The sequence below is a fragment of the Schistocerca gregaria genome, chromosome 2, assembly GCF_023897955.1.
Source record: "Schistocerca gregaria isolate iqSchGreg1 chromosome 2, iqSchGreg1.2, whole genome shotgun sequence".
NCBI classification, from domain to species: domain Eukaryota; kingdom Metazoa; phylum Arthropoda; class Insecta; order Orthoptera; family Acrididae; genus Schistocerca; species Schistocerca gregaria.
In genome coordinates, this window is record NC_064921.1 from 786477978 (window position 1) to 786550066 (window position 72089).

Genomic DNA, 72089 nt, shown 5'->3' on the forward strand with positions numbered 1-72089 from the left:
TTTTTGCATGAAGGTGATGGACTTGAACGAGATGGATGTGGGTAAGTATTTGATGTACAGCTTCGTTCGTCGTTCCTTGTTGTCTTTGCAAGTGTGTGTCGCTGTTGTGGAGGTCCCATAATGGAATGGAGCTGTGAGTGCTGAATCTCGTGGTTTACTGGCTTTGTATGTGTGAAAGTCATCATTATGTGTCCCTGACAGCGGTCGTTTTTCGTTTTAATACTTTGTAGACGACTAGTTTACAATAGAATAGGGATTTGGGAAGGTATGTCATCTATTCTTCACCCATCTTCTTTCTTGGTGTCAATCTTGCGAATCTTCAACTTCTGTTCTTCCTGCTTTTTCTCTGCTTCTTACTATCTTCTTGGTTCTTCTCTGGGCAGGATATGGAAATATTTATTGATAACTAGTCGCTTTGTAGTCCTCCTCCTAGTAAGTTTGATAAATTGTTTGGGCACATCATTTTTTTTACTTTGTGGAAGTTTTCTTCAGTTTTGTGCATCAGCGTGCTGTTTAATAGCAGTAGTGTGACCTTTACACATATTTTTTGCCAGCAGTGGCTTGCCCAAGCGGTCTTCTCGTCAGGCCGTTTTTTGCTCGCTCCGCTGAGTCGGGGGCTCCCCGGGGTTACGAGCGGCGGAAGTCGGGTGTCTGTTTGTTTGTCCATGCACCCTTCTGACGTTCGGCGTCCCGTTGCTACAGGGCTCAGGCACTCTATGGTTCCGCTTGGCAGATATACAGCAGCCCATTTCAGCTACAAGGGCCTTCTGTTGGTCTCGCTGTCCTCGTGTCTTGCTAATTACGTCCTTTTCTTTCTTGATATTTCTCGTGTTGCAACTTGTGGGTCATTGCATCTCTTCCTTGCTGGAGATTTTACAATGTTTCTTACAAAAAGTTTTACTTATAATCATCTAACATATGTCTAGTATCTACTTGTTTTACGCCTTCTTAAAAAGCTTTACAAATTTAATTGCCCTTTCCATGTTACAATTCTAAGATATTTGGAGTCTTTACGTCTACTCAAGAATCCTCAAATTCGTTTTTTATTTTTGTGTAGTGTCTTGGTGTAAAGCATTTTAGTATTTCATGCTGTTAGACTATCTACGCTTCATTCCTTCACCTTAATCTATGGTACTATTGGTGTTGTTATTGAAACTACTTTCTTTTTCCCACCTTCCTCTCTCTTCATTCTTCTTTCTCCTGACGATCTTATCTGCAACATAATCTTGAAATATTGTGCTGATTATTTACCAGTAAGATAATTCATCTTCAAACTTTTACTGAAAGTGTTTAATACTGCCAGCCTTAGGTAAAAATACCTCTGCCTTATCTCGTAAAATACCCTCTAATTCTCTTTTACTGTGTTCAAAATACCTTTAACTTCTTGCAATTTTTCGTCGATTTCTTTATGGGCTTCTAACATGAGTTGAGGCGATTCCCCCTTTTGTGCATACCATTCTACTGCTTCATCCTCTTTATCTTGCGTCATTCTTAATTGTTTGTTTATATCTGGTATTTCTTCTAATTTTAGCTTTTGCTCAAAGAGAAGTGTGACATTCCCAAATGTTATGCTACCTTTCCCCATATCTATTTCCGCTCATCTCTCATTTAAAAGATCTGCACCTATAATCAAATCTACAGTTAGTTTAGGTATAATCATGAAGTTGGCTTCGATCTTTTGACCTTGGCACGAAAGAGTTAACCTTGTTTGTCTCGTAACTTCCGCAGCATTGTTTCTAATAGGACCTGTTACTTCAATCTTACGAGTTTTCAGAACTGGCAATTCCTCATTGGCATTACACTGCATGAATAAATTTTCTGAGATCGCAGTCAGTTCACTTCCGCTATCAATTACAATAGTGACTGGGATATGCTTTACCATGGCCTTCACAATTGGTTGAATCTGAAAGGGTTGGTTCTGTTCTTCTTTTTCTTGCATCAACGAATCCTCCACTGAATCATACATGAGTCTTTTTAGGAATTTGCCTTGTGAATTCGAACTTTCTGTAGGATAAGCATCGACTGCTACTTCTCTCTCTTTTATTTCCTCTTCTCTATTTCTTCCTTCATTTACGCTTTCTTCTACGTCCTCTACTTTTTCCACATCCTCGTCTATCTTCTCCTTTTTCGTCGCTGCTTCCACATAATCGCATCTAAATGCTCTAATTATCGCTTCATAACTTCCTTCATTATATACGTTGGTTTGTGTGCCCACTTGTAACTTATTTTCAACTTCTGTTGACTGTGCATCGTCCTCATTGAATTCGCTTTCCCTGGTTTCTACCTCAAATAGCTCTGCAATACTCATTACTTCGTTCTTTCCTCCTACATTTGTTGTGCATGCCTCTGGTAATTCACCTTCCTCATCAGTATTCTCCCAATTAATTTCGTCCCAACACGATATTGTTATTTTCCTGTCTTCGTTTTCATCTGGTCCCTGCGGATTTGTTTCTTCCTTCTTCTCTTCTCGTGATAAGATGTTTACTTCTCTGTTCAAGGTACTGCAATTGTCCTGGGTCGGTGCGTCATCCTCTTTGGCATGAGCGCTTAGCTGTCAACTTGAACGTTTATTGGGGTTTGGTGGACTTACCTCCACCTCTCCTATCTGTATTAGATTTTCGTGATCAGCTTGTCGATAGTGGTTTCTTTGTTGATAATTTGTCGGTCTATTGGTACTCCAGTACCAGTTCCAGTTCCAGTTGTCGTTATTCCCTCTGTAATAGTTGTTGCCGTTCCTGGGTGAATTATAGTTATTGCCATATTCTCTTCTAAATCCATAACCGGTTCTTTGTTGAAATCTATTGTCGTTTCTTCGTGCGAAGTTATCACGTGGTTCGTAATTATTGTTTCTTCTTACTGTGTCTCGTGGACTCCACTGCTTTTTGCTTTAGTTTTCACGTGCGTTTCGTCTTTTTCTTGCGTCATCTTCCGAAAATATGAACTCTAGTTCCCTTAGAATACCTTCAACTGCTTCGACGTCATTGCCTCCGCGACCTACTAATGATTGCCTCTATTTCAATGGTAGCTTCATCGCGCATAATTTAATCAACTCTCCGTCACTGTATGGTACATCTAAGCATTGATTTTTGTTTGCCATTGCTTCAAAAAATTTCATGGGACTCTTCTCTCCTGAATTTTCAAAATATGAGTTCTGTAATAATTCGTACTTTACTCTGTTCTGTGCTTCGCTGGACCAATATCGCGAGAGAAACTTCTCTCTGAAATCTTCGTACGATCGGCATGTCGCTGCAACATTCTGCATGGTTCCTGCGACTGTTCCTGACATGTGTGCACATATAAAGTCTAATTTGTGTGTTAGGGTCCAGTGTTATGGTAATCCTACTCGGAATTCATCAATAAAAGTTCGTGGATGTAATGAGTTTCCTTCTCGACAGTGTTGAAATTTTCTGACTGTGAGGAAATGATCCTTGTCGTACTTCGTCATAGTACCATATGAAATTCGCGATTCTTCGCCACTTTTGTTTCTGATCATTTCTCCTGTCGTTCTTTCCGGTTGTGGTAGATCCATTGGATATTGTCCACTGAACTTTCGCCTATCCTTGCGTAGTATCGTTGGAGTGGTACGTAATAATATTCTTCCATCGGTTGTGAACGTGTAGCTCAATGCATTGTACTGTACTCTTCGCGACCTGGCTTTCCATTGTCACGTATGTTATTTTCCGTCTGTGATTGGAATCGCAAATGCGTAACATCTTCGTTAATTGCTTGTTTTTCCGGTGCTGTTACAGATACGGATGTGGTTGCAGACTCAGTGCTTGTTCGATCCTGTTCACTATGCTCTTCAATTGTTTGCTACAACTCTGTTCGCAATTTCTGAAATTCTATCTTCGTTTGCGCTTCTATTTTGACTATGCGGTTATCATATCTTTTCAGCCCTGCTTTTGTGATCGTTTGTGTAACACACTGTTTTCAACAATTTCACGCGCTGTACCTGCTGCTTGTCTAGTAATTACGTTTATCTGTTTATCTAGTTTCTTTACTTCTCCGTGGGTGTAGTTACGTAATGTTTTGATCTCGTCCTCAGTGTCATTACGCAATGTTTGTACGTCCGCTTGTACCTTGTCAATGTCTGTTCTCTACTGATTGTAACCCGTTATTAAGTGTCCTATCACTTCTCGAGATTCTTTTGCCTTGTCTTCAATGTGACTTAGGTGTAACTGAATTTTTTTGGTTTGTTCTTTAATCGCACGCATTTGTCTCGTGGTTTCTGCATTTTGTTTCGTCATTTCTGCATTCTGAATTGTAATTTGGATCGCTGTGTCTTTATTTTGCCTTGTCATGGTTTCGGTAATTTGTTGTAATAATTCTGCCAGATTGGTGGGTCCTATTGCGTTTTCTTCCGACGTACTATGCTCTGTGTTTTCGCCCAAGTGTTGGTTCGCAACCGATTGCATTGAACTGTGCTGTGATACGTTTCTCCTAGCATTCCTTGTACTCTGTGGTGAGGAAGCTCTGATTACTTGTACTATGGGTTCTACGTGTTCAAGACGCAAGCTAGAATCCTCATCGCCTGTCTCACTACTTTCCTGCTCCTCTGTCGTATGCTGACCTAGGTTTTCTGTGCCTTGGCGTACATTATCCTCGTTATGGCGCGTTATCTGTCCTATTTCTCGTTATACTGCATCGTCTGTTGTACTGTCCTCTATTCTCTGTCCATTTTCATCCTGGGTCTCTACCTCAATTCGGTCAAGGTCTCGATCTACCATTGCTAAACTTTCCGAAAACCTTACTTTCTGTTTTAAAAGCAATTCACGTGCCCTACTTCATGTCAACATGCGCTCATACGATCTCACGCGTTTCATGAACTTTTTGCTCACACGACTTGACAAACCATTCACTTACTTGTTGCGTCAGAACCAACTTGTCAACGATGTATCCGGCACCTGTGCGCTTGCATTGGAGAGAAAACTTAATTCTAACAATTTTAAAATTCATAACTTTATTATGTTATTGTCTATGATAGAATTCTATTTTTTTCTTGAATACTTTTACTATCGATCGCTGCTGCTACTGTTTTCGACTATGTATAACTTGAGAAAATTTTTTTTTTACAAACGTTTTTAAACAAGATATTTTTCAGACCTACTTAGGCATGTGGTCGACCTTGAACCATAATACTTTACCATCCTGGAAGGGTCGCCATTTTCTAAACATTCATGGTGGTGTCTGTTTGTTCTGTATCGTGTCTCCCTACCACTTTCCCGCAACGACGCTCTGAGCGTGTTTTTAGGGAATTGACTAGTTTGAACCTGGGACCTGTTGCTGGTAAGGAGACGCCAGTCCACACATGACAAGTAGAATTCAGAAGGGTTCAGTGAGACTAGCGATGATATAACCAAATACTAAATGATCTCAGCGTCAGCTCCACTGCACTCCCTGTAAAAGAATCTTAATACTAACTAAATTTAGTGGAAAGGTTTCAAGGGTTTCCTATTTTTAGTTTGTTGGTAAAATAACATCGAAAAAGCAGTTAAGTTTACCATTGGAAATTTTATTCTACTCACAAAACATCGTTTATAAATTGCACTGTTGATAAAAGGAAATGTTTTAATACAGGATGGTAAAAACCAACTGCGTGCAACAAAAATGTGAACGAATATCCCCTGAGTGGGTTTCCAAGTTCTACAATGGATCGAAGGATGACCTATGCCGTATCACATCTATAATCTATGTTTAACTTAAGTTTCACAAAAGACAAAACTATCAAAATGGTTTACAGAGACCCTCAATTATCTTTAATTTCTTATCTAACCTGTCGTAAATTACAGTGGCTGATGTGGCTTCTCAATAATTATATAAAAGAAAAGTGATCGCGTTTCATATTTTTACTTCAAGTGGAAAATGTGAACACCATGAGCTTTAATTGACGATCGACACTAGTATTACGCAAAAAGGAGCTGTAACAGATGAGACTTCTGCAGTTCTGAGTGAAGCCTTATGCGCTAAAAAATGCGGCACCGCGTGCGTTCATTACCTTGTCGGTGTTTAGGCAGCGTAAGGGCGACGGCGGGCAGCACAGCTCCGCTCACCTCACCATCTCGGAAGCAACTCTCCTCCTTACTTGTCCTTACTACAATTTACCGTAGTTGGTTTAAAAAAGACTATCTGTCTGTGTTTTCATCTGACCAATCAGGGTCTCAATGTTAACCTTAAGCTCCGCCTACAAAACTTCTTTCTATCCAATAAGAAACGTTATACTTTTCGTGGTGGGGCAATGTTTTTAAAGTTTGCAACGTAACAGAGACTCAAAAAAGTCTCACGCTAAAACCTGCAGCTGGTATGGTCCTTTTAGCGTTATTGTAAGATCTATACTGTTCCTCTGGAGGGCTCTAGCTTTTAACATGGGCTGGTGGGTGGTCCTAATGTAACAGAGACTTGAAAAAGTCTTACGCTAAAACTTGCGGGTGGTAGTTGCCCCTTTTGTGTTATTGTAAGATCTATACTGTTTTTATGGAGGGCTCTAGCTTTTAACATGGGCTGGGGGGTGGTCCTTGACGTAACACAGACGCGAAAAAGTCTCACACTGAAACGTGCGGGTGGTAGTCTTAGAGGTAGGCTGGCGACGTGGGTGTCCAGTCCGTCCCTTATCGTAGTGCCTTCTTGCTTAACACGGTTCTGCTCTGGGCTTCTGTTTTCGTTTCTCCCCTCGGAACTGTGTCGGTCGTACACTGGGAAGGTACGACATGTATTTATGCATTTTTGTGTTAGTCTGTGGTATTCCATTTGCTCACTCGTTACTCGTATTACTTTGGTTAATTTAATGTCACGATTTATTCGGAGCTATGTGACATACTACGAGATTTGCTTATCAAGTCAGGGTTTTCATGGAAGGTGTTGGATTTGCCTGACACCTTACAATGTGCTGCTACAAAATGGTTCAAATGGCTCTGAGCACTATGGGACTTAACATGTGGTCATCAGTCCCCTAGAACTCAGAAATACTTAAACCTAAATGAAGACAATGATTCTAGAATCAAATTATCAGAAACTTATTCAAATTATGATGTATATTCAGTAGAGGGGGACATCTATCACGAAGAAAGTGACTCTAAAGCCAATAGTGATATTTTTAGATGTTACCCTAATGACATAGAAGCTCTTGAGCCAATAATATTTTTGCTAAAGTCATCAGGAAGACTAAACATCAACCCAGGATGAAGTGATAGATTATACGTATGATTCCGACAGAAAATTGTTGGAAGAGGATGTAGATGGCAAAAATTGGTAGCTTAACTGAGGAATTTCTAGCAGCAAGTCGAGCAAAAGAAAGTAACCCATAGCTAGATTAATAGAATGATATAGCTGAAAGCATTACTGATGACGAATATGTCTTTCCTCTCGGAGTTACAAATATTTTAAGCGGTAAAGACCTGTGTGAATCCAATTGCAGGAAGATAGCGTTAGTGAACAAAGCTGTGAATGAAGTTATTGGAGCACAACAGGACACCGAAGTAATACTAACCGAAGATAGTGAAGAATGTGATACAGAAGGAGAAGTTATGCAACAAGGGAAATAAATATTCAGGAACATAGAAGAGGAGAGGTGGAATAAACCTCTGGGTAAACCACTCTATGTATTAATGGGACAGAATTGTTCGTAAGACCTGGTTATTGAATAGAATTTGTTATAGCAGACCGACGAGCACAGACAAGAGGAGACAAGGACCGTGGCAATAGTCCCCATAGAGACTTACTGTCATGGTTTGAATGTTCTGTTAGATACCGGAGTGGTGATGAGTGCCACTTCTAGTGCATCCTTTGAAGTGGTTAAAGAGCAACCAAGCGTGGAATACATGCGCCTGGAAAGAGTAAAGGTGTCAGAAGTCACTGGAAAAGTGAACAAACTGATTAAATATCAAATGTTTTTTTTAAATACAAGTGCAATGTTATATACACATATGCTTGGCATTACATGACTAGAGTAAGGAAGTAACTCTGGGCTTTGGTTGGCTAATTGAACAGCGAGTTGTAATTGATTGTCAAAAGGATTTGGTTAAGTGTTAGGCAGAAGAGATATCATTATAATGTCCTACCGAGCCTGCAAATACATTAGAAGAATGTCAATCAACTAAGTTGCAATTGAATCAGTTAAATATGAATGACGGACTACGGGATAGTGTAGACAGTTATCATAAACAAACTATGGTAGAGAGTAACAACAAAGAACAGGACTTTGGAGGATACTTAAATTAACTGATGGAAAATGAGCAGACGAAAATAAGGAGTTATTTAAAATTCAAATGAGAAAGAAAAGGTAATGTCGAACACTCCAGGAAGAGTAACCGGTTAGGAACATAGTCACATTATTCCCCATTATTTTTGCTACAAAACCCGATTTTTCAACATGATCTTCGTTCAATGCGACGGCCTTACGACACCTTGCTGGAAGGGCCCGTATGTCCGCATGGTGTCCACTCTACAAAGCGTCAGAGCCAATGTCATGCTGAACCAGTAGTCTCCTCGTCATCTACGCACTCCTCGGTGCGGAGTGCATCCCTCATTGGGCCAACCACATTCAAGTCGGAAGCTGTGATATCCGGGCAACAAGTTGGATCAGGAAGAACAGTCCCGTGAGGTTTTGTGAGCTTGTCTAGGGTGCGCAGACTTGTGTGAGACCTTAAGTTCTCATGAAGAATTAAAAAATCATTTGGATTTTTTGGCGAGCAATATTGTGAAGTTCCTATTTCAGTTACCTGAGGGTAGCGCAATACACTTCAGAGTTGATCGTTGCACCACAAGGAAGGATATCAAATAAAATAATCACTTGCGAGCCCCAGAAGATCGATGCCATGACTCTAATGGATGAGGAGGCGGCGTTGAACTTTTGCTATGGAGTAGAGGTGGTGTGGCGCCGATCCATGGATTGCCGTTTCTTTCCGGTTCGAAGCGATGAACCTGTGACGATGTTCGACAAAAAATAGTCACGATCATCGCTACAGAGAGTCTGGCCAGCCCGCATTTAGGAGCTCGGAAAGGTGTGTACGACTTTGTTTCGATAATGGCAGACGTCTCGCCCTACGACTCAGCGTGCTTTTGTTCTCTTCTGAGTTTCCGTAGACATTCTGCAAGCGCCTATGAATTTCTGTAAATCTTTGGTTTGACGCCAAAAGAAACTCAGTGACAGCTCTTTCTTTGGAATGCACCTCCGTTACAGACGCCAATTTTTTTGAGGCAAATATAGCGCCGCCACCAATCGGAACTTTATGAAACTGAAGGGTCTCAAGCGGTAATACTCCACGATAGCCGACCGATGTGCCCTAGCGGGTCTCGGCGCTTCAGTCTGGAACCGCGCTGCCGCCGCGGTCTCAGTTTCGAGTCCTGCCTCGGACATGGATGTGTGTGATGTCCTTAGGTTAGTTAGGTTTAAGTAGTTCTAAGTCTAGGGGACTGATGACCTCAGATGTTAAGTCCCAAAGTGCTTAGAGCCATTTGAACCATTTTTTTAACTCCAAGATGTCTCACAACAAATTACGCATTTCCTTAACCAGAACCGGCCGAGAGAAACGTCTATTACTTACTCCAGGACCCTTGTAAATATTCTTTTATGTTTCTAGAGGCCAGAATGAGATTTTCACTCTGCAGCGGAGTGTGCGCTGATATGAAACTGCATGGGAGGTTAAAACTGTGTGCCGGACCGAGACTCGAACTCAGGACCTTAGCCATTCGCGGGCAAGTGCTCCACCAACTGAGATACCCAATCACGACTCACGCCCCGTCCTCACAGCTTTACTTCCGCTTTACTACTGGCGGAAGTGAAGCTGTGAGGAAGGGGTGTGAGTCGTGCTTGGGTAGTTGATTTGGTGGAGCACATGCCCACGAATGGCAAAGGTCCCGAGTTCGAGTCTAGGCCCGGCACACAGATTTAATCTGCCAGGAAGTTTCATGTTCCTAGTGGGTCTGAAAATATTTTTAACTCCTTACTTCCCAACGCTTTCATAATGCATCTCTAATCTTACTAACAAACAGAAGAACAGTTTCCCCGTTGGGCTGCCGTTTCAGCTCACTATGCGAGTCTTAATCCACACACCTTATGGCCCAAAGTCCAGGCCACTCGTCTGATTATATAGATATGGATAAATCTAGGTTACCCAATACTCTCCGTCCCCATAGTAAACTGGATTTTCAATAACCATCAATTTATTTCCTGCCTAAATATTCGGCGCTGCCTCGAATTCTGATTGTAGTTTGCGGCTTCACCTTCGAGGATGTCTGCCGCAGGCGGAGACGAAACGTTAGAGGAATGTTTACATCTCGACCACGGCCTGTTAGTCCGGAAGTTTCAAGTGAAGTTGATGCCGGCTTGAAAGCCTTCATTGTATGTTCAGGAAATCCAGTGTTCCTGCCAGTTTCTCACTTAAATTATAGGTTAAAAAGTACTACCTAAAGGAAAACATTTTATGCTAGATCTAAAATTTGCCGTGTTACCTATTAGATATTTTACGTCATGTGCCAAAAGATCGAAAATTGTTGTTCATGAGACTTGAAATGATTTGTGAGTCTCTGACAGCTGTCATAGGGCGACGAAGGTGGTTTTCTGTTAGTGTTGTACGAATGAAACTCACTACTTCTCTCAAAATGTGATGGACTACTTATGACCGTTTTCATTAGTGGCAAAACTCCTTGCAATAGACATCTCGGCCTAACAGTGCAGTGGCGCAGGTTTCGTGACAGAGGCTACTGTTGCTTCGTCGAAACGTCACGTGGTAGAGGCTGTTTTGAATCTCCAATACATGGCACAGGGTCTCCCAAAACAATGTTGTGTGTCAGAGGGTGCTTACTGACGAATTTCTATTCCAGACGGTGCTTCATAGCATGTCGCATGGTGGCTCAAGCTGTTTCGTAACTCTTTCGCATGGCTTAGAATCCTGTGGAACTAAATTAAGTGACAGATTGTGCTTCGAACCAACGTTGTAAGGCAAAGAGTGCGTAACACCAGCGTTGCACCGCAGACACTGGCGCTGCTTTGTACCGATATTGCATGGCAGAGGCTGTTTCGTATGAATGTTTCATGGTAGAAGACTCTTTGCAACGATGATGCATGGTAGAAGGCGTTTCGTAAAAATATTGTCTAGGGTCCAAACGATATGGTCACTAACCTAGGGGAGGTGCTGCAGGCGATGTCGTGCGGTTAGCAGAAGCCTCGAGTCTATCGTCTGCTACCGTACACCGTTAACGACAAAGTTCACCGCAGTTTCCTAACGAATACGTTCGTCGTACGTCCACAATGATTTCTACGATTATTTCATAGTGGTACTGCTTTCCTGTTAACATTGAAATCTTACCCTCGGGCGTTAAGTGAAGTCCATCGGCCGCATTGTTTCCATGGTAAGAGGTATTGCCTGAAATCTGGTATTCTTTGCAGACTCCTGACACCAAGGATCTCGGAATATTAAATTCTCTAACGATATCCGATATGGAAGGTCGCATGCTTCTAGCTCCAACTATAGTTCCACATTCAAAGTCTTTTACTCCAAGTGGTACGCCCATACTAACGTCGTCGAAAATCGTTTCATATGCATTTCCTGAGCCCAAATGACAGCTCCGACAATGCGAACTGAGTGTGCGATACTACCGCCATCTGTATTGTGCACATCACTAATACTATCCAGTGACTTTCGACGAAACAATATAATTATGTTCTTGTTTCACTATTGTCTAAGTAGAATGTAAGACAAACTGTTGTATGATCCTGAGCTGCCATCATTCCATTAATTTACAAGCTATCGTCATGTATTTTATTCTGGTATTTCGCCTTTTGTTTCTTTAATTTAGAAGAATAGAAGTGAAGACGCTTTTCAACAGGAAAGTCTTAAAATTCTTGCCACGGGAGCCACGAGTAATCAAATCCGCTGATTCCATGTGTAATCGATTCATCTTTTATTTTTAAAGTACAATGAACTCATGCTAAAAACTTTACAATGTTTTTATATCAGGGAGAGTATTTCTTTTTAACGGCGAAAATAGCAATTTTAGCTGTTATTATACATGTCTTGGCTTTCTATGACGTTTAGTATTGTACACAATAACGTTATAAGTTACTGGAAAGAAAACGCTTCGACGTCTGTGGAGCTACGAGGAAACAAACGTCGCCTGGTCCAGTTTTACGGTCGGGCGGAACACAACCTAACCGCGGCCTTGCGTATCGTCACAAAAGTCTTACACGCCTCTTCCTTTATCTTCCCAGAAAACAAAAGCGTTATGTTCACCCAGTTGACCGTTTGCATATAATCTGCACTGTATAACAGTCGCTACTTTTCTGGTTCTAACAACATATAATTACTGAATTGTCAATGTGTAACCTAACGGAAAATCCTTAATTTTAGGCAACTGTTTGTGTACTGGACATATCTCCAAGCGCTGTGAATATAATTTGGTTTGATTCTCAATAATTTAGACAGACGGGGACGGATATTACATTAAATAAACACTTCTCTTCCTGCCTTGCTGTTTTACCCTCGCCACAGTAGCGAACGGATTCAAAATGGTTCAAATGGCCCTGAGCACTATGGGATGTAACATCTATGGTCATCAGTCCCCTAGAACTTAGAACTACTTAAACCTAACTAACCTAAGGACATCACACAACACCCTGTCATCATCAGGCAGAGAAAATCCCTGACCAAGTCGGGAATCGAACCCGGGAACCCGGGCATGGGAAGCGAGAACGCTGCCGCACGACCACGAGCTGCGGACGCGAACGGAGTGTAGGCTGGTATATTACTGTACGACGATATTAATTATGTGAACGTTTGTCATCCCCAGCTCAGAAGGAGCAGTTTCACTGCATTCTATCAGAAATTATTTAACTTTCACTGCAATGAAATTATGATATTTCAATTAATTTTCAATGTCCTGCATAGAACCAAGATGTATACAAATTCTGAGCTCAATGGCTACCTTTAAAATTCGTAGTGATGCACTAATGAAAACTGTGTAACTGAAGATCAAGTGAAAGCATTCTGAAAATCTGAGGATTTAAGTAAACTAGCAATCCAACCAGGTAATTTTATTTCCACACAAAAATTTTAAAACTGCGCTTTCCAGTTGAATGTAATTTTGACAATCTTTATTGCCATGGTTCTAACAATATATATACGAACTTTTAACCGTTTAGGTTTACTCAGAATTATTTAAACAAACAATGATAAGAATTCATTATTCAGTTTGTGACCTTAGGACAACAATTTTAACAAGTACGTTTAAGCAACTGAATGTATAAAACAAAAAGGTCTGACGTCTGTGGCTGTAATATTCGTTACACGTCAGATTACTTAGATATAAAAAAGTCTTGCCTTGTTTGTCGTGGTTATTGTGGCGCTGCAGTTGAAGAATGTTGAATGATAATGGCTAGGCTGTTCACATCACCAGTGCGATGGAATTAATTTATTACTGCCTTGCTGTTTGCGGTAGCCATTTTCATCGAATTGCGCCGGCTCCAAGTTCCACCTTGTTTTCCACAAAAGTGAACTTTCTGGAGACAACATTAAGATGCGAATACCGCTACCACACTAACTTTCGTCCGATTACGCACAGTTTCAGCCCTCACAAAATTTTGACATTGCCATATGTGGCACTCACCACGCTACGCAACCTACGACTGCTGTGTTTTCGTTTCGTTCCGTCCTATCCCCGCCACTTAGCGCAAAGGTTACCAGCACAATAGCAGCCTTAGAACCCAAAGTGAATTCCCGACTTTCTTACTTGCTTTGGCAAAAGTAAGATAACTATTAAATAACGAATTAATATTATACTCAGTATAATTATAGAAACCAATCTTTATTACGGTTTTAGCTTCTTCACACAATATCTGTTACTCCATTTATTTTTAACAAACTGTCTAAGACAATTAACATCGTTAGAAAAATCAACACTTTTAATATGATTTCAAAACACCGAACTTCTATGTGTCGCATTTTATAGTCACGGTTTAATCGAAAACTTTTAATAAATTTTTTGGCCAAATTTATGCTGTTAGCCCCAAGATCATAAGAAATTTATATGAAAGACACCATCAAATACAGCTTCCTTCACGCACCAATGCGGAAGGTAAGATACTACTGTATGTCACCACAGTTTTTCGCTGTGACACCAACAGCACATATGCCTTGAAAATCGCAAGAAGGCGAAATTAATTAATAGCGTAAAACTATGAAATACAGTCTTTATTATAAAAAATGAATAAATTTAATGTGAGGCATTGATTGCCTTAATAAAATCGAAGTAATTATGGATCCTTTTACACCGAAGTCTATCGGGCCTCAAAGTCCTCAGCTTGCCAACGAAATTTGCTAAATTCCGAATAAGGTGGCTAAATTCCTGAGAAGACGTCTTAGGAGCGAGACTTAACGTTTAACCAAGTAATACATTGGGACTCAATACTAGACACCGTATGACGCAAAAGTATGATATTTTTGTGGAGAATAAGACTTCCATAGCATAATCTCGTCGAAATTGTGCCATGGGCTTCAAATGAGATTACATCCTTGTGTAAGGACGACCAATTCAGTAGTCGGGTCGACTATCAAACTAAGTAGTCTGTGTGTTTTTTTATCGACCTCGCAGTAAGTAAATACGTGCCGGTCTATAGATTTTAGAACTGTAACCTCACGTGATATTAAAACAGTGGCATGAAATTTGCTGACAGTATATATATGATGAAAGGCCATGCCTTACTTTAACTCTTTACGGCTCACTCCGAACAAGGATGGGTGGTTTAGAGCGGACACGTTAGCCGAAACTAAAAAATTGGTTACCCTAAATTCCTATAATTTTGTGGACCATTAAACTTGCCGTTCACTGATGAGATGGTAATTTTTTTCAGTGACGACAAAGGACTTGGAAGATAAGATGAATTGAAATGAGAGTATAAAATGTGAACCGACAATGTATAGGAATGCTAAATGAACGGAGTCGAACAAAATCCGGTACTAAAGACGTAATAAGATTACAAAAACGGACACTATGGCGTCAATGTAGTTAAAATATTGTTGTTTTCGTTAGTAATTTCCTTATTACTTCACGCCAAGGGCAGCCTTTAAACCTCTGAGTATTTGTGAACATCAAATACAAAGCAAATTTCAACCGTGTTATTTTTAGAAGGTACGCGTAGCACTATAACGACCAATGGTATCTGGGAGGATAAAAAGACGCACTTGCTATACTATAGCCTCTCGCAGCTGAGTAGTTCAGAAACTCGTGCAATATTGTGAATAATCGTTAAGGGAAAAGAACAGAAGAGGACAATGAGTACATTCAGGTTACTAGGTATATACGACAAATATTTATTCCCTTTTAATGGTAATAATCCAAATTACCAGCGCCACAAGAACTGCCACGTCCCTGAGCATTGTAGAACATAATCATTCCGTTGTAAACACAGACAAACACACACACACACACACACACACACACACACACACACACACACACACACACAAACCTCCAGGAAGGAATTATCAGACAGCGACGGAAATCGGTAGATGTGATTACATATACAGACAAACGAATATCAGGAGATTTGGGTGACTTATTCAAGAGAAAGAGCTTCAGAAATTAAGCAAGCTAAAAACGCGTTGCTCCACTTCTGGCCTTGTGCAAGAAGTTTACAGCTTAGCATTGAATGACAGAGTTGCACCATTTCTTCCTAGGGCGTTTCGTACCAAATTCTGTGCAATTGGCGCTTTACATCGTCAAAATCCCTAAATGGTTTGAGTGACCTCCCCATAATGATCCAAACGTTCTCTGTTGTGGTGGAGTTGCACGCTGGGACAGCCCATGGAAACACATCTATCAATGTAAACATATTATCTTGCTCAGATATGTGCAGTGTGCCGATGCAGAATGTCAGACACACTCCTCTTGGCAAGCTGGTTGCGACTCAAGCACAGGGTTGCTCCCGCGAGTGGCCAGTATGAGACACGGAACCAGGCTGCACACGGCATTTGCTGAGGACAGAGGCTGCTGGTATTCTCGCAGTGTTAGCCAGCACACGGGTGGCTGACTGCGTAGGCGAGTGTGGTGGGAGACGCGAGGGCATCTGCTTCAGCGGTAGTGGAACGTGCCTGGGACCTTGAGATCACCCCTCCCCCTAGGTATATTCCCATACATTATCCCACTAAATATCACTGGTGCTACACTTCAGTTGACGCCATAGCTAACGGCCCAAAGAATTTAGTTCAAGAGGAGTGCTTATTAGGTACAGAGTGCTTAGGTAATGAACAGTGCCCTCACAATGCTTTTTAATAATGCTACGGGCAACATCATGACGAAAGTTCGCCAGGGATCACCAGCAGATGATGTGAAACTCATTGCATTTGCAAATCAAGTGATCAGTTGGAAGAAAATGAATAAAAACTGGAAGAACACCTACAGACCTGGCAGAGAGTGCCTGAAGAACGAAGCACGCAAGTAAGCATAACAAAAAATGAAGAAACGAAGATCAGCATGAAATAGGAAAAAATTGTAGGATGTAAGTTTCAATGGAACAATTATTAAAGAAGTAGATGATTTGAAGTACTTAGGAAGTGTTCAGAAATATAAGTAACATGTTTGGGGAAACAGCGATCGTGCAATCTATATAAAATCAGCGAAAAACAATTTTTATTACGATGGTTATTTTATTAAAGTGACCGGTTTCGGCCTAGGCTTAAGCCATCTTCAGACAGCCACCATCAGCTGAAACTGAACTGCTGAGCAGTTTCACCGTCTGAGGTCAGCTGGCTGTTCTACGCATCGTCAAGTGCAGCTGATGTTGCTGTCTGAAGAGGGCCTAAGCCTATGCCAAAACCGGTCATTTGTATAAAATAACCCCACGATCAGAACTATTTTTCCACTAATTTTATCAGAAAGTAAATTAACCAAGAAAGGAAATATAGAGAATGAAATTCCAGAGAGGACAGAAAATTGTTCGAAATTTTGTAATTGTGTAATAGACGTAATTGGAAATTGTAAAATACCAGCCAGACCGGAGATCATGATGTATATCCACCAATTTTGACCAATGAATCAGAATGTTTGACTTGGACAAAGCAAGATCGAACAGAAATGCATTGTCGAGAGAAGTTCGTGGTGCAAAAGTCATATTACCCTAAAATATTGACCAACGTACCAGAATTTTTCATTTGAGGAAGAAAGATCTGAGCAGAAGTGTACTTTCGAGGGATCCTTGGTAAGACGAGATGGGACAGGACAAGGAATAAAATAATATTTAATACTTTGCAAAACCAAACGCCTCGAACAAACTACGGAGAGTAGTTAATTTAAGTGGTTTGGCCACGGTAAAAGACTGCGACCAGGAAGACTTCCGAGATGAGCTCTAGAAAGGACAGAATCTGGATGAAGACCATTTGGAAGATCACAAACAAGGTGGAGCGATAAGCTGAAGCATGGTGTAATCCGAAGAGAACAGCAATGGGAGGAGGTGCTAAATGAAAGAATGTGGGGGACAAGAGAAGCTTGGAAGAAGCTCTGTAAACGACCTTCGCATACAGAAACGTTCCAGAAAGAAGTAGAAGACAGAATACTTCCCAAACAATATGAGTGAAATTTGACGGTCCTACATGGAATCTCAAAAGGAACGTTTCCTCCTATTTGCTGACGTTTTTCTTGTAGCAGTCTTCTGACTCAAGCCTTCTTTCTTGGCAGTGTCTACCGCCTGTCACAGTCACCAGATGTCAGCTTTCCGTGATCATTAGGATAGCCGCATTTCGTTGGAGACAGCAATTCGGACGCGGACTTAGGGAGTGTCACTTTTATTAATAACTTTTAAACTCCTGTCTGTGAACAAATTATACGGTGGCACTTGTTGCTAGCTGTCACGGACTCGAGTCTGTAGCATCGAAACGTGGGACACTCAGATGTTTAGGACGGGTGGTAGGGACAGACCATCGAGTGACATTATACTGAGTGCACTATCCTAAAATTACCTCGAGCAATTAATCAAAGAACCGACTCGTGGAGATAACATCTTGGACCTACTGATAACAAACAGACCCGAACTCTTCGACTCTGTATGTGCAGAACAGGGAATAAGTGATCATAAGACAGTTGCAGCATCCCTGAATATGGAAGTTAATGGGAATATAAAAAAGGGAGGAAGGTTTATCTGTTTAGCAAGAGTAATCGAAGGCAGATTTCAGACTACCTAACAGATCAAAACGAAAATTTCTGTTTCGACACTGACGATGTTGAGCGTTTATGGAAAAAGTTCAAGGAAATCGTAAAATGCGTTTTAGACAGGTACGTGCCGAGTAGAACTGTGAGGGACGGAAAAAACCCAGCGTGGTACAACAACAATGTTAGGAAACTACCGCGAAAGCGAAGAGAGCTTCACTCCAAGTTTAAACGCAGCCAAAACCTCTCAGACAAACAGACGCTAAACGATGTCAAAGTTAGCGTAAGGAGGGCTATGCGTGAAGCGTTCAGTGAATTCGAAAGTCAAATTCTATGTACCGACTTGACAGAAAATCCTAGGAAGTTCTGGTCTTACGTTAAATCAGTAAGTGGCTCGAAACAGCATATCCAGACACTCCGGGATGATGATGGCATTGAAACAGAGGATGACACGCGTAAAGCTGAAATACTAAACACCTTTTTCCAAAGCTGTTTCACAGAGGAAGATCGCACTGCAGTTCCTTCTCTAAATCCTCGCACAAACGAAAAAATGGCTGACATCGTAATAAGTGTCCAAGGAATAGAAAAGCAACTGGAATCACTCAACAGAGGAAAGTCCACTGGACCTGACGGGATACCAGTTCGATTCTACACAGAGTAGGCGAAAGAACTTGCCCCCCTTCTAACAGCCGTGTACCGCAAGTCTCTAGAGGAACGGAAGATTCCAAATGATTAGAAAAGAGCACAGGTAGCACCCAGTGTTCAAGAAGGGCCGTCGAGCAGATGCGCAAAACTATAGACCTATATCTCTGACGTCGATCTGTTGTAGAATTTTAGAACATGTTTTTTGCTCGAGTATCATGAATTTTTTGTAAACCCGGAATCTACTCTGTCGGAATCAGCATGGATTCCGGAAACAGCGATCGTGTGAGACCCAACTCGCTTTATTTGTTCATGAGACCCAGAAAATATTAGATACAGGCTCCCATGTAGACGCTATTTTCCTTGACTTCCGGAAGGCGTTCGATACAGTTCCGCACTGTCGGCTGATAAACAACGTAAGAGCCGACGGAATATCAGACCAGCTGTGTGGCTGGATTGAAGAGTTTTTAGCAAACAGAACACAGCATGTTGTTATCAATGGAGAGACGTCTACAGACGTTAAAGTAACCTCTGGCGTTCCACAGGAGAGTGTTATGGGACCATTGCTTTTCACAATATATGTAAATGGCCCAGTTCCATGCGGCTTTTCGCGGATGATGCTGTAGTATACAGAGAAGTTGCAGCATTAGAAAATTGTAGCGAAATGCAAGAAGATCTGCAGCAGATAGGCACTTGGTGCAGGGAGTGGCAACTGACCCTTAACACAGACAAATGTAATATATTGCGAATACATAGAAAGGAGGATCCTTTATTGTATGATTATATGATAGCGGAACAAACACTGGTAGCAGTTACTTCTGTAAAATATCTGGGAGTATGCGTGCGGAAAGATTTGAAGTGGAGTGATCATATAAAATTAATTGTTGGTAAGGCGGGTGCCAGGTTGAGATTCATTGGGAGAGTCCTTAGAAAATGTAGTCCATCAACAAAGGAGGTGGCTTACAAAACTTGCGTATTGCTCATCAGTGTGGGATCCATACCAGATCGGGTTGACGGAGGAGATAGAGAAGATCCATGGAAGAGCGGCGCGTTTCGTCACAGGGTTATTTGGTAAGCGTGATAGCGTTACGGAGATGTTTAGCAAACTCAAATGGCAGACTCTGCAAGAGAGGCGCTCTGCATCGCGGCGTAGCTTGCTCGCCAGGATTCGAGAGGGTGCGTTTCTGGATGAGGTATCGAATATATTGCTTCCCCCTACTTATATCTCCCGAGGAGATCACGAATGTAAAATTAGAGAGATTAGAGCGCACACGGAGGCTTTAAGACTGTCGTTCTTCCCGCGAACCGTACGCGACTGGAACAGGAAAGGAAGGTAACGATAGTGGCACGTAAAGTGCCCTCCGCCACACACCGTTGGGTGACTTGCAGAGTATAAATATCGATGTAGATGTAGATGTATTAGAAAGAGCACTGTATATCGATCCAGCCACCTATGTCTACTTCAACACGAAGTCCGGGAGCTTCTAGCCGTTTTCTAATGACGTCGCCACATGGCAGGGTCGTTGCACTGTTGATTACAAAAAGCGAATCCGTGCCGGAGATCTGCATTCATCTACCATCTGGTAGGATCTTACAACACACCATTCGTTAGCTCTATGCTGTGACCTCACAGCAGGTTAACATGCTGTGTAATTAATTTGACCATCCTGCCAACCACTGAGACAAGATATGTGTGTGAACATAACAGAATCGGCAAATCTTAGTCTCAAACTGTCTACATGGAACTAGCTGGTAAGTATCGAAAGTTGACTGTCGTAATAAGACTGTAATTTCTATTGGCCAAAACTGCTTAATGTTAGTGAAGTTATTTTCGTATGTGCTACGTATGGATTATTATTTATCATTCGACAGTGTGGATCATTGTCGAAAGTTGTTGCTAATCTTGGAAGGCGGAACCTGTTTGCCAGCATCTTCTAACTGAAACATCACGAGAGCCAGACAGACGCCTGAGCTAATGTACAATCGATAAACAAGTTTCGTGTTGATTTTCTGAGGGAAAATTTCTTTCCTCCCTTAATGTCTCACCTCTTGCAGATGGTGAGCATCAGAGGTATTGGTCTGTTATTCTGCGCACCTGTTATTTTGATCTTCTTACAAATCTGGGTGGTCAGTATAATGAGCGAGAAGTTTACTACTTTTGTAAGCTACGAATGGGGCTAAATCTACAGCGCTATCGAGTTCCCAAGTAAAAATAATTTCGCCAAGTGTTTGCGCCTTGCTCGCTTTGAGTAATTTAGATTGATATTCAATATGTGTGGTGCTTATTTAAATATAACATATTTACAAGTTCAGACAACAGTGAAGAAAGGGCATTAATGGTGGGATCAGCGTAATAAAATGCCTTTTCATGGTCATAATTTTTCTCTGCTGTCTCTGGTACAAACACCAAACAAGTGGGAAGGTATTATATGAGTCAACTATATTTTACCCACGGACAGAATATCCAATGACAATGTGGCTGATCACTTGCGACGATCAAAATGTGGACAGAGCAGTAATCTTTTGTAATATAACTTCTTAACACACAAGGCACTCTATGTTATTGGTATAATCCCATCACTTTCATAGCTACAAATATCATGTTTAACATTATTTAATTAAACTGTAATGCAAAACGATTTCTATGTGTGAAAAACTTGACAGATGTAACCGAGGACCATAATTCCGCCATCTGACTATTCTGAGATTGTCTGCACTTTGTATCTGCACAGTGAGTGTACTAATTGTGTATGCAAACTTAGCTTACCACTTAGCGTACAAATTGAAAAAACATCTGAATTGTCTTCTCAAGCCCAGACATTCTATAGAAATATTGCCCTGTAAGGCAGCTAATATCATGTGTGGGTCATAAGAAAAATCTTTCGAAATGCTGCTGTTTCTTAACTAGAATTCATGAATTAATAAAAATGAAAGTTTCGGGTCTATTCTAGAAAGACTAAACAGCTATTCAATCTTTTATTCTACATATAATTTATCGACTGTGCTTTCAGGACTCAAGTGATACACAACAATCATGTTCCAATACATTCAACACTCAATAATAAATATTTGACTCTTGGACATTCGAACTGACGTTTATTAAATCGTTATCTCTACATAGGATTTTTTTCCTCACAGGATAGAATGATTAAAATCTTTATTAGCTCACTTACATCTACGATTTAGTAGCTGGTCAATGCACTGATTTGGTGGAGCACAAATTTATTTTGGAAAAAACTCTCATGTACTCAATGTGAGAGTAGGTTAGTATCCTAGTTTTTGATATTCAGTGGTTAAAGTGTATGCAAGTGTGACTGAGCAAAATCTTGACTCAACATTTACTGTGACCTACCGCAACATGTCACTTTTCCAAGTGGCAGCTGCAACGGTGTGGTCTCCATGCTGGATTTAAAAAGCCAATTTAATATTCTGGCCTTGGCTGAATTCATTCAGACTCAACTTTCTTGCATTCCATAAAATGTTAATTTTTCCCTAGTTGAAGTAATGGCTATTGCACGCTCGCTAACAGTTGGAGGGACGTGCACAGTTTCTTTGCCCACAACAACTCCCAGAGGGATAATTAACTACCTCTTAGCTATCTGTCGCCACGATACATTATGGGCATTGTCCACACTTCGCAGAAAGGAAAGGTCTCAACTCCTTCGCTTACACACACTTGTGCAGTCTGCTGTGGGACGACAGAGATATCAAGAAATTTTTGTTATGACAATGATTTTATGTAATGGGGATCTCCCCACTGTGTTGCAAGCATTTCCCAGTATGGCTTCAGGCAATTGCTGTCTCATTGGGGATGAATTTTATTTTTCTTTCTGGGTCACAGCCTGGCTCTGCTAAAGCCGTCCAGCCACTTACCCCCGGTCCTGACTGTATATACATTAAAAGAAATAATGTATTGGTCTGGATTTATCCCTTTTTGAGCTGAAGATGGCCGTTTTCTTGTTAAATAGGGTTTTCCGATGACATTAACTACCTGCTCGGTTCGTCTCCAAAATGCGTTTCGCTTTAACTTAGTTATTCATGTCCATGTCCATATTGGTAGATATTATTTTGTTAGTTTTTGGTACATGAGATCTCTACAACTGACTTTTGTTGATACAATATAATTCATATTTTCTGAGGATCTCGAACAGTATCGTACTGTCATTATGGATCAAGCTTGTGTAATGACCATAAAATCAAGGTGCCTTACACAAGCTGTCCCCTCCGAATTAATTTTGTGCTGCTGTGAGCTTAGGTTGAAGCATTGCTCTTTGCAGTGCTAAATTATAAATTCAATTAATTTTAAACAGTGTATAGCTACTTGTCTATCTTATGCTAGATGAAGTTGTTTTAACATTCTATTTAGTTCTTAAAGGTATTGCTTTACATGGCATTTTCTATTTATATGATATTTATGTGGCTTTACAGTCCTTTATAGCTGTTATTTGACTAGTCTTCCAACATTTTTCTCTAGTACTTGTGGTTATCTTCTATTAAAATCGTTCATACACCCTTTAGGTTCTTTCTTTGTAATAACTTCAGGCATTCTAAAATTCTCAAAGATTCATGATACTGATCATTTTGAAAGATTAGTGAAGTTAAGGATGCATTTTTTTGTCTTACCTCTATTCTCAACCTGTAAATACAACATCAATATTGAATTGTCATCATATTTAAAATAGTTAACATTTTTGCATAACACAAACTATATATTCATTCACATTATTTATCATTAAAGCACATGTTTCCAAAATATCTACAATACACAAATTATTAGTAACATATCTTTAGAATGAGTAGACATTTACAAATTTACACATGAAATGCAAAATACAAAAAAAGGTACCTTTATGAATATACTTTAACAATTTACAAATCGAATTATAGAATACAGAAACACATAATGTACAAATTCTCAGTGGTACAGGTGCGACAGAATATTTACAGGCATCTCCACTCCTTGTTGAAGAGATTATCTTTTGAACTCTTTATAATATTACCATGATTCATCACACACATCACTTTCTTTCTTAATGCACTTTACGCTTCAAACTTTGAACTGGGTTTGCTTCCTGATGCTGCTGTCAATCAATGGTGGTTGCAGCTGCTAGTCAGTTGTGGACTCTGTGCGATGTTGATGAAGATTTACAGTTATGAGTTTTCAAACGCAAGTGCCATTACATGGTAAGTTCCATGTTGCATTGTTTTGATGACAAACTGCGCATCCAAGGCAATACCATGATGTGACCACATAGTTGGGATCGTCCTTTATTGGCGTTGTTGCCATCAAGGTTGATCAGTACAGCCCCTTCATGATCGCTGCAGTTTGTGTCCCCATTATGCATACCTGTTTGATGGTATGACCACCTTTGGTTAGTTAGATAGATAGAATAAAATAACTACCATGGTTTTTCTGAATATTGCTTCCTGTTGATTCTGCCAAATCGCATACTGGTTTAAGGTATAATCTTTAGAAAGGAATCATGCAGTCTTCTGTACTCATCTTAGGACCCTTTCTTCTGTTCGTTCCTTGCTGTGTCTTCATGTCATCCTTCTTGGAACTTGCAACCTCTTGGGCATAGGGATAGGATATGTTATTCAGTGAAATTGATTCGAAAGGATTACCAGTAATGTTGTTATGAGATATAATCAAGTTTGAATAGATAATTTTGGAAGTGATGTATTTGTTTTCAGTTATGAGCTTCAGAATCTGTGTTGAGAGAAATATTCCGAGTTTATTTATCGAGGTGATCGTTCTACGGAGCTGGTATCGACGGTTTACTATTGTTAGTCGCGTGTGTTTGGTGTCGTGTTGCCGGCTGGTGCGGTCTTGTGGTTCTAAGCGCTTCAGTTTGGACTGCTACGGTCGCAGGTTCGAATCGTGCCTTGGGCATAGATGTGTGTGATGTTCTTAGGTTAGTTAGGTTTAATTAGTTCTAAGTTCTAGGCGACTAATGACCTCAGAAGTTAAGTCGCATAGTGCTCAGAGCCATTTGAACCATTTGTGCGGTGTTAACGGAGTCGCTTCGCTTGCCTCACAGGTGTACATCCTTTGTCTCTCGCTGTTGCTGGGCTTTCTCCGTCCTCTCACTACTGGGGTGAAGCGTGGGACAATATTCTTCAAAATACATCTGGCTTGGTCTCCGCACTAATGTGAAGTGTGAGTCAGTAAATTCCTTACTTGAGTCTCCGGTTTGTCGACATTGCCATATTGCGCAATCGTATAAACTCTCACACTCAGACCGTAGCCTCCCATTGACCTTCCACTTCTGTCAGCTTGTCTTCCTTCCCCAGACAGTTGTAGTGATGTGGCACTGCGTGTGGTCTCTGTTTCAACCGGTTACCTTGACTTTTTGTTTAACGCTACTTGTTACAAGCTTCTTTATCTAAATTTACATTGAATATATACATGACCAATACCATGAATAGTTAAATAGTATTTTTTCGGTACTTTAAAGCAAAATTGTCATTTTCACCTTAAGTTACTTTATTTTATAACGATGCCTTCACTTCTTGAATGAGTATGGATTGATGATATGCAGGTTACTTAATTAGTACATCGTGAATTTAGTTTTCTTTTTTCACATATAACGATTTAAATGATTAATATTATTGTATCTATATTTAAATATTTACATGTTTGTAGCTCATCGTGTGTGCCTCTTGAGATCTGCTGCTACCTGAAACATAACTACATTCTTTTGCTGTATCATCTGTGATACATTTATATTTTTGTTTTCATGGATAATTGCAGTATCACAAATGCAAGAATTCCTACCCAATACGTCTGTACAAGTCATTCTTCAGCAAATACTGTTGACAAATGTCAACCAAGTTCTTGTCTTTCCAATTATATTCGACCTTTAACGCCACTGGATCTTTGTTCTGTTCAAATAAGTAATTGTCACCGTAGCAAAGATTGAGTATGGGAGGGGTGTGATATCGCAGTTAATTCACTCCCACTATCTACTATTGTGTTAAAGACAATACTCTTGACTGTTACACGAAGTATCGGACTTATCTCTGAAGTAATCTCGTCTCTGACTTCCTCCATTAATACTCGTATGTCCTCAATTACTTCATAATTGTACCGATCTGTGTGTGTTTGTTCTGTCACAACTGGAAATTTATGGGCATCAATAGTTGCGTCATTTTCCATCAACATTTGATGGTAATTATCAAGAGTTTGATGAGAACTATTTCCCTTTTTTAAATTGTTTAACTGTAGTCTCACATGATTCTAGATCAACTTCTACAGTAACCACTCTAGATTTTAAATCCTCATTTTTACACCTTGATGCTTCCCTTAAGTTTGCCTCCTCGTCATACATCTGTGTAGTCGTGTTTCATTTGGAGTTTAGAGCCTGGCAAGTATTCTTTAAGTAAAATGTAAATGTCATGTGACTATGGCCTCGTGTCGGATAGACCGTTCGCCTGGTGCAAGTCTTTCCAGTTGAGGCCACTTCCGCGACTTGCGTGTCGATGGGGATGAAATGATGATGATAAGGACAACACCCAGTCCCTGAACGGCGAAAATCTCCGACCCAGCCGGGAATCGAACCCGGGTCCTTTGAATTGACCACTCAGCTACTGGGGCAGACATCCTTTAACTGTGACAGTACTTCACACTTATATTCCGGGGATTCGTCAGATTCTACTTTAATTGTGTCTGTACCCTCGCAAACTCGTTATCATATTTGTTATCTGGCACTGAGAGTTGCAGATTCAAATTTGCAGCTGTGTCATCATTTATTACGACGCTGCTTTTGGGTCTGGTGTTATAATTACATAGTCTCGGTAATACCCCCGTACTGTGTTTTCGTAGATGTCACACCTTAACCTATTTATTGCTGCAGTCGCCTTGTCACCCGTTTCTGCAGAAAGTGCATTATCTGCTTGAAGTCAAGCAATACATAACGTCAGTCAATCCTGATGCTTCCCAGGAATTGGTAGTCGTATTTCATCCTCCATCTGTGGTTCGTTTCACAGGTATTTACGCGAAGTATTTTCCTGTGGTTGTATTCGCGTCCCACGTCTCCGTCTGCTTTCTCTCCTTAGACCTGGAGATTGCTCGTTAAAATGAGTCTGGCGTTTATCCCGAATTCTCCAGCTTCCATTCCTACTTTCGTCTATATTCCGCCTGTTCCAACCACTATTAAAACCATAACCGTTACGCTGTGGTCTAGAGTTTCCACTACTACCATTTCCGTAATTATTCCCATTTCACCCAGAATTCAATTCCAGTACCGGCCTGCCAACGCTGCTATTACTATTCTCTTCACTACTAAGTGTTCTTTCAAAATTATTCTGCCCTGAATCGCGACATCTTTGAGCGTAGTTTTCGTACATGAATTCTACTTCTCTCAAAACACCTTTGAAAGTTTCTATATTATCGCCCTCACGTGATATCAAGGCTTGTTGATACTTCATTGGCACATTCGTTTTGCATATTTGAATCAGTTCTCCGTCGCTGTATGGATTATCTAAGTATTGGTTCCTTTTAGCCCTATACTTAAAGAATTAGACAGCGGTTTACTTGTTGCGTGTTCAAACCGATCATATCATAATCGTCAATGATTTCTCTTTGCCTTTATTGATTATTTTCTGTCATTTTTGGGCATTCCACTAAGCGTTGTTGTTCGCGAACTTCCCGAACATGACTACAGACTTATTCTACCCCAAAATATCGTCCTCGGTCGTATATTCAATAACTGAAACCGTTTTCTCGTCTTTTATTTAACCTTTTGGTAAATGGAGATGAGTCAGAATTCAACGATGTGTTGCGCCAGTAAGTAAGAAATACATGAATACAGTTCTATCTACACTTACTACACAGTTGAGTCACATTTACATTTTTTTCTCTAATTTGCATCAGCTTATTTTACGGGAGGATTATTTGTTTTGTACCCATCAAAAACTAACCATCAGTCTATCAGAATGCTGCAATTTCGCATACTGGCAGAGTCGCCATTTGAGAGATTGTCCACACTCTGTATCTGCACAGAGGGTGGACTAACGTGTGCAAACTTAGCTCACTACTTAGCGAGCATATGGACAAAATATCTTGTAACGTCGCGAGTTAATGCGCGATAACATTCGTTGCTATACAGCTCGCAGTATTGGAGCCGGAGGCTATGAAAGAAAACTCCACTTGTGTCTTAGTGAATGAGTCATGTGCACCTGCTAGTACGTCAGCATGAGAACGGCTCTTGTGTAACTTCTTAGCCACCAGAGATTCACCATGTATAAGATCCTAAATACGAGGTGCATTCATGTTCTAAGGCCTCCGATTTTTTTTCTCCGGTCTGGAAAGAGATAGAAACATGCGCATTGTTTTAAAATGCGGCTGCGTTCATTGTCAATACGTCCTAGGGATGGCAGCACCATATGGCCGATGGAATTTTACAGCCAGCGGCGAGAATGCGAACTGTTTTAAATACTTAAAATGGCGACGTTTTCCTTACTTGAACAGCGTGCAATCATACGTTTTCTGAATTTGCGTGGTGTGAAACCAATTGAAATTCATCGACAGTTGAAGGAGACATTTGGTGATGGAGTTATGGATGTGTCGAAAGTGCGTTCATGGGTGCAACAGTTTAATGAAGGGAGAACATCCTGTGACAACAAACCGAAACAACCTCGGGCTCGCACAAGCTGGTCTGACGACATGATCGAGAAAGTGGAATGTTTTGGGGGATCGCCGAATGACTGTTGAACAGATCTCCTCCAGAGTTGGCATTTCTGTGGGTTCTGTGCACACAATCCTGCATGACGACCTGAAAATGTGAAAAGTGTTATCCAGGTGGGTGCCACGAATGCTGACGGACGACCACATGGCTGCCCGTGTGGCATGTTGCCAAGCAATATTGACGCGCAATGACAGCATGAATGGGACTTTCTTTTCGTCGGTTGTGACAATGGATGAGACGTGGATGGCATTTTTCAATCCAGAAACAAAGCGCCAGTCAGCTCAATGGAAGCACACAGATTCACCGCCACCAAAAAAATTTCGGGTAACCGCCAGTGCTGAAAAAATTATGGTGTCCATGTTTTGGGACAGGGAGGGCGTAATCCTTACCCGTTGCGTTCCAAAGGGCACTACGGTAACAGGTGCATCCTACGAAAATCTTTTGAAGAACTAATTCCTTCCTGCACTGCAACAAAAACGTCCCGGAAGGGCTGCGCGTGTGCTGTTTCCCCAAGAGAACGCACCCGCACATCGAGCTAACGTTACACAACAGTTTCTTCGTGATAACAACTTTGAAGTGATTCCTTATGCTCCCTACTCACCTGACCTGGCTCCTAGTGACGTTTGGCTTTTTGCAACAATGAAAACCACTCTCCGTGGCCGCACATTCACCAGCCGTGCTGCTATTACCTCAGCGATTTTCCAGTGGTCAAAACAGACTCCTAAAGAAGCCTTCGCCGCTGCCATGGAATCATGGCGTCAGCGTTGTGAAAAATGTGTACGTCTGCAGGGCGATTACGTCGAGAAGTAACACCAGTTTCATAGATTTCGGGTGAGTAGTTAATTATAAAAAATCGGAGGCATTAGAACTTGAATGCACCTCGTAAATGATATTAAATATTATTCGATCACTTTCAAAATCGGTACACTACCTTTTGACATTCAGGAAAAGATTGTATCCAAAATTCAGCTTATAGCTATCATATTTTCAGTGATAGAAAAATTACAAAAAAATCGACACTTAGGGAACTAAATTCAGTTAGGAAATAAAACAGATTTTGTTGTTGTTGTGGTCTTCAGTCCTGAGACTGGTTTGATGCAGCTCTCCATGCTACTCTATCCTGTGCATATTCGCCTGACAAAAAGTCTTTTTCCTCCTACCACTGGACTTCACTAATTACCACTATATCTAACTTTAAACTATCCATTTCCCTTTTTAAATTTTCTAACCTACCTGCCCGATTAAGGGTTCTGACATTCCACGCTCCGATCCTTAGAACGCCAGTTTTCTTTCTCCTGATAATGACGTCCTCTCGAGTAGTCCCCGCCCTGAGATCCGAATGGGGCACTATTTTACCTCCGGAATATCTTACCCAAGAAGAAGTTATCACCATTAACCATACAGTAAAGCTGCATGTGAATAACAGCTTACCATTTGGTATTATCCAAAAACATAAACAGAACTCTCAGTGTGCTGAATTAATTAATTGAGATTTTTACTTTAATTATTTTTCGTTTTCGTAATACAAAAATCAGACAAAGTTATTATTGGAGTGTAATATTGTTGTGGGAGTATATGAGAGTGAATGAGAGTGTGTATGTGGGAGATTTTTCAAATTTTTTATGTTGCATTATATACCATCTTAAGTAACCTGCAAGAGTTACGCAAGCCTGTTGTGGGAAAATGTTCGTAGGGGATTTACAAACTTTGCTGAAGACATATGTCTAGGTGTGATTGCTATTGTAACAGAGCAACCAGAAAGTCAGTTGGAGAATTATCTCTATGCAAAGAATCTTTCCAGTTTTATTGCCTTTTCGTCCTCGTTTATTAAACGTTAGTTTAATATTTGTATATCAGAATAACGTAGATTCGTCTGTATGTAAGGATTGGTGCAGTCCAGTTTTCGTGCAAGTGTAATCATGAACGAGCATTCTGATTGGCAGCGAGTATGGTTACCCAATCAGAAATGAGATGGATACCGCCTTTTACCTGATAGTTATACTGGGAGTGAGGCCACAAAAAGGGAGTCTCTCGCTAGCTTTGAACACGGACAGTCATGTTACTACTGCAAGTCAAAATCATGTCTAAAACGAAGGAATATTGAGTTCATCATGCTTGATATATGTCGTGACTATCGTTGATGTAGTTACGGACAGTATTGTGAAGTTTGGAAGCATTAGAACTGTTTTGTTGGAAAGTTATTCGCGAGTGAAATTTAGCCTTCATAGTATCCACATGGCATCTACATTTACATCTACATCTACATCTACATCCACACTCCGCAAGCCACCTGACGGTGTGTGGCGGAGGGTACCCTGAGTACTTCTATCGGTTCTCCCTTCAGCATTCAACCACTGAGCTTTTTGGCAAGCAATTTCTTTTTTGAAATCCACCAGAACGACCAAATGTATTAGCTCATATTAATGGCGGAATTAACGACTGTGCAAATATTGTTTAACTCAGGTCAGATATGGATACATTTCTGGCTGCTGGTAATGTGACATGAGTATATGCAGTGTGAACTTGACGAAAATAACCAGTAGTGTAAATGTGGACTGAATAGTACCGTTTCTTTGGTTATAAGAACAAACAAACATTTTTGTCTGCAAATTTTGGACATTATTTTCCAGAAGCCAAACCATTATCTTATCGCCCAATAAATATTTTACTAACAGTTTTTCATCAGAACTTTATTGCATAACCGGAGTTGCGCAGCTTCAGTAATTGTAGATATTAGATGGTGTTTTTTATCAACACTACTTTTACATCCTCTTGTAAGTATCTACAGTGAAGAGACATCGAGTAGACGCCTTTCTGACGTTGGTGAATTTCTAATTTGCTGCCTGCACAGCACAAGGAAATTAAAACCCAGCAACACCGCAATCCGAACCGTCTTCTCAAGCCCAAGGTGTTAAACAGACATTTTTTAGATATGTTGCCCTGTAAGGCAGCTAATATTAGGTGCAGATCGTTACAAAAAACATTGGAAATGCTGCTGTTTCTTAACTAGAATTCATGAATTAATAAAAGTGAAATTTTCGGGTCTGTTCTAGAAAGACAAAACAGCTATTGCCCTTTTTATTCTACATATGATTTATCAACTGTGCTTTCAGGGGTCAAGTGATAGGCTACAATCTAGTTCAATTACTTTCAACACTCAGTAACAAAATACTTAACTCTTGACCATTCGAACTCACGATTAGTAAATCGTTATCTCTACATATGAAAAAAATATTTCTCACAGGAAAAAATGATTAAAATCTTCACTAGCTCAATTACATCTACAATGTTGTAGCTGTTCAATGCACTGGGTTGGTGGAGAATAAATTTATTTGTTTAATAACTCTCATGCACTCAATGTGAGAGTAGGTTAGCATCCTAGTTTTGATATTCACTGGTCAAAGCGTATGCAAGCTGGAGTCAGCAAAATCTGGACTCATCAGTTACTGTGACCTAATGCACAACAGTATTTTACCGAGTGGTATCTGCAACGGCTTTGTCTCTGTGCTGGATCTGAAACGCTAACTTCATATTCTGGCCTTGACTGAATTTACTCAGTCTCAAGTGTCCTGCATTCTGTAGAAAGTTAAGTTTTCCCTAGTCGAAATAATGACTATTGCACACTCGCTAAGGGATGGAGCGATGTACACAGTTTCTTTTCCCGCAGAAACAATTAACTAGCATTTTCTATAAAGCAAAGCTCTCAATGCCCTTGCTATTATCCACACACTTATGCGGCCTGCTGCGAGATGAGGGAGATATCTAGAAACCTTAGTTCTCAAAATACTTTGATATAATGGGGAGACCCCCCCCCCCCTTCCGTGTCACGTCTGTGTCGCCCATTATGGTTTCAGCGAAACGCTGTTTCATTAGAGGTGAATTTTATTTTTGTTGCCAGGTCACAGCCTAGCCCTATTAAAGCCGCCCATCCACTTACCTTTGGTCCCAGCCGTATTGACGTTAAAAGCAGTAATGTATTGTTCTGGCATTATCCCTTTCAGCGCTGAAGCTCACCGTTCTCTTGTTAAGGGAGTTTTGCGATGCCATTAACCACCTGCTCCATTCGTCTCCAAAATGCGTTTCACTTTAACTTATTTATTCAGTCCCCTGTCCATATTGGTAGATACTGTTCCATAGTTTTCGGTACATGACATTGCTGCAATTGCCTTTTGTTTATAAAATATAATCTGAGGAACTCATACTGTGTTGTACTGTCGTGTAGGATCAAACACATGTAAGGTCCGTAAAATCCAGACGCCTTACACCATGTTTTCCAAATAAGCAAAATATGTGAATAGTACTAGTAAATTAAAGATCTATTGGACAACTTCGTCAACATTCTATGGTTCGTATTTAGGTTATGTGCCGTTTCCACCAGAATTCCTGTTCCACTTGGACTAAACGTTCTCTATAAACATTTTAGTGAGGACGTTAGCGATTGACCATTGATGCCACCAAGCATAATTTCTCTTATAGTGTTCTTCTTCATTAATATGCTGTGGGATTTAGCGGTACTACAGAGTGAGTTGAAGGGAGTACATAGCTGTGACGTGCTGTTGTGGAATATCGTTGCGAAACGAGGTGCTGTCCATCACGCACCCACAGGGAGATGCTTGGGTGCACAAGGTGGAGGTCATACATAGGGAAGACGCTTTCATCCTACTCACCAAGTCTGTTTATTTATCGGCATGAAACAGACTGCAAACACAACCTAAGAAATCTCACTGGACGTTGATACATCCATTGCTTTTGAATATTAATTTGAAATTATTTGGTGAAAACCTGATCGATTTTCTCTCACGCAGCGTTGTAGAGACAGCAGGAAGTTTCTAGGAGGAGAGTCTACATCAACATATAGCTGCTATTTTCACAACACTGCTAATATCTTTGCAATGTTTACAGTAATACGCACATATGTAAGTTTTTAACAGGCTCTTGTCTCTGCTACTTTCAATTTTGAGGGAACTGACTTGGATAAGTTTATCGAATTTTTTTTTTATTAGTTTGCGGTAATTTATAAGTTTCAATACGGGCGCATCAAAGTTTTGTATTGACACAATGGATCTTTGTGGATCCTAGCGAACTGTGCTGAATTCACAAACAATGTCACAATATTCCCATTACAATTTTTTAACACGTAAAAAATGCCGCTCCAAGGGCTTTGGTGGGGTGAGGTGGAGATTTTTGAAAATGTGTGCAGTTACAAATGGACAGTAATATGTGTAGCTCACCTGTTCTGCTGTTAGTTGTATGTGAAACTGTAACAGAATTTCTCGCTAACGATCTGAAAACTGTCTGGATTTTGCAATTGCGATTACAGGTTCAGTTTTAGAATCCGCGAATCTGCCCTACTTTTGAACTTATACTTATTTATGCAAATTACATTTTAGGAATGTGGTTTTAATTAGTCTGAAAAAATCTGTCTATCTGGAAATGAGAGTGCATAAAAGAATGATTCACAAGAATACAATAAATGTTACGTAATTTAAATGTGCGCTCTTACAAAACGCATCTCTGGAATTTCCATGAAGTTTGACTAATCATAAAATATTCCTAATATTCCTTCAAAAATGCCCTACAACAAATTGTTACCTTGCAATGGATAACTTGACTCAGTTTGTAACCTTCCCTTCACTTATCGACCTTATGACAGTGAAAAATTAAGCCGCGTGCACCTAATGGAAATTTGGGAAAAGCGATAGTCATCGAAGTTAATTTTTCGGTAAAGTGGGAGGAAGGGATAACATCTAAATGAAATTGGTGAAAATTTATTTTGCGAAAACGGTAAAATTAATAAAGAAAGTAAATGTGCGGTCGTTACATTAACAATAAATTGGCGTTAATTACATATTTGAGATTTAGGGAAAATTACGGTCGCCAGTCCTATGGACGTCTAATATAATAAATGAAAATAACAGATTAATGTGCATATAATTAGCACAAAAAGCGTGGCAACTGAAGGTTGACATGTGTTATATGAAAAACTGAATGTTTGTCAGAAGTAATAAATTTCTCTACTCTCTGACTTAATTTAACAAAAGAATTTAAGAAAACCGAAAATTGAAAGCTATACCCCCATGAATCATGGCCCTTGCCCTTGGTGGGGAGGCTTGAGTGCCTCAGCGATACAAATGGCCGTACCGTAGGTGCAACCACAACGGAGGGGTATCTGTTGAGAGGCCAGACAAACATGTGGTTTCTGCATAGGGGCAGCAGCCTTTTCAGTAGCTGCAGGGGCAACAGTCTGGATGATTGACTGGTCTGGCCTTGCAACACTAACCAAAACAGCCTTGCTGTGCTGGTACTGCGAATGGCTGAAAGCAAGGGGAAACTACAGCCGTAACTTTACCTAATGATGGCATGCTCTTGGGTAAAATATTTCGGAGGTAAAATAGTCCCCTATTCTGATCTCCGGGCAGGTATTACTCAAGAGGACGTCGTTATCAGGAGAAAGAAAACTGGCGTTCTACGGATCTGAGCGTGGAATGTCAGATCCCTTAATCGGGCAAGTAGGTTAGAAAATTAGAAAAGGCAAATGGATAAGTTGAAGTTAGATATATTGGGAATTAGTGAAGTTCGGTGACAGGAGGAATAAAACTTTTGGTCAGATGAATACAGGGATATAAATACAAAATCAAGTAGAGGTAATGCAGGACTAGGTTTAATAATGAATAAAAAATAGGAGAGGGGGTAAGCTACTACCAACAGGATAGAGAACGCATTATTGTGACCAAGATGTACACGAAGCCCATGCCTACTACACTACTACAAGTTTATTTGCCAACTAGCTTTGCAGATGATGAAGAAATTGATAAAATGTATAATGAGATAAAAGAAATTATTCAGGTAGTGAAGGGTGACGAAAATTTAATAGTCATGGGTGACTGTAATTCGTGAGTAGGAAAAGAGAGAGAAGGAAACATAGTGAGTGAATATGGAATGGAGGAGAGAAATGAAAGAGCATAACTTAATCATAGCTAGTACTTGGTTCAAGAATCATAAAAAAATGTTGTATACATGGAAGTATACTAGAGATACCAGAAGGTATCAGGTAGATTATATAATGGTAAGACAGAGATTTAGGAACCAGGGTTTAAATTGTTAGACATTTCCAAGGGGCAGATGTGGACTCTGACCTCATTATATTGGTTAGTAACTGTATATTAAAATTAAAGAAACTGCAAAAAGGTGGGAATTTAAGGAGATGCACCTGGATAAACTGACTAAACTAGAGGTTGTGCAGAGTTTCAGGAAGCGCATAAGGGTACAATTGACAGGAATGGGGGAAAGAAATACAGCAGAAGAAGAATGGTAGCTCAGAGGGATGAAGTAGTGAAGGCAGAAGAGGATCAAGTATGTAAAAAGACGAAGGCTAGTAGAAACCCTTTGGTTGAATTTAATTGATGAAACGAGAAAATATAAAAACGCAGTAAATGAAGCAGCCAAAAAGGAATACAAACGTCTCAAAAAATAGGTCGACAGGAAGTGCAAAATTGCTAAGCAGGAATGGCTAGAGGACAAATGTAAGGATGTAGAGGTTTATCAAAAAAGGGGTAAGATAGGTACTGCCTACAGGAAAATTAAAGAGACCTTTGGAGAAAAGAGAGCCACTTGTATGAATATTAACAGCTCAGATGGAAACCCAATTCTAAGCAAAGAAAGGAAAGCAGAAAGGTAGAAGGAGTATGTAGAGGGTCTATACAGGGGCGATGTACTTGAGGACAATATTATGAAATGGAAGAGGGTGTAGATGAAGATGAAATGGGAGATACGATACTGCGTGAAAATTTTAACAGAGCACTGAAAGACCTGAGTCGAAACAAGGCTCCCGGAGTAGACAATACTGCATTAGAACTACTGACAGCCTTGTGAGAGCCAGTTATGATCAGACTCTACCATCTGGTGAGCAATATGTATTAGAGAGGCGAAATACCCTCAGACTTCAAGAAGAATATAATAATTCCAGTCCCAAAGAAAGCAGGTGTTGACTGATGTTAAAATAACCGAACTATCAGATTAATAAGTCACAGCTGCAAAATAGTAACGCAAATTCTTTACAGACAATTGGAAAAACAAGTAGAAGCCGACCTCGGCGAAGATCAGTTTGGATTCCGCAGAAATGTTGGAACACGTGAGGCAATACTGTCCCTACGACTTACCTTAGAAAATAGATTTAGGAAAGGCAAACTTACATTTATAGGATTTGTAGACGTAGAGAAAGCTTTTGACAATGTTGACTGGAATATTCTCTTTCAAATTATAAAGGTGGCAGTGGTAAAATACAGGGAGCGAAAGGCTATTTACAATTTGTACAGAAACCAGATGGCAGTTATAAGAGTCGAGGGGCATGACAGGGAAGCAGCGGTTGGGAAGCGAGTGAGACAGGGTTGTAGCCTATCCCCGATGTTATTCAATCTGTATATTGAGCAAGCAGTAAGGGAAACAAGAGAAAAATCCGGAGTAGTTATTAAAGGAGGTTAGCCGATGACATTGTCATTCTGTCAGAGACAGCAAAGGACTTGGAAGAGCAGTTGAACGGAATGGACAGTGTCTTGAAAGGAGGATATAAGATGAACATCAACAAATGCAAAACGAGAATAATGGAATGTAGTCGAATTAAGCTGGTGATGCTGAGGGAATTAGATTAGGAAATGAGACACTTAAAGTAGTAAAGGAGTTTCGATATTTGGGGAGCAAAATAACTGATGATGGTCGGTTTAGAGACGATATAAAATGTAGACTGGCAATGGCAAGGAAAGCGCTTCTGAAGAAGAGATCGAGTATAGATTTAAGTGTCAGGAAGTCGTTTCTGAAAGTATTTGTATGGACTGTAGTGAAACATGGACGATAAATAGTTTGGACAAGAAGAGAATAGAAGCTTTCGAAATGTGGTGCTACAGAAGAATGCTGATGGTCAGATGAGTAGATCTCATAACGAATGAGGAGGTATTGAATAGAATCGGGGAGAAGAGGAGTTTGTGGCACAATATGACAAGAAGAAGGGACCGGTTGGTAGGACATGTTCTGAGGCATCAAGGAATCACAAATTTAGCATTGGAGGGTAGCGTGGAGGGTAAAAACCGTAGAGGGAGACCAAGAGATGAATACACTAAGCAGATTCAGACGGATGTAGGTTGCAGTAAGTACTGGGAGATGAAGAAGCTTCCACAGGATAGAGTAGCATGGAGAGCTGCATCAATCCAGTCTTAAAACAACAACAACAACAACATATGAAATACGCAAATTAATAATTAATTACATAGAATACACATTTTTATACAACCTTTTCATAATTAATATTCTCGTTATGAGAGTCCACTTAACGCTAAACAAGAAAATAACATACAGCAGATCGCAAAAAAAAAAATATTGACAGCAGAATTCTCTGACATCAGCTGTACGGGAAGAGAAAGAACTCCGCCTTTTGTACCCGCAAGTACAAAGAATGCCGAGAGCGTCACAAGAGCCGACAGCAGCTCCGCCTCGCCAGTATTGTTGCACCCGCCAGTGCGGCACGCTTCATTTCACTCGCCTGTGTAACGGCATTTGCAGAACGTCCGTTTCACTGAATTCTTTCGGAAAAACTCACTCCCGAGTAATCTCAAGGAGTCCATTAATACTATGACAGTGGATAACTCTACATTGTACATCATCACACCCATGTACTAGCCTGAAACTTAAAACAGCGTCTAATTACATCTGAAATGACTAGTAAATCACATATTTATGAAGTCTTACAGCTAGTTACAAAATCATATTTACATTCCTTAATGCACTGTGACTCAGCTGAAAACGTAAACTAGCAGCTTGGATTAATAATCATTTACTCTTAAATCATGTAGTCAAAATTAATTACTTGTTAATTACAACTTCTTGAATGTCCTCTTAGTCAGACAGAAGCCTAGAAAATCGTTAAATCTTACACTCTATATTTACATACTGTACAAATGACCCATATGTGGTATTAATCAATCCTAGGGTTGTACAATTTCAAGTCTACAATGTTCCGTATACCTAATACTTTTCCAGAGCTTGGATACTCTAAGCAATAAGCATTTGTGTGAGGTATACCAATGATTTTATTTGGTCCAATATAAACGAACTAAAATTTAGTGATTTCATTGTCTATCTCGCTCGATTTCTCATGTGCTTTTACAAGTTCTAAGTCTCCGATTGCAAACTTAGCAAAACGCGCTTTAGCGTCATGACGACGTATGAGAGGATCGGCTTTTAGCTTCATTATTTCTCGCCAACGAAATTTTTTCACACCAATACTAATGTCAATTCGTGTAGGGAATTTGATTATCTCTTCCACTAAACTTTCACTTCTGTCATCTAACAGGATTTCCTCGCGTTACGGTAGTTCAAATTCATGCCTACGTCAATGGCATCCAACCAGTTAACAATGTGTATAGGCTGGTATCGCCTATGCACACCGTCTCCTGCCTTTTTAAAACTAACTACTATTGTTTTATCTTGTGACGTACATGTCAAAGTTTTGCTTTCGCAATTAATCACTGCACGGTACTTTAATAGCCAATCTAACCCGATAATTACTTCCGTAGTTAAGTCTGGCACGACGACAAACTCTTGTTCAAATCGTGCCCCACATACCTCGAAGTGGACAAAAATCTGTTTTGTGACCGGTTTACTGGCCTTCCCAGTAGCACCGATAATTTTCACTCCTGTTACTGGCATAACTATGAGACCAGGCCTGTCTTTCCCTAAGTCAGATATTTTCCCAGATTCAGCACTCAATTCTGCACCGGTGTCAATCAACACGTTTAGGTGTAGGCCGTGCATATTAACAGACGCTACTATCTGTCTACACTTATCCTCGACTGTTTCTTTATTTTCACACAGCAAATCCTCGTCTACATCCAGGTCATTCCAGAAAAAACCATCCTGCTTTGATCATAAATCCGACTTATCTGGTGGCTTTTTCAGCCTCTGTTCACATACAGTTTTAATTTCAGCGCGTTTATCCTGATGCTTAGCTTCGCCTCCAATACTGAAACCTTTTCCTGTAACTCGTCAACTAGTGAGTGTTGCTTGGCTATCAGTTCACTAATTGTCACCTTCGTTGATTCCTCTTTGGTCAGATTGATCTCATCTGCCATCTACCTAGAGGAATGTGCCCAGTAGTATCTGCAATTACTTCCTCTGGATCTGCGCAACCCACACTGCTACCGTCCGACCGTATAACGTCAGCTCTAACCTCATCCACGCTGTAATCTACGTGCTTTTCCACCAACAGTGTCTGGCTATCACTAAAATTTTCGTAATCTTTCTCCTTAATACTTTCGCAATGGAGCTTTGCATGGGATGGGTCGGCTACTTCTACCACTATAACTTTCGGTAAGGTCTACCGTCTAGGGGACGAATCTTGCTCGTGCTCCCCATTAACATCAACTATTTCTGGTAAAGTCTGCCGGTTAGGGCCAGAACTTTCCATCACTTCACAAACACTATGTTCCTGCGGGACGAGACGCGGCAAATCCTACCCGCACTCCCCATAAACACTTCTCCCGTACAGGCCCCTATAATCTCTTAGTTCGTCGTATAAGCGACCGAACTGCCTTAAACAGACCTCATCCCCGTCTGCATTCCCTCGCTCGATGACGGACGTGCTATCCGGCATCTGATCTTCTCTCAACAATTGCGAATCATTCTGAAACTCAATTCTCTTAACACTGGCACACCCTCCCGCCGTTGATTGTTCCATACGGAATTTTCATAACGACGACACCTGGGTTTTCTCCTGTTATTGGGCCACCAAAATTTCTCCACGCCCGGTCGGCCCCTCACCGGCGCGGCTAATGGTTTCCTTGTCTCGTCCCAGCAGATCTGCAGCCCGGATGCTGCTGAGGCGACTTATCCCACCCTCTGGCGTTGTTAAAATTCTGTGAAGCCGTGTCACGTTAGTATGATATTGCTTTCCGGCATTCCTGTTATTATTTGCATTGTACCGATTGTTATTACGATCCGAATGATTATTGTTATTCCTGCCATGGTTGCGGTATGCATTACTCCCATGGTTATAGTTGTGGTTGTTGTGGTATCCGTTGCTGTTACCACGGCCTCTATCATTGTATTCTACATCTACATCTACATCCATACTCCGCAAGCCACCCGACGGTGTGTGGCGTAGGGTACCCCCAGTATCTCTAACGGTTCTCCCTTCTATTCCAGTCTCGTATTGTTCCTGGAAAGATGGATTGCCGGTATGCTTCTGTGTGGGCTCTAATTTCTCTGATTTTGTCCTCATGGTCTCTTCACGAGATATACGTAGGAGGAAGCAATATACTGCTAGACTCTTCGGTGAAGATATGTTGTCGAAACTTTATCAAAAGCCTGTACCGAGCTACTGAGCGTCTCTCCTGCAGAGTGTTCTACTGGAGTTTATCTATCATCTCCGTAACGCTTTCGCGATTACTAAATGACCATGTAACGAGGCGCGCTGCTCTCCGTTTGATATTCTCTATCTCTTCTATCAACCCCATCTGGTACGGATCCCACACTGCTGAGCAGTATTCAAGCAGTGGGAGAACAAGCGTACTGTAACCTGCTTCCTTTGTTTTCATGTTGCATTTCCTTAGGATTCTTCCAATGAATCTCAGTCTGGCATCTGATTTACCGACGATAAACTTTATATGATCATTCCATTTTAAATCACTCCTAATGCGTACTCCCAGATAATTTATGGAATTAATTGCTTCCAATTGCTGACCTGCTATTTTGTAGCTAAATGATAAGGAATCTTTCTCTCTATATATTCGCTGCACATTACACATGTCTACATTAAGATTCAATTGCCATTCCCTGCACCATGCGTCAATTCGCTGCAGATCCTCCTGCATTTCCGTATAATTTTCCGTTGTTACAACCTCTCGATACACCACAGGATAATCTGTAAAAAGCCTCAGTGAACTTCCGATGTCATCCACAAGGTCATTTATGTATATTGTGAATAGCAATGGTCCTATGACACTCCCCTGCGGCACACCTGAAATCACTCTTACTTCGGAAGACTTCCCTCCATTGGGAATGACATGCTGCGTTCTTGTATCTAGGAACTCTTCAAACCAATCACACAATTGGTCTCATTGTCCATATGCTCTTACTTTGTTCATTAAACGACTGTGGGGAACTGTATCAAATGCCTTTCGAAAGTCAAGAAACACGGCATCTACCTGTGAACCCGTGTCTATGGCCCTCTGAGTCTCGTGGACGAATAGCGCGACCTGGGTTTCACACGACCTTCTTTTTCGAAACCCATGCTGATTCCTACAGACTAGATTTCTAGTCTCCAGAAAAGTCATCATACTCGAACATAATACGTGTTCCAAACTGTGTACAACTGATCGAAATTATATAGGTCTATAGTTCTGCACATCTGTTCGTCGTCCTTGCTTGAAAACGGGGATGACCTGTGCCCTTTTCCAATCCTTTGGAACGCTACGCTATTCTAGAGACCTACGGTACAGCGCTGCAAGAAGGGGGGCAAGTTCCTTCGCGTACTCTGTGTAAAATCGAACTGGAATGCTATCAGATCCAGCGGACTTTCCTCTTTTGAGCGATTTTAAATGTTTCTCTATCCCTCTGTCGTGTATTTCGATATCTACCATTTTGTCATCTGTGCGACAATCCAGAGAAGGAACTAAAGTGCAGTCTTCGTCTGTGAAACAGCTTTGGAAAAAGACATTTAGTATTTCGGCCTTTAGTCTGTCATCCTCTATTTCAATACCATTTTGGTCACAGAGTGAATGAACATTTTGTTTTGATCCACCTACCGCTTTGATATAAGACCAAACTTTCTTAGGATTTTCTGCCAAGTCAGTACATAGAACTTTACTTTCGAATTCATTGAACTCCTCTCGCATAGCCCTCCTCACACTACATTTCGCTTCGCGTAATTTTTGTTTGTCTGCAAGGCTTTGGCACAGCAGTTTCCTACTCGTTTGTTGTACCACTGTGGCTCTTTTCCATCTCTTACGATCTTGCTTGGCACATACTCATCTAACGCATATTGTACGATGGTTTTGAACTTTGTCCATTGATCCTCAACACTATCTGTACTTGAGACAAAACTTTTGTGTTGAGCCGTCAGGTACTCTGTTATCTGCTTTTTGTCACTTTTGCTAATCAGAAAAATCTTCCTACCTTTTCTAAAATCTCTATTTACTGCTGAAATCATCGATGCAGTAACCGCTTTATGATCGCTGATTCCCTGTTCTGCCTTAACTGCTTCTAATAATTCGGGTCTGTTTGTCACCAGAAGATCTAATATGTTATCGCCACGAGTCGGTTCTCAGTTTAACCGCTCAAGGTAGTTTTCAGATACAGCACTTTAAAAAATTTCACTGGATTCTTTGTCCCTGCCACCCGTTATGAACATTTGAGTCTCCCAATCTATATCCGGCAAATTAAAATCTCCACCCAGAACTATAACATGATGGGGAAATCTACTCTAAATATTATGCAAATTATCCTTCAGGTGCTCAGCTACAACAGCTGCTGAGCCAGGGGGCCTATAGAGACATCCAATTACCATGTCTGAGCCTGCTTTAACCGTGACCTTCACCCAAATTATTTCACATTTCGCCTTTACTGCGCCAATGGTCCTCGTCCTCAACTCTTTCCAGGAAATCATTGAGTGTCTTGCAATTGCTTCCTACGTAGCGTTTTGTATCATCTGGAAACTTTTTGTGGAGTTCCCAGACTATTTCGGATTCCGTGCGGCGATCACGCAAATATTCCAACTTGTGGATCCCGCCCTCACAAAACTTCTTCGGCGAGCCACGTGAATACGCATCGAAAGGCCTCGATACGACACATTCGCGTCAGACACTTTGTTGTTTTTGCTCTGACCAGTATTTAGCCAGAAACAAATTTTTAAACTTGTCAAAAGTAAGGTTCGTAATGTTGAAGTTTAAACCCCAACGCTATGCGTCACCAGCCAACACGTCAATAACCTCATTAATTTTTCTCTCATTAGTCCATGATCTGGGTAAAACTCTTTCAAAATTTGTAATGAAATCCGTTGCCAGTATACCGCCTTTTTTCAAGGGGTGGAACCGCTCCTCTTTCGTCAACAATTCCGAACTATGTGCACAGATAGGCACATAGCTCTGTTTTTTGTCAAGTTTCTTATCCAATTCCGACACTCTCGTAATTACTTGGCAAGTGGTTGTCGCATGCGTTTCCACTTCCCTCTTTTTCTCTTCGCAGGTATTAGCCTGCTTCCTCACTTTAGTATCTACTTCGGACATTAAAGCCTTTAAAGTTTCCACCATCTGTTGATCCTCTTTTTTCGCTGATTGAATTTGTTCCGTCACCTTATTTCGATGATCAGAGCAACGTCTTCTCCTACACGTTTCTCGATTCTGCTAATTTCGGAATCAAAACGAGTATTTATGCTCGCAATTTCCGCGCAGACGCCTATCATTTCCTGTTTAAGATTACCGATTTCGTTGTTAATTAGAACAATATCTTATTTGATTTTATCAACTCCAACATTCTTGTTAACAACATTAATAGCTTTGTTCTGATTGCCTAGCTTCCTGTCAATTTTTTCAGACTGAGCTTCTTGTCTCGCAGACTGAACTTCTTGCTTGGCAGACTGAGCTGGAATTTCTGCCGATTAAGTTTCTATCTAGCTAGACTGAGCCTTGATTTCGTTACTCATAACATTCATTAAATCAGTTAAATTCCCGGAAACCAGCGGTTTTACATCCGTAGCGGGTGCCTCTTTAATTGTCCCCCCGTATTCGTCATCATGGGGTTTAGATTTGATTTTCACTTCCGATTCCAAAACATTTTCTAAAGTTTGAAATTGCATATCTGCTCTTTGTTGCGTTTCGGCGGTCGCGTCTTTCATGCTAGCCGCCTCCCCTGAACAAAGGGTTTCGCGGTGCGCGTTTTCCACTATTCGACCGATTGTTCCGTACACAAGTCTACAAAATTTTGGTAACTGTTGCCTTTATTCATTTTAATAATTTTCAATGTAAACCCGGAATCTCAAATCTAATAAGGATTCCTCCCACTACTTATTCTCGCTGACGTAACGACCTGTTTTTAACCGATACTGTGTTACGAGATTTGCACAATGCAAAATTCGTTTCCAGAACAACCTCAAATCCGAAAATTGTCCTGTCACCAGGTCGCTATGTGTAACCTCCCCCTCACATATCGACCTTACTGACAGTGAAAAATTAAACCACGTGCACCTAATGGAAATTATGAAAAGCAATCGTCACTGAAGTAAATTTGTCGGTAAAGAGGGAGGAAAGGGTTACATCTAAATGAAAGGAAAAATGCAAATGAAATTGCTGAAAATTAATTTTGAGAAAAGAGTAAAATGAATAAAGAAAGTAAATGTGCGGTCGTTACGTTAACAATTAATTGCCATTGATTAGATATTTGAGATTTGGGGAAAATTACGATCTCCAGTCCTATGGACAACTACTATAATAACTGGAAATGAAAGATTAATGCACATATAATTAGCACTAGAAGCTTGTCAACTGAAGATTGACATGTGTTGGGTGAAAAACTGAATCTTTGTCAGAAGTAATAAATTTCGCTACACTCTGACTTAATGTAGCAAAAGAATTAATATAACCGGAAAATTGATAGTTAATTTAGTGACTGAAATTAATAGTGAACTTTGTTTCTGTAGCACTTCGAAATTCAATAAAATAAGGTTAGTCTTGAGCTACTTCAACAATCATTTCAAAAGCTACTAGAATCTACGCATTTTAGAATTAAGAGATTTAACTTTGAACTTGAATTAAATGATTCTGAACAATTAAGAATAGAAAAATTTAGTACATACCAAGCTGAGCTGCAGTCACAGGTAAATTAAAATATGGTAACAAAACTCGCACTCTTAAATTGTGCTTGTGTAATCTAAATATTATAGCGAGCTATGAATGCTTTAACTGAACTTTGGAATTAAAGCAGTGAAATGGAATGATATTACTTTATTGCTGGCGTACGAATTTCAACGACACTCTCGTTCATTCCAGAAAAATAAGGGACACTGCTTGGTAATGCAATTGGTACAATGAGCAACAAAGGTTCATGCTAAGTTAATGTATTTTTGTGATGCAGCAGTTTGAAAAGCTGAGGTCTGCCATACAGTTCTAAAAGTTTACGTGCGTTTAGTGTTCCTTGTTGGTTGATTCCAGGGTTTGCAGTCATCGATCGGGGAGGTGGTGACAGTCACTCATTGTCGGCCGTCGCTGTTGCAGATGCTGGATGTTGGCGCGCCTTCTTCTCGACACCGTCACCAGGCGAAAGGGGCTCTTGATGCGCGCCAGCTAATGCTTCCAGTCCGCGACACCGTGTCAGAAACTGTCATAGCAAGTCGAGAGCAATTACACGCTGCCAAACCCCGAAAGCGCGGTAACTCGCAAGAGCATCACACAACACACCTGCTCAACCACCCTACTCCAGCCAGAATCTGACCTGCCCACGCTCCACACGGCAGAGTTAACACTACTTAAGATCCTAAACACTTTGGTTCTCCACACGACCTATCGATGTAATTGTTCGATATCATAGTTTTCCCTAGGAAAGGCCCATTGTAGAAGTAGAAATAGTTTCTACACATGGACATAAATGCAATATATATATATATATATATATATATATATATATATATATATAGTAGAACAATTTTTTTTGTCATCAGTCTGCTAACTGGTTTGATGCGGCCCGCCACGAATTCCTTTCCTGTGCTAACCTCTTCATCTCAGAGTAGCACTTGCAACCTACGTCCTCAATTATTTGCTTGACGTATTCCAATCTCTGTCTTCCCCTACAGTTTTTGCCCTCTACAGTTCCCTCTAGTACCATGGAAGTCATTCCCTCATGTCTTAGCAGATGTCCTATCATCCTGTCCCTTCTCCTTAACAGTTTTTTCCACATATTCCTTTCCTCTCCGATCCTGCGTAGAACCTCATCATTCCTTACCTTATCAGTCCACCTAATTTTCAAACATTCGTCTATAGCACCACATCTCAAATGCTTCGATTCTCTTCTGTTCCGGTTTTCCCACAGTCCATGTTTCACTACCATACAATGCTGTACTCCAGACGTACATCCTCAGAAATTTCTTCCTCAAATTAAGGCCGGTATTTGACATTAGCAGACCTCTCTTGGCCAGAAATGCCTTTTTTGCCATAGCGAGTCTGCTTTTGATGTCCTCCTTGCTCCGTCCGTCATTGGTTATTTTACTGCCTAGGTAGCAGAATTCCTTAACTTCATTGACTTCGTGACCATCAATCCTGATGTTAAGTTTCTCGCTGTTCTCATTTCTACTACTTCTCATTACCTTCGTCTTTCTCCGATTTACTCTCAAACCATACTGTGTACTCATTAGACTGTTCATTCCGTTCAGCAGATCATTTACTTCTTCTTCACTTTCACTCAGGATAGCAATGTCATCAGCGAATCATATCATTGATATCCTTTCACCTTGTATTTTAATTCCACTCCTGAACCTTTCCTTTATATCCATCATTGCCTCCTCGATGTACAGATTGACGAGTAGGGGCGAAAGGCTACAGCCTTGTCTTACTCCCTTCTTAATACGAGCACTTCGTTCTTGATCGTCCACTCTTATTATTCCCTCTTGGTTGTTGTACATATTGTATATGACCCGTCTCTCCCTACAGCTTATCCCTACTTTTTTCAGAATCTTGAACAGCTTGCACCATTCTATATTGTTGAACGCTTTTTCCAGGTCGACAAATCCTATGAACGTGTCTTGATTTTTCTTTAGCCTTGCTTCCATTATTAGCCGTAACGTCAGAATTGCCTCTCTCGTGCCTTTACTTTTCCTAAAGCCAAACTGATCGTCACCTAGCGCATTCTCAATTTTCTTTTCCATTCTTCTGTATATTATTCTTGTAAGCAGCTTCGATGCGTGAGCTGTTAAGCTGCTTGTGCTGTAATTCTCGCACTTGTCAGCTCTTGCCGTCTTCGGATTTGTGTGGATGATGCTTTTCCGAAAGTCAGATGGTATGTCGCCAGACTCATATATTCTACACACCAACGTGAATAGTCGTTTTGTTGCCACTTCCCCTAATGATTTTAGAAGTTCTGATGGAATGTTATCTATCCCTTCTGCCTTATTTGACCGTAAGTCCTCCAAAGCTCTTTTAAATTCCGATTCTAGTACTGGATCCCCAATCTCTTCTAAATCGACTCCTGTTTCTTCTTCTGTCACATCAGACAAGTCTTCACCCTCATAGAGGCTTTCAATGTATTCTTTCCACCTATCTGCTCTCTCCTCTGCCTTTAACAGTGGAAATCCCGTTGCACTCTTAATGTTACCACCGTTGCTTTTAATATCACCAAAGGTTGTTTTGACTTCCTGTATGCTGAGTCTGTCCTTCCGACAATCATATCTTTTTCGATGTCTTCACATTTTTCCTGCAGCTATTTCGTCTTAGCTTCCCTGCACTTCCTATTTATTTCATTCCTCAGCGACTTGTATTTCTGTATTCCTGATTTTCCCGGAACATGTTTGTACTTCCTCCTTTCATCAATCATGTGAAGTGTTTCTTCTGTTACCCATGGTTTCTTCGCAGCTACCTTCTTTGTACCTATGTTTTCCTTCCCAACTTCTGTGATGGCCCTTTTTAGAGACGTCCATTCCTCTTCAACTTTGTTGCCTACTGCGCTATTCCTTATTGCTGTATCTATAGCGTTAGAGAACTTCAAACGTATCTCGTCATTCCTCAGAACTTCCGTATCCCACTTCTTAGCGTATTGATTCTTCCTGACTAATGTCTTGAACTTCAGCCTACTCTTCATCACTACTATATTGTAATCTGAGTCTGTATCTGCTCCTGGGTACGCCTTACAATCCAGTATCTGATTTCGAAATCTCTGTCTGACAATGATGTAATCTAATTGAAATCTTCCAGTATCTCCCGGCCTTTTCCAAGTATACCTCCTCCTCTTGTGATTCTTGAACATGGTATTCGCTATTACTAGCTGAAACTTGTTACAGAACTCAATTACTCTTTCTCCTCTTTCATTCCTTGTCCCAAGCCCATATTCTCCTGTAATCTTTTCTTCTACTCTTTCCCCTACAACTGCATTCCAGTCGCCCATGACTATTAGACTTTCGTCCCCCTTTACATACTGCATTATCCTTTCAATACCCTCATACACTTTCTCTATCTGTTCATCTTCAACTTGCGACGTCGGCATGTATACCTGAACTATCGTTGTCGGTGTTGGTCTGCTGTCGATTCTGATTAGAACAACACGGTCACTGAACTGTTCACAGTAACACACCCTCCGCCCTACCTTCCTATTCATAACGAATCCTACACGTGTTATACCATTTTCTGCTGCTGTTGATATTACCCGATACTCATCTGACCAGAAATCCTTGTCTTCCTTCCACTTCACTTCACTGACCCCTGCTATATCTAGATTGAGCCTTTGCATTTCCCTTTTCAGATTTTCTAGCTTCCCTACCACGTTCAAGCTTCTGACATTCCACCCCCCGACTCGTAGAACATTATCCTTTCGTTTATTATTCATTCTTTTTCTCATGGTAACCTCTCCCTTTGCAGTCCCCTCCCGGAGATACGAATGCGGGTCTATTCCGGAATGTTTTGCCAATGGAGAGATCATCGTGACACTTCTTCAACCACAGGCCACATTTCCTGTGGACACACGTTATGTGTCTTTAATGCAGTGGTTTCCATTGCCTTCTGCATCCTCATGTCGTTGATCATTGCTGATTTTTCCGCCTTTAGGGGCAATTTCTCACCCCTAGGACAAGAGAGTGCCCTGAACCTCTATCCGCTCCTCCGCCCTCTTTGACAAAGCCGTTGACAGAATGAGGCTCACTTCTTATGCCGGAAGTCTTCGGCCGCCAATGCTGATTATTTATCAAAATTTAGGCAGTTGCGGGGATCGAACCCAGGACCGAAGACGTTTTAATTATGAATCAAAGACGCTGCCCCGCCCCTTTTTTTGTAATCACATTTTGTTCGTTATTGTTCGTTTCAATTGTTCGTGGCGGACGTCACCTGACGCCTATTGTAGTTCGTTACTGATCCAGTCACTCAGTTTTTTTATCACAGAGGGCAGCTAACCCTCTGACCGAACACGCTGAGCTACCTTGCCGGCGGCCCCTAGACCACGGGTATTACAATAGCTAGAGACACAGAGATATCATACCTTCAGGTAACGAAAAAGGAAAAAAATTTATTGTACAATAGATGGAAGTAGGAGGATATGCGTTTCTGGAATTACAAGTTCTGGCTGTACTGTATTTCGTGATGTAAAATAGACAACTAATGATTTAGCAAATTAGTTTTTGATAATATTTTCAAAATTAATTATTATTATTCCCGCAAATGTGCAAAGTGTGACAATACGAAATGTACTGAACGTATTGTATACTACAGTGATAATATTCTTTGTGAAATATAAAGACAACAAAAGGAAGAACTGTGAAGTACTTTTAATGACGCAAACGTGAACTCCAAGTAACATGAACAACCAGTATCCTCTCTTAGAGCCCAGTTATATTCGATAATTTCTGCTTCAACAAGCTATCTGCATAACAGAAATTTATTGTCTTTAATTTCTAACACAATATTATTTAACTAGATGAAATGTATGGATGTAATCAGAATGGTGAACGCATGATTGATAGTTCTCCGTGATTACCAGCATGAAGAAATTATTGAACACTATATTGGACACATTAGTTACTGAAAACTCGCTTGCCGGCTACAAAAACAAAATAAGTTACCTTTTTGTGAGTTGCTATGTTTTTATACAATTGTTTTAAAAATCATCCTTCATCTTCAGGTTACACACCATGGACATCTCAAATAGGAATCTCTATGCGGCACATCCGCCACCCAAGCTGCTCATTCTGCCATAATATAGCAGCCTCTCTACACGACTCCACAACTAATGCTGCTGCACAACGCTCAGAATCTACTCAATGATTAACTACGAGCATTCAATCTCTGGAAACAAAAGACTGTGTATCGCTCAAGTGTTCATCGTGCAAAGATATTTGAAGCGACAATATTCCGAATAGACAGTTAATTTTCATTGTATTTTCATTTGAAGATGCCCAATTGTTAATTTACCAAGCCAATTGTGATGTAATAGCATTTGATTTAGTGTATAAACCTTTCTTCCATCGAAGATAATTCCTGTGAAGATTAATATCAAATGCCAGGTATTCGATCATAAACTGTATGTCTCTATGTTGTTAGACATGTAACTCTTCTGTGAAGGACATGCTGTAGTCGAAAACACTGTTTTACCGTACTCTTTCAATGCTTTCGGTTCTGATTGCGTATTCCCACTGAAGCGGAACCTGAACGCTCAGAAAGCCAGTTATCTCTAGTACTTTCACTCACCGTGATTCTTCCGCTACGCATCATCTCCCCACTTAATAGACCGACAAGGCTGGGACAAAGTATCAGAATTGTAAGAGGGAGGAAGAAAAAAAAAGCTCACAGCTGCTCCCCTGCTTCTCCCTGTCGCGACGAAGTGGGCAAAAATTTATTCGTGGAGAGGCGTCGTAGTCCCCGATCGTCGCTGAAAGCGTCGCCTGGAGATTCCCGCAACTGCCGTGCTCCTGCCCGCAGCCGAGGCGGGAGGCGAAATTTAGTTTCCAGTGCCGTAGGGGGCGGCGGTGGTGAGGGCGGCTTCGTTAAGCGGACTTCCTGCCCGGTTTTCCTCTGTAGGGTACTCCACGTATTCATTACGACAGCTGTAACAGAAGTGCTGGTCTTTGTGAGATAGAGCTAATAATCAGGAAAGGTGAATCAGTTTTCAGGGTCTGCTAATGGACTTCTGATAAACTTTTCTGGTTCATCGGCCTACAGAGTACCACACAACTGCCTGAAGTTCTGTACTGTGGTTAGCGACTACTTATAACAATAGTGCATAAGTAATCTCGTATAAGCTTTACTTTCTCCACCCATGTAAACGAACACCCATGTACAAAACAGCTTCAGACACCTGATTTCTTTAAAAATGGGTTAAGGTGTTAAACATTTGAGGTTAAGCGTATAGAATATATACGGCTGAAGGCGTCAAATCTGAACTAAATTGGTTTAATATTTTCAGATTATTTGCGCCATAGCACACCGAAAAAAAACAAAATCGAACATTCCAACACAGCTTTTTAACTCTATAATCATTTACACTCTCGATATTGGAAACTATTCACATTTTCTGAAAAGTAAGTTTTTCTCTTAAAGTATTTGTTGTACATTAATGTAATTAGTAGCTATGTATCTTCATAATGTCGCCAAATTTGACTAGCAAAGAAATAATGCGTTGAAATACCAAGCTCGATATAGATATTTTACCATATGAACAACAGAAACTTAACTACCGGTAAACCATTTCCCTTCAATTACTTCGCGGAGCTGTAAGCAAGAAAAGATTAAAAAAACGTTTCAAATTCGATTTAAATTTTTTTGGCAGACTTAAATGTTCTCGATACCAAACACAGCTTGAAAACAACCTGGGGACCTTGATCTCGTTTTAAGGAAAGCTAGCTTTTCAAGCATTTCAATGTCTGTGACGCGTATCTCGTGAACTGTGTGACTTACAATGACAAAATGTTGCAGGTACGTTCAGTGATCCTTACCGGTACTGTATACAAAAGTGTGTTTCGAACAGAAATAATAGGAATGACGTAATAAATCAAAACGTCATATGTGATGCTGCAGTTGTACTGTAGGGACAGCCAATTTGTAGTAAGAGATAAACGTCTTGCCTTTTGTTATTTCAGGGAGCATGTCAGAGAGAAATAGTTTCAATAACTTCAGAAATTACTTCCAAAGTTTGAAAGTTTGTACGAAATCATTAATTACTTCCATTCTCAAATGGTGGATAAATTTTCGAACCAAGATATAAAGGTTTAATGCAATTGGTGCAGTATTAAAATTTGAAACTATATATATTAAAATTTGAAACTATATATATTAAGTTTCGAATTGTAATACTGCACCAATTGCGTTAAACCTTTAACGCAATATTATAGCTCTTAATAGGTAGAGTATGACAGCACTTCAAATAGTCAGTTACTGAAGCGGTCGGTGTAAGAAAGTGGCAATCCTCAATATGGTAATGATTATCAAAGTATCTGACGGTTTTTCGAATCCCCCATGTGCTGATAGGAAATATTTCCGATACGTACCGTTAGGAAGCACTTTGTAGTGTATAAATCGTCTTATCCCACTGTATTTGTGTTGATATCTTACATACTGTTAAAAATAGCCAGTAGTCCATTGTGGTGTGCCTAGGAAACCTGCTTTCTCGGATTGCTAGATAACATTCAAACAAATCGTATTAGTGAGTTTTATTACAAAATGAACAAATACTATACTTAACTTTCTGTTACACAGATGTGTCACAAGCCAAGGGCGACATTCAACATAAGCAATGTTCTTCAGCATAAACAATTCCCAAGTTAGGGTTACATAGATTTTACAATCAAAGTAACTAGCGTAGATGCCGCCCTAGAACTGGCCCGCGACCAGTTGGGCGCGGCGCTTATGTCCTCTTTTCATGGAGGCCGCTGCTGTCGCGTTGTCGTCTTGGAGAGCGGTCGCTGAGCGTGCAATTGGCTGACGTCTTCTCACAGCGCTCTCTGCTCTGTCGTTGCCGACTGGCGTGCTGGCGCTTGACTTTACGCAGTAACACATATAACGTTCAGTGACTCAGAATACGCTCATGTGCTTTACTATTTTCTTCTGCCGACTCCTACAGTTGCTTCAAAGACTGAAAATTAGGTTACTGTTGCCCCTATTAGCAGTTTGATGGGCAGTCTGCAACTGATGACTGGGTGACGCTTCTATCCGTTTAGTACAACACACTTTTTGAGAAACACAGCAATGTCCAGGTGTTTATTTATAGCAGTGCCCCAAACTTTGTACATGCAGAATTTATGTTTGACTTGTAAAGGTTCATGGTTTGATTGGGGAAACAGTCAAGCAGCTGTGGGAACCTGCTGAGAACTTCGTCAGTTTTCCCTGTTAGTGTATGGTTTTGAGGTGCATTGTAATGCTGACACACTCGAGTTACTACGCGCGTCAGCTTCGGAAGGGGTATGCAAAGAGGGAGTTAAAGGCTGATGTTATCGGCGTGTAACAAATCTCACCAGATACTCTGAATTGGTTTCAGGAGATAAAATAGTCCACAATGGTTTAGTCATTTTTAGTACTCTAAAGAATCGACCTTTTTGCAAACATTTTTATTTATCAACTAAACGACATCAAAATTAATATGTAGACACTCAAATCACAAACTAAAGCCGTTTTTACAACCAAATAAAACAAATTAAACCTATTGACAGAAGCAAAGCGATGTCGTTAAGTGTTTAGCAAGTATTGGGGAATCAGTAAATTTGTACTTACTATACGAGAAAAATGAATGTTAATTTGTATTTGTGGGGATACGATTGTAACGCTTAATTCTGTCACTGACATAAAGTTCCGAAAATACAGATGTCCTGGTTTAAAACTTACATCGCAACCCATTGGTTCTTTGGAGTACTATGAAGCTAACGGCGCCGTCTGTTGGTTCCTTGGCGTAGAACGCTATGATGATCATGAGACTTAAGTAAAGGTCCGAACTACTAAGGTGAGCAGACAATTGTAGATAGACATTAAATTATGATGTCTTTTTTTCTACTTCGATTTTGATGAAAGAATGTTCTGTATTCGCCCTAGCTACACTGGCGTTACACATGAAAATCTCACTGACATTCCTCCAGTAGATTTCGAAATTAGCGTGTCCAAACAGACAGACACCAGAATTTTACAGTATTATTGTTAGTATAGATGTACACTGATACGCCAGAAACGTTATGACCGGTTGGTTGCCGTCTCGTGGCACTGCGGGCACGTGAGGCGTTAAAAACAAATTTAAGCGGGTCAGTTGAAGATGAGGAAATCCATTGAGATAAGTGATTTTGACAAAGGGCAGGTTACTACTACGCAGGGTCTGCCAGTATCTCGAAAACGTCGAGGTTGGTCGAATGTTCACGTGCTACTGTCTTGAGCATCTACAACATGGCACTAAATAGTTGCACGTCCACGACGCTATACAGAACGTGGTGTTCGGAGGCCTGCCTGCTCTGTAATGTAGGACAGACGGTGACTGGGTGCACCTAAGAGCGCGATGATGGTGCACACACACGTGTTTCGGAGCACACCGTTCATCGCACATTGTTGAACATGGAGGTCCGCACACCCAACGACATCGTTACTACGATTGCAGTGGGCACGTGACCATCGGGATTCAACTGACGACAGTTGAAACATGTCGGCTTTTCGGGTGAATCACATTTTTGCTCCACTAAGTCGCTGGTCACCCCCACAAACGCCGTCATCGAGGTGAACGTCGCCTCGAAACTTGCAGCGCTCCACGGACGTAGGCTGTTGGGACCACTATTACGTTGTGAGAGAGATTCTTCTCGGCTTGCATGGGATCTTTGGTAGTGATCCATGTTCCCCAAGGGTAGCCGTGCGGTCTCAGGTGCCTTGTCCAGGCGTCGGACGTTCGAGTCCTCCCCCGGGCATTGATGTGTGTCCTTTCCACAGCGTACGTTAGTTTAAGTTGGATTAAGTAGTATGTAAGCTAAGGGACCGATGAGCTCAGCAGTTTAGTCCCGTAAGACCTTTCCACAAATTTCCAATCTTCCCGACTTCGATGTCATCTTTCAGCAGTATAACTGCCCATGCGTCGGACCCAGAACCGTGCTACAATGGTTTAAGGAGCTTTATAATGAACTCTCGTTGATGTTTCGGCGACCAAATTCGACTGATGTAAATCCTGTGGCAACCATGTGAGTCTCTATAGAGGGGCATATCTGCATTCGAGAATCAGCCCGTTGCTTACAGGAATTACATGACCTGTGCGTAGCCATCTAATGCCAGATACTTCCTCCAACGCCGCAAGGGATAACCATGCGGCTTGAAGCGTCTTGTCACGGTCCGCGCGGCTTGCCCGTAGGAGGTTCTAGTCCTCCCTCGGGAACGTGTGTGTGTTTTGTCCTTAGCGTTAGTTTAAGTTAGATTAACTAGTGCATAAGCCTAGAGACCGATGACCTCGAATGTCCTTACCACAATTTTTCCCTTTACAAACCTACCAGCAAATTGACGGACTTCTGATACTCAGAATCAGTGACGTATCTCATTTTAGTGACGGACAAAAAAGCTATTAAGCTGATGGTCATAACGTTTTGGAACATGAATGTATGTATAGATGTTCTAGTGTTAAGAGGTCTCGAAGGTTAATCTTGATTCCTAATCGGATATGGCAATTTAACATGTCGCCCTAGTACCACCCCTCTATGATACGCGATAGTTATCTAAGTGCAACTGAGATTTTCTGGGATATTAAAATTGTGCTTCAGACGATGACGGGAATATGGGACTTGGCTTCTCAGAAGCAATGGTCTTACCAGGTGAACTAGCCAGGCAAGAAATACAAGGTTTCCTCATGCCTTAAATTGCATCACGCGCGCTGGGTATGCAGGACAGCTTATGTGGTGTCTGTGTAACAGAGCACTGGTACGATGCGAGGTTTTCAGTTGTGAGAGGGTAGTGCAGTTGACTATTGCTCGCGAAAGGTACAGTGCACTGACTGAGATCCGGCCTGACACAAGGTTTCAGTTCGCTGAGTGGAAGATCTATTCTGAAACGCAAAGCTTTACAGCAGTACGCCGTAGCGAGTGGGCGTAATTTGTAGTGGCGTGTTTGTGAAGTTCATGAGGATGAGTTAGAAAGCAGAAAATGAAACCTGCCGTTGGCATACTGTCATCTGCGCAGTAGAACAATGATTCCGAACCCGGGTGGCAACTACCTGTTCACAGGTAGAACGTAGTTTTGTGAGAGTTAAAACATAAGGGTTCAACTAGATTGCAGTCATAAACAGCGTGTAATATTGCAGTTACAGAAAATTAAAAATTACGTTTTTCTGTATTCAGGTGAAAACATGTAGATTGCATAGCACACTAGCTACCAACATAAATACCCAACAGCTTCACGTAAGGTATGTAAACAAATGCATACACCCACTCTTTTGCGTTTTAAGCTATAACTAGAACTTTAGACATAATTTAATAAACAACATACAGTGCATGAGGTCGTTAACATACAGAGTGGTCCATCTGAAGTTTCGGATGACATTGTCTCGAAAACTATACGTCGGGTAAAAATAATGGGTAAGACAAGTTCGTAAGCTCAAATGGGGACATCAAATGATACTACACTTGACCTCCAGCCCCCGCCCCCTTGGGTGGGTCGGGGGGAAACTTTTAAATCTTAAATGGAAACACACTTTTTTTATTGAACATTTGGATTCTCAATACAAAAGTAATCAAGTTTTCTCTGAAAGATTTTTTAAACCATTGCCTGATGGCAATCCAGAAAAAAGTAAAATATGGGATGAACTCTGACTTATTTAGAATTATCCGGGAAAGATAAATTAAATCGATAAAAAATTTGCATTGCTTCTTTCATTACGCCAAATTAAGCTATTTTTGTACAAAATGTACTGCATCCTACGCTTAGCGTTACCCAGGAACAACGATATGGACGTAGCAGAACGATGTTCCCATGAGGTGCGTCATTAGTGTAAGCCCCCTTGCCTCTCACGTGTTGCGGTGCTTCATTAGTATGAGCCCCCTTACCTCTCATAAGTTGGGGTGCTTCATTAGTGTGAGTCCCCTTGCCGCTCACATATTGGGGTGCTTCATTAGTGAGAGTCCCATTGCATCTAACAATTTGGGGTGCTTATTTAATGAAATTAGCCACGAAGAAATTGTTCAAAATTACCCCCACATACTTCAATGCATAAAGTCAATCGTCTGCGAAAGTTGTCCACAGTTCTGAGCAGCACATCCCGTCTAATGGCTACACATGCTCTTCGATTGTGTTGCTCCATATTGTTTCGTGTTTTGGGCTGTCTTTCATAATCAATATTTTTTTAATAACCCCACAAGAAAAAATCAGATCTTAGGTCTGGTGAACGTGGACGCCACTGAACTGGTTCGCCGCATCCTCTCCACCGACCAGGGTACCGTATATTTAAAACGTCCCGCCCATTTTTAGCATAATGGGGAGCTGCTCCGTCCTGTTGGAACCACATTCGTTGCGGAGTTTCTAAATCAACATCTCCCTTTAGCTCCAACAAATCATCGTGGAGAAGTTGTAAATAAGATTCTCCAGTAACATTTCGGTTAAAACATACCGTCCTATCAGTTAACCGGTTAAAATTCCACACCACACCATCAACGATCATTTGATTGATTGCCAACGGGTCTGTGCCAGTGTTGATTGATAGGGGACCAATACTGACAATCATGACGATTTAATCTGCCATTGTTTTTTTACTGTGGCTTCATCGGTGTGCATAACGTATCTTAAAAAATCATTGTCACCTATTATCTTTTCTAAGCCCAACTGGCAGAAATGCATGCATATTTGCATATCTTTCGGCGTTAATACTTGTGTCAGTGTGGCTTGATACGCATGATATTTATGTGCCTTCGAAATCCTCAAAACAGTTGATTTCAGTATTCCAGTTTGTCTCTGAATCGCACGACCACTCATTTCAGGATCCAGTTGCACACAGCCGAGAACGGTGAGGGTACGATCGTCATTTTCATTGTATTCGCGATGACGAGGTGGACGGTGCATGTATCCACTTCGAGCTCGTTGAGTGCAATTTCGAATAATGTTTCGATGTGTGTCGTCTGTTTGGGAAACTATCAGCATACAATTGCGCATCCGCAATGTAATTGCTATGGCATTCACCTAAAATTAACATTTTATCCACGATCTATGTAGGAGAATAGTGAGCAATATTTCGCTAAAGAATATTGTACTTTCGTCAGTTGATTTTTACGGTTCACAATCTGAAAGTGAAGTGACGTCTGAGCGCATTGCACTGGCCTTTATACTGAGGCATAGTTCGCAGTTTTGCCACGGTAGCGCCACAGTCGGGTGAGTAATGCAATTGTGAAGAGTTTCCTACCGTGATTGTAATACCATTCCGCCTCCATCCGTCAAAAACTGTGGCGAGTAGGGAACATTTTATACAAAAAATAGCGTAATTTGTCGTAATAGAATTGGTGCACATTTGCTATCGATTTGATGCGTCCTTCCTGGATCATTCTACATAAATCGGAGTTCTTCCCAAATTTTAATTATTCTCGATTTCAGCGCCATTTGTCAATGGTTTAAAATATGTTTCAGGTACAACGTCAATACTTTTTAATGAAGAATCCGAATCTGCAATAAAAATGGGGGTGTCCATTTCAGTTTTAAAGGTTGCCCCCCTCGCTCCCCCCCCCCCCCCCCCCCCCCCCAAGGGAGTGGGGTGCTGGGGGTCTCGTGTAGCATCATTTGATGTCCCCCTTTGAGCTTATGAACTTCTCTCATCAGAAACTTCAGATTGGCCACCCTGTATATCTCAACTGTGAACTGTGAACAAATAGTGTATAATATTTTACAACAATTATTCATAAACAGTTGTAAATATTTTGGACCGAAAGTTTCTCTAAATGTTATTATGTAACAACAATTTTACAGTAAGAAAATAAAACAACCCACTGAAGATAGCACAGAATGTGTTGTGACATGTCTGGGCAAAACGAACGTTTAAAATTGTTTTGCATAAGGCAGAATTCTTCGTTCTAGATTAGTCATGAACCTAAATCATTTTTAATACATCAGTACTATTACAACTATTTTATAAGACTTGATGCAGATTACAGAAGTCACAATAATTACATTTTCTTTCAAATACTAGTATCACTGAGTGACACAATGTGGTCGGGTCATAATTTCTACAATAAATGTATGAACGACAAATCCACATGATCCACCCACTACACATGTACTTCGTACTATGAATGTGTGACCATAAAAGTGAGATATATACGTGACAAATGCTTAAACATCTCCCGAAAATGTACTCTCAAAGATTTATGTTGTTACTACAACAGACCAAAAATTGCTTTCTTATTCGCTTCGCAATAATCAACAAACTAATTTTCAGCACAACGCAACATAATCTATGTACGAACGTACATAATACTATATGGCGTACACTGTATTATTATTATTATTATTATTACTAGCAGTAGTAGTAGTATTGATATTAATATCATTGTCAGCTTAGGCCTTCTAGTTTCTACCGGATCAGAAGTTAGGAGTCCACAAGGCAAGCAATTTACAAACATTAAGCCTAAGTATAGTACAGACATTTTAATTTGATTAATTTTGAATGAAGATGATGGATGTAGATGAGGCGATGTAGTGAGTGGAGCGGTAAGGGGAATGCAAGTTTTGTAACAACATTCTGCTCTCGTTGTGGACACGTTTCTCTTGTGTGAAGAAGTTGTAGGTAGCAATTTGCGATGCAGTGAGCATTGCATCATCGACCTGTAAATAAAATCTTTTTAGAAATAAGCTGTACCATCCGTCTCACTGAATAATTAGATCGTGGTTTATTTAAACACCTATAAAAACTACACCGGTGTCCCAAATTAAAGCAACAAACCGATCCTGTGTCTAATTCGCGATATAACGACACAAACTGTCGATCAAAGATCCGTACGGTCGTGCTCTGCGTGGAAGATGGCATTCCGGTCAGCGGGAAACCATGCCAACGATGACAGGGCACCTATGAAACGAGGTAGTGTTTGTGTGGTAGCCCCGATTTCCACAGCCGCTGTGAGAGCATTCATAGAAGTTGTGCTACGGCGTAGAGAGGACGCCTGCCAGACTCTCAGCTGTGGAGGGCTATAGAAAGAAAGGAAGCAGGACAGTTGCAAACTGATGTGGCCCTATGGCTTAATCTTAATCGTTCTGTTGTTTCTCGGTTGCGGTGACAGTTCATAGAGACCGAAACTGTATCACGAAGACCATGACCGAGCTGACCACGTATGACTTCAGAAGAGAGGACTGTTATTTAGCTGTAAAGGCACGACAGTACCGCCTAAGTACTGCGACTCGTTTGTGAGCTCACAGCACTCAACGGGCGTGTTGTATCGACACAAACGGTGTGCATACGACCATTTTTTGTTTGAGACATGCTGTATGTGTACCTCTGGCGCGTCTTCACAGAAGGGTAAAGGCTGCGTTCACACTACCGGCCGGGCCGAGCCGAGACTGGCCGGGCCGCCGCCCGCTTTGATATCAAAAACATGGTTTTGAATTGCGGTGCTCACACTGGCGGCCGGGCAGCGCCGACACGGCGTGAGCCTCCTGGAGCCGAGCCGGCGACATCCCGAGTGTTTAATATTGTCCGCGCGAGCCGACCGCAGGCCCGAGCCTGTGGAGCAGCTCTACAGCTTCTGCAGCACACGCATCACTCGTCTCCCTTCTGCCTTCATCACAAGTGTGACTGAACACGTCTTTTATTTTAAGATGTTACCTCACATTTCACAATCAGTGAGGAAAAATTGCGTTTATTACAATGATACATGCGAAATTACTTTTATTCATTTATTTAATCTACCGTGTTTACAACAATAGATTGCCAGCGATCGCGGCATTGCCGTCAGTGAATAGTTCGCATTTACTTGTAAACGGAGGCAGATATGAGTGTCCCTACCAGATGACAATGCATTGTAAAGTCATGCTCTGCCACGTTACTATAAGCTGTTGTATGTGACATCTTTTTGCGATGATCTTACTTTAATGTCTGCAGAATAACATACACATGACATTAACTTGTGTCAATCAATTACGTATCAGAAATTCGGCTAGTATGACAGTAATGATGCAGTTTCCAGGTTATGGAACGAAGTAACCAAGGAGTGTGTTTCAGATAGTACACACAAATATAAATTATTTTCCTTTATAATTTTATTTGTTTTATGTACAATGAAATGAGATACACAAAAATACAGTAAATAGCTAAGTACTTTCAATTCCAAAATTTATTTTTGAAAGGTTTTTTAAATATTTTAAGTTGCATTTTTAACGAAATATTCAACAAAAGTATTCCTGACAGTTTTCGAATGTAATGTGGAATTTCTGTTGAATGTTGCACGAGCTGTCTGCATATCAGAATTGTTAAAAAACTTTTCAGCTTCAACATTGCATACTTCTCTGTCAATGACAATATTATGAAGTAGACAAATGCACTTGACTATGTGATCAGCTACGTCAATGGATGTTTCAATTCCCTTCCTCAGTAGTCTCAATTTATTGGTCATTATACCAAATGCACGTTCAACAACTTTTCTTCCGCTGGAATGCATATCATTGTATAGAATCTTCTCGTTGTCATAATTTCTGCGAGTAAAAGGTTTCATCAAATTCTCTAATAAGGAGTAAGCTTCACCTCCCAAAATGACGTACGGTAGTTCCTGACACATTCCTTCAAGTCTTGTTCGTAACGGTAACATCAGCTCCCCATTTGTAAGTTTCCTATATAACATATTATCTTTAAACACGCCTGCATCAGACTGTTTAACGTAGGCACCAACATCTACAGCTATGAATTTCTAATTTGCATCAGCAACTGCTTGGAGTACAATCGAATAATACCGTTTGTAATTGTAAAACATGCTGCCAGAAAGTTTAGGACATTGGACACGTATGTGCTTCCCGTCTACACATCCAACACAGCTTGGAAATCCCCATCTCGTATGCATTTCACTGGCAATTTCTTTAGAGAAACAGTTGGCGTTGGTAAATGAATGGGAGCAAATGACTTCCACATGGCCATACAAACGTCTTTCACCGTCACTGATACGGTGGACACTTCTAATCGGAATGATGATGCTAGTGCATGAAAGGAGATGCCAGTGGACAGATACCCGAAAAAAAATCGTAAAATGTGTTCCTCAAGTGCGGTGTTGGGCGAAGTTTTTACAGTTTTGTTTGCACAGTAGATATTTACTTAGTCCATGTCATTTCACAGTTATACAACAATAAATAATTAAAGAGACATTTTCTGGCACCCTTGTATACTCTTTCAATTAAAATAATGAAATCGAAATGCAAAGACCTGAGAGACAGTTACAGAGAATAACTTGTATAACTTGGCAGAATAAGGGCATGTGATCCAGGGAATAATATAATTCCACTTGGGCTTTGTTTTGTCATATGAGCTATGAACAGTTCCTTATCAGTGGAAATAGAACCACTGATTCAAAGTGCATTATCTCAAAACTATTCCCCTGTCAATCTGTCTATCTTACAAAGTAATGAAAAGAATTCTATGAGGTCATCAGTGGCTCCACATGATGAACCATCACCACTGCCAAGCGATGCATCATGAAGAAAAAAGAAGAAAAAAATTGGAAAATTCTGAAAGAGTATTTCTGTGATTCTTCGTTGAAGGCACAGCAAGACATTACCCAAAATCACGAAGCTAATTACTTCCTAATGATTCTCAGGAGTCCCATAAACTCTCTTCCCCTCAGAGATGAGCGTTTGTGAAATTTAAAATACAAAAGCATGACTACAATTATTTGGAGGTAGTGAATGCTGTACAAAGTTCTACTGCAAACCAAAAAGTGTGTACTAACGTATCTTACCTTATCGTTGCACACAATTTTTCTTCTGCTGTTATACTTCTGCGAAAATTTGTGTACTTTTTCGAAATTTTGTCTTGAATGTTCTACAGCACATGTATTATGATTCATTCTGTAATATGAATAAAATTTTTCAGGTTAGTTTTTAAGTTCTTCATGTAAGGAAATAACTCTCCTAAATGTCTGTCGCTATTTATGGGATGAATCCATAACCTCCTAGTTCTACTGTACTTCAAAACTCGACAGGTTACTGCAGAGTCAAAACAATACCAATAAAAGAGTGAAGACATTGTTCTACACGACAGCACAGACTAGCTAGAGGCGAGCAACTGTTGGCTGCAGCTGCGTTTTCTACGGACTTGCTTGTCATCTACCGAAGGGTGGGGATTTTTTTAAATTTATTTATTTGACGTCTGGCAGCTAACAGCCATTTAGCCAAAGAGTGGGTATTACCTTGACAGTACAGCGCAGCCCGCTAAGGAAGAAAAAAAAAATCAATGAAGAACAATGAAACGTACATCTCTGTCGATCTACAGTAGTTTCATTAACTCACCATTATTCTTTCTCTCAAAGTAGACAACGAGACTACTGAATTGTTTCTACAGTAAACGTATCACAAGTCTTCAGTTTGTTTTTGTGATTAGTTTTACACCAAATTTTATCAGACCTATGTCATTGACGCTTCTACCTATACATGTGCACAATCGCGCACACATACGGTCCATACATTTAGGTTTTTTAATGGGTTCACGTGTGTATTGCGTGCTTGCATGGTGGGGTGAAGGCTTGGAGGTGGTGGGGACTCCCTGAAATCAATTCATTCCAGTTGCAGTCAGGCAGTAGCAAGTTAACATCATTGTTCTTTGTTAAGTGCTTCATACAGCTCTTGTCATCATGGATGTGGAGCAACTTATAAATGAAGTTAAGCTGCGCCAAGCTATTTGGTACCAGAGACTGGGCGAATACCACAACCGTACCATAATTTCCAGTTTATGGCATAAAGTCGCACAGTAGTGCTGTTCAGATGGTAGGCATGAATTTAAATTACCTTTCTTTATTATTAAATTTTTTATTTATAATGATCCAATATATAGATATAATGTACTAATTAGTATATATTATGAGCTATTTTGTTGTGGATTATTGAAATGTTTTAATTTCTATTTGTAAATAAATGTTCAACGAACGAGTTTCTGACTGCCTTCGAACGTAATGTAAAATTTCTGTTGATTGTGATACCAGCAGCTTGTATACCAGCATTGATAGAAAACTGTTCAGTTTCAATGAAACATCCTCCTCTATCGATGACGATATTAAAAGTTCAAATGCACTTAGATATTTGATCATGAATGTCAATGGGTATTTCAGTTTCCTTCTTCAGTGGTTTCCGTGCATCTTTCATATTATCAGATATGCACTGAACAACCTGTCTTGCTCTGGAATGCATTCTTCTGTACAGACTCTTCCTGCTGCTCAAGGAAAAGGTATCATCAATTCTCTAAAAATTGATAGCCTCGTCTTCCAAAAATACTTGGTGATCCATGTGACATTTCTTGAAGTTCTCCACTGGTAGGCCTCTTACACTAAGCACGTTGTTTAAACAGACTTCCATCACTCTGTTTACTACAGACGCCAATATCTCTGCCTAAAAATGTGTGACCAGCAACAGCTTGGAGTACAATTTAATAACACATTTTGTAATTTTAGAACATGCTGACAGAATGTTTAGGACACTGGGTATGTATGCGTTTTCCATCTAAATATCATACGCAGTTTGGGAAACCCTATGTCAGACGCATTGAAATATTCTTTAAATCAGGATACATTCAGCATTGCTAAAATAATAAGAGTACATGCTTACTATATGGCAATTCAATCTTTTTTTCACAACCAATGATGCAAGTCACATTTCTATTCACAATTATCATGGTAGTGCATGATAGGATATCCCAGTTGAAATATATCTGCGAAGCAACTTGATAACTTGCTACTCAAACTTTGCAACGTGGAAAGCTTTTTAACAGTTTTATTAGAGAATATAATACACATTTACGTAGTTAGTCTTTTTTCATACTTCCGTGGTAGTAGGGAACTAAAGAACCTGTTTTCTTACACCATTTTATGGTTCTTTCAGTTAAAACGTCGAAATCTAAATGGAAACATCTGAGAGACAATTATAGAGAAGGACTTTAAAAACTTGGTAACGTTAGATCAGGTGACACAGGAAAAAGCCAACAGAAAGGCAGATCCACTTGGCCTTGGCTCCAACACATGCATTTCCTAAGTGATATTTTAATTCCAACGGCAATGCAGAGTTCGTTGTCATCACAAACGGAAACAGCAAGTCAATCTCAACTATCTCCAGAATTTTCGTCTAATGACCACTCTAGTCCACAAGATGAGCGAGATCACTCTGATATATCATCATTAGTGGCAGTTGATGAAACGTCGCCACTGGCAAGCACAGTATCACAAAGGAAAAAAAAGTAGTAGTGGGCGAAGTATTGAAGAAGATTTTTAAAGCTCTAAAAGGACAAATTAGCTCTGATGAAGGCACATCAAGACATGACCCAAAACGATGATACATACCACTTCCTGATGAGTCTCAGCAGTCCAATAAACTGCCTTCCAGTTCAGCGGCAAATGTTTGTGAAACTTAAAGTACGAGAACTTGTTTATAATGAATTGCAGTCAGTGAGTGCAGTGCCAGGTTCTTCAAAACAATGACAGCGCTAATTCAACTTACTTCTTCATTAAAGACAACTTTGCTTTTTGTATTATATTAATGTGAAACTGTATTCCGTTTTGTAATGGTTGCCTGAAATGTTCTTTGATAGTGCTAAATGTTATTACTCAATTTGCAATAACAATAAAAGATTTTCAGGAACGTTCTTTATTATTGTAATTAAAAAGCTTTACCAAATGCCAGTCGATATTCTTAGGGAGACTCAATGTCCTCCCTGTAACAATGTGCTCAAAATTCGACGAGTCACCATAATGTGAAAACATAACTAAGATAACAATGAAATCATTGTTACATAAGACGGTTCTAATTGGATAGTGGTGAAAAACTTCTGGCTGCACCTGTGTTATCTTCGACCCTCAGCTGCTAATGAATTAAGATCCCTTTGCCGCTGGGGACAAGACCACCAAGGGGAAAAAATACACAGAAGCAAACAGTGACACACACATCTCGTACTAGACGAGAATCCAAAACATCAATCGACAATAATTCATTTACCTGTCCTGTTGTGCTTGAGGCTACACTGAACCCCCGCATTTTCTTTCAGTTGCAGTAGAAAATTCGAAATGGCAGCAGCTTACAGAAAACGATAACTTAGTCATTTGGTCGTCAAATGATCCATCAAAGCGTTGATTCAAACGCTGTCCCACTCAGTCTTGATTTCATTGCATTCATTTACTTAAATAGACTACTTGGTCATACTTAGTCATAGAAACATCTGTAAATGTATTTATATTTTTCAACATCTGCTGTTTATTATATACAACTGGAAAGGAATCATGCAGAATGTTGTAAGCATTTATTACAATGCATCAGGAGCAAGATCTCATCTTAGATTAATATACTCTTATCTTTTAATTCGAAATACGAAAAGTACATTATACTACTTGTAGGGTGTTTATGACAAATAATGGTTTGTCTTTTGTGATGCAACGTGTGGCCCATTATAAAAGCATAGCAGATGATTGCCCAGTAGCCGAGGGAAAAATTCTTATACATTTGGATTTATCTAGACAATGAGACCATTAAAATAATACGAGGGACCGACAGTAGGTCTGCGCTAATCACTTGTAATTAGTTTTTTCTGTCCTGCATTATATGACTACACTAAACCAGGCTGTAACCGCGCGAACTCCGTGGCTTGCGGACGCGGCAATGACGCCACTGAATAGCTCGCATTACTTGTGACCAGAGACAGATATCAATATCATTATCAATTTAAAAACTTTTTAGTACTCTTAGGTACATTTCATTCCCAACAATGTATGGTATAAAAGGGATCTAACAGTAAGCTACCTGCTACATAAATTTTGCACTACAAGATTTGTAAATCAAGTGCACAACGTTGACAAATAGCATCATTTCACAATGACTGTTATGAAATATGGAAAGATAAATGGTTCAATACGAAGCTGAGATGTTACACTACCACGTGTAAAAAAAATCAGATTTTTTAGCCGCATACTTTCTTCAAAATCGGTTGGGAAGCGTTGTGAAACTAAGAAATCGTGCGAAACGAAAAGTAGACTTTTTCGTTTTTCATGACGTAAGTAACGCTTTAAACGAAAAAATAAGGTCATAAAACGATATGGCGAAGTCTTATGAACTGCTAAGAATGTTTAAAACATGACAATCGGAGAAGTGGATTTTCCCTCCATTTTGCCGTCCCGGCTCGGCGCGGCGCGGCGCGCAATGTGAATGCACTGCACGTCGGCCTGAGCTGACTAGGCACGGGCTGAGCCAGCAGGCGTCATCCTGGCCCGTCCCGACCGGCGGTGTGGACGCAGCTTAAGACTGGAGCCGTCAACAAGCCACCTGTGTGGTCGAACAAAGGGCCAATGTTGTTTCCACAGATGAGCCCCGGTTAAGCCTGGAGAGTGATCCTCGATGGATCCGCATCTAAAGGGAATGTGGATTACGATTTTGTGAAACATACATTGTGGAAAGAGCCCGCGATCGAGGAAGGTCGCTAAAGGAGTGGACAGGAATTATGTTTAGCACTCGAACCCCTCTTCATGAAGTTGTACGGGTGAATCGGCAAGGTTTAATTGCTGTCAGGTATCGTTACGAGATGGTGGGACCTCATTTGTGGTTGTTGCGAGGTATCATATGGATGGACGATAATGCTCGACCTGACAGAGTAGTGGAGGTTAATGTTTTCTTGGAAAAGGGAGATATTGCGCGCATCACGTGGCCTGCTCGCTCTCCCAATTTGAATCCCATAGAAGATGACTGGAGTGCAGTAGGGGGCGGCTTAAATCACGTCAGCAACCACCAACGACAGCAAAAGTAGGGGCGTTACTGCCCCAACACGAGACTGATGACTCCACTCACAGCATGCCCCGTCGTTGTCAGGCCTGTGTTGCTGCCAGAGGTAGTCAAACCCCAGTTGTTGGAGAGTGTGTGCAAATCCGTTAAGCTGCAGAAAAGGAAGAGCATTTTTGTCTACCGTTATGCATTTTGCAGCTGTTGGCGTTCTCTATTCTTTACATTTTTTCTACTTTAGTATCACCTGTGTATATCGTTTTGAAGCAAAATAAAAGCAAATTTGCCGACTTTCGGTTAGATGCTTCAATTTTGGATGCCAATGTAAATACCATTTATCCATCCTTATTTTAAAAATGTAAGTGTTCAAAGAAAATTGTTTTTCTTTCCAAAGATTAATTAAGTGCTAATGATGACTGAAGGGGATAGAGCATGAAAGTTAGAATTAGTAGATAAAGTCTGATTATAGTCGGGGATGATGATCTCATAAAGGGTGGAACCACCACTTAGTAGCATCAGAGGTCACCTCAACTGAACTCTTCATTCGATGAAATGATAACCATTGGCTGCGTGACATCCTCTTTGAGTCAACAATCGAGACATGCTCTGAGAGTTTCGATCGTCACCTGTTAAGGCCCATTTATAAGGTATCGGTGAGTCATGTTGTGTACGAGAGTGAAATTAGTTCTACGAAGCACCTGTGGATAGTGGCCTGCAGCATGTGTGGAGAGGACAATCTACTTGCAGTGAGTCTGCAAACCGGCAAACGCTAACCTAAGATGTGTGTGTGTGTGTGTGTGTGTGTGTGTGTGTGTGTGTGTGTGTGTGTGTGTGTGTGTGCCTGAATGTGTTCTGGAGCGGCATCTTTATATAGAACTGCAGAGCTCTTAAATTTGCCTAGCTGATTTACTCTGCCAGTACTAGGAGATGTAACGTCTAATTATCAAGAGTAAACTAATGAAACAGCAAGTAGAGACGATTACTGCGTAACATAATATGTATAAAAAAATATGCGATGTTATATTGTGATCGAAACATATTTCTGAAAATTTAGTTACTTACAAGGAAACTTGTATAATTTAATGGTTATACTAGAGAGAGAAAATATTCTGAATAATTGGATTTAAACACACTCATCAGTGAAACTCCCAATGAAAAAGTTGACAAAACGTATCAGCATTATTGAATGTGAATGATTTTGGATTACGAATCTATGGTGATGAGCACTCTAATTTGGTGCGAAGTGATATTATATCGGTGGTTGATGGTAGTTCTCAAGCAGTGAGCTCTGAGCAGTTCACTGTGCTCTGACGGAAGTTTAATGAAAATCTGGTGTTACACATTATCCAAACATCAATATCGAATTGGTAAGTGCGGAGTGATCAGTATTAAAACCATTAATGGGAGAGACGTAGGTTTGTGTGTGTTTACCACTTTGTAGCCGTTAAGAAACTTGCCAGCTGTGCAACAGTGGAAACATGTTAGCTAAATACATTTGTTAAAGCAAACGGAGACAAAAAAGCTTCACCCTCAAGATGATGGTAGCTGAACTTACGATAACCAAGGTGATAAATCCAAATAGTTCTTTCTCAAAATATTTAAGAGAACATGTGTAATAAATACTATCTGTGTCAATTAGTCATCAAACATTCATTTAAAGTATGTTGATACAGGTATGTTTTAGCATATTTGATATATTTTAAGTACAGGGACTATACATGTTCAGGGAAAAGACCATTCTGTCATTGATTTAAAACTAATTTTGAAATCTCTGTAGCAATAAATAACATTGTCACTACTGCATTTGTTGAAAGTTATGTAGCTGTGAAGTGTTCCTAATGTCGATGATTACCAGGCCGATATAGAACGACCGTCGCTTAGACAGAACAGATGCGTTTCACTCAGACCAGTTTGATCAGTGATGAATGCAGTTGTGCTGAATATAAACTAACTCGCCAATAGAGTGGCCTGGCATTCTTATACAAGTGGTGTGTGGGTGTAGTTCGCCCCATGTGTTTTAACATTTAAATCAACGGTTCATCAAATGTAAGTTATTATTATCTACTGATATTATTGTATATTATTAAATATGCATTTACAATAATAAAATGGAATTTATTTAATATATACTAGTCACATACGAATTGTAAATATTGAGAGTACAATACCGACAATTGTTTACGCACAAAGCTACTGTTCTCAAATAACAAAATACATCAGATTAACAAGAAAGATAATGTCGGAAAACAAAAAGTTATAAATTACTGACATACATTTACTTGTTAAAGATTACAAGGTTGCAGTTAACAAAACATGCTTTAGGTGTAGACATTACCATGACACACTCACTATGGAAAACACATTTTCATGAACCACCATCTAATTTCTCCTTACTGACGCAATCACCACACATTACTAAAAATGTTTCATATATGAATATCCCTCACATCTCTTGCAAGTATATTTTGTTCTGCGGCCTTTATTCCTTGGAAAATTGACAGAATTACTTTGTCTTCTGTGAATATTGTTAGTAAGATGTTGAGGTAAAGGTTCTGTTGAGTGTCGTTGGACATTTGCAGCGAGTTGTGTAAGGAAATTCACATTTTGTCTCTGATTCACTTGGCTCCTAATAAGCTGAAGAGAGAAGCTCTTGAAGAACTTACGACGTAAATGTTTAGCTTTTATATTGGAATCATAAATTATTTGGTTATTAATTCCTGCCACATTTATTACAGTAAAGAAGAAGGTCATTGGCTACCGTCTACTGTTTCTCAATCCAACATATGAGGTAGAAAGTGCATCTACAAAATAACACCAGATTTTGTAATATTATAGAAATTACGGATCTCCGGTTTAGCTATATCGCCTGTGGAATTATCAGTGGCATCATTACGGTGGTTTGTTGACATCAATAATACCACTTTATTCTTTTGGGGGACACTCGAAACAAAGATATGTCCTCATGAAAACCAAAATTGCTGGAATGAACTCGTCGCCCTCGTACGTTTACAGAGGATGAAGGACACTCTCTCTTGTTTACCGACATTGTAATTGCCGTTGTAAGTTTATGTTCCTTTAGAAGTTTGGCGGTTAGGTTGCAACTTGTGAACCAGCTATTTATAGTAACAGTCTTACCAGAACACGAAATTGGTTGTATAAGTATTTAAATTAAATCTTCTATTTTATTGCTAACTCTAAAAAGCCAATCTGGCTCTGAACTTCGCAGACTTCTAAATTCATGGTATGATACACCTTGCATTAACTAAGACACAGATTTTGAAGCTTTACTTTTCTTGCTTTATGACTATATACATTCTGAAGGACCAGTTCGCACGAAATGCTTGTAATTTTTCGGCTAATGTGACATATTCACTGACACAGGAGTGTTTCCTACAGTTACCCACAAACTGGGTAAGAACATCTCTAATTGGAGCCAGTTTGTCTTCCTATTTTGTGGCTGTTCGGGTATCTTGTACATCAAAATGAAGACGGCACAAGAGGAATCGGAATGTTGGGGCAGACATAGTTGCCAGAAAAATGTTTATACCAGCTCCATGAGATGACCAAAGATCTTCCAAATTCAATCCACTTGCATTGTGTGTCCCTGCTAAATACAGGAGCCCTAGGACTGCCATCATTTCGTGCTTGGGTATAGGTTTTAGTGGATCTTCTTGTGAATACTTCTGTCTCTGGCTCTCTATGCCCTTATTTGTACACAAAACTATTTTTTCAATGATATAAAGAAAAGAGATTGAAACATTCTGATGGTGTTTGACATCGGCAATAACGCCTGGAATGTAGGTAATAATATTGCGCGACCTTCTTCTAACATTAGGCCTTGGGAATTCCTTACACCATTTAGTCGTTCCGTCTTTCCCAACATAATAACTCTCACTGAGCTCCTTTTCGTCGTTCTCATCTCCTTCCTGCTCTGGTGACGTGTTGTGATCACTTAGAATAACAGCACCCTCTTCATCCTCATCATCGGAATCGGTAGTCCCCTCCGCAAGTACACCATAAATCAATGCTCGTAGCTGGT